Below are 72,089 nucleotides of genomic sequence, written 5' to 3'. Positions count from 1 at the left end.
TAAATCCATCAACCTATTCGTTGGAATTGTCTTGGGTTATATTTCACCTAAAGCCTTCCCTAAGGATTGTTGTTATATGGTGCTCATCAATGACCCAAGTTCTTCATGTATCCTTCTAGTGATAGCTTTCTCGTCTCCTTGTTGATATCAATCCAATTCTTTTCCCGTAAGTGGCTGGTTGTCACCTCATAATTTGAGATGTATTCCATAAGACCATATCAAGTTTACTCTTTTCGTTCTTGGTTTCAACAACTCCATGCGATCCTTCTCTTTAAGATGCTTTTCAAGCTCATCGGAGGTAGAAGATGTTGTTTTCTTCTCCGTTCTTTTGTTCCATCGATACAACTTCTATTCTTTCGTTCCGGAGGCATTGTGTTGTTGTTCTCTTCAACCCATCATCTTGTTTTGTCAAGATCATGTTATTTTCAGGATTGTCCATTTAACCGGAGTGTTATGCCTTTTGCTAAAGTTCTCTTCACCTTATCAAGCTTTGCATCTCTTTTCAACCGGAGTGTTGTCCGAGTTTGTTCTTCCTTATTACTCTTCCCTACCGGAGTGCTTTCAACCTTGTTCTTCCTCGTTCCTCTTTCCTAATGGAGTGCTTTATACTTCGTTCATCTTTGTTGTATTCTTTTCTCGGTATGGCTTAACCTTTGCAAGGTTCTTTGGTTTCACTCGTTTGTCAAAGGAGCAACTTAGTTTTATCTCTTCTCTTTTCTCTTCCGTTTTTTCCCTCTGGTGCCATTCTAGATCTCGGGACGAGATCCTCTCGTAGTGGTGGAGTGTTGTAACACCCCGAGACCGATGTGCCAGGTGTCGTCTAGTTATTCGCTGTTGTTGCCTTGTCATTGCTTGCGTGTCATGCATCTCATATCATGTCATCATGTGCATTTCATTTGCATACGTGTTCGTCTCATGCATCCAAGCATTTTCCCCGTTGTCCGTTTTACAATCCGGCGTTCCTATGTCACCCAGTGTTCCCTTTCTACCTCTTTTCGTGTGCGGGTGTTAAACGTTTTCGGATTGGACCAAGACTTGTCATGCGGCCTTGGTTTACTACCGGTAGACCGCCTGTCAAGTTTCGTACCATTTGGACTTCATTTGATACTCCAACGGTTAGCCGAGGGACCGAGAAGGGCTCGTGTGTGTTGCAGCCCAACACCCCTCGAATTTGGCCCAAAACCCACCAAAACCCTCTCCATCATCTAGAGCGTTCGATCACGATCGCGTGGCCGAAAACCGCACCCCATTTGGACTCTCCTAGCTCCTTCTACCTATATATATATGTGTTCCTCTCTGAAATTCGGGGTCCAAACCCTAGATCCCTTCGTCCTAGCACCACCGGAAAAACATCCTGCCGACGGACACGTCCGACTTCGCCGTCCGCCACCACGTGGCGTCGTCTGATTCACGCGCCCGCGTGCCCACTTCGCCGCGCCGCCGGACCCACCCGAGGCCCATCGTCGGCCCGCCTCTGGGCCGAACAGGGCCAGACCCCGCGCGCCGCCCGAGCTTCGTTCCGCCGCCTTCCTCGCCGGCGAGCGCCGCCCGGCGCCGCCACCACCATCGCCGGAGGCTGCAACACCGTGCCTCGTCACCGGTCTTCAACGCCGCCGCCTGGGAGCCCGCGCCCCGCGCGCCGTCCTCCCCGCCGCCTACAGCGCGCCTCGCCGCACGCCGCCCAACGCCCCTCGCCGCAGCCGGCCATCACCGGACCTCCTCTGCCACCGCTCGCCGACGTCCTTCCGTCACCATCGACCTCGCTGGCCCCGCGTCTGCCGGAGCTCCGCCCCGCGCCACCCTGCGCGCCGCGCCCCGGCTGCGTTCCCCCGTCGTCAGAGATCCTCGCGGTGTCCGCCTCTCGCCGGGGGCCGACCGGAGCCACCGGGGGCCGATCAGATCCACCGGGTGCCCGATCCAAATGCCTCCCCGCGTCCCGGATCTCGCCATCCCACACCACCTCGTCCACCCGTTGACTTTTTCCGCGAGGTGATACGGCTAAGTCCTCAGATCTCAGTAATTTTATGCCCATGTTCATCATGTCACAACTTTGCATCCGTAGCTCCGATTCATGCGTGTAGCATATAAAAATGTTCGTCTCGACGAGTACATCATTTCATCTCATTGCATCATTTTCATTTGAGCTCATCTTGATGCCCGAAATGCTGTTGGAAGAGAGCTATTTGAGTTAATTGTCAGATCTACTGCTCCAAATAGCTATTTGTCATTTTTTGCCATGATTAATGTGTGCATGATATGCTCCTGAGCTCTACATGTGTTTTGTTATATGCCATTCCATCTTTACAGAGGTGCTTACCATGTATTTTTGTGATGTGTGTGGTGACTAGCACAAGCTTGCAAAGTAGTGCATTCGTTAATGCTGATTTCAGGGACTTAGAATTTCACCAAGTCCTTGATCTATTTTTATCAATATGCCATATGTTCATGTTGTTTCCTAGTGATCCGTGCCTCTTTTGAGGATGATCTGTAAGGATGATTTGTTAATATTGTGGTGCTCTATCCATCCATGTCTTTTTTTGCAATTATGGAGCATCCTAGCTTGAGTCAATCGAGCTTTACTCTTGCTATTTCGTAATTCCTGGCAGATTGTCTACTTGTTAGCGATTTCGCCGAGGATGTTGTTGTTGATCCGTGCATTCTATGTTGTTGTTCTTGACATTATAGCTTATATAACATGTATTCTTGATGGGTGTATGCTTAGATTGTCATGCCTTGCTCTGTGGTGAGTGCATCGAGCTCGTGAACATGCCTATTCGTTAACAGATTTGCATTTCTAGTTTTTTCTCTAAGTCTGTAACCTGATTATGTTTTTGCCATATTCACATGCTTGCAATTGTATTTTCTGATCCCTTTTGGCTCAAGGTCACTAAGGTACTTTTGTTAATCTCTTTGAGTAGCTGCATGCCATGCCTTGATTTGCCATGTTAAGTTCATGTAGCATATAGTTTTCTTGCTCCAAAGTGTGCTACCTGATCTGAAATTCCAGACTTGTGTTAATTTCACTAAGTCTGAAACCTGTTTATCGTTTGCACTTTTGCCATGCTTGTTTGAACCTGTTAATTGATGAATTGGCCGTAGCTCAGTGTTCATCTTTTGTCAAGCATCATGAGTGGATCCCTGCCATATATTTTTTTGCCATGTTTGGGTGCTGTAGCATATTTATCTTGTTGCATTTAGTGGGTCACTTGCTGTTTATCGCAGACCGGTGCCATATTTGTTTTGCTTGCCATTTCCAAACCGTGCATCCGATTCCGGCGATCTTTATATCGATTTCATCCGAAATCACCTCATCTTTCCAGTGGCACTCTTGGATTTCCAAGTTGAGGCTAGGTTCGATCATTCCTTTGCAAATCATGCATATGCATCACATACCGCATCCCGCATATCATACCATGTTCATGTGTTGGTTGTTTACTATGTTGTGTGCTTCTTTCCGGTGTTTGCTTCTTCGGGTTGGTTCCGATAACGTCGCGTTTGTCTATTCCTTTGCAAATGGTAAACATGATATACACAACCCATATTTCCTAGAGGGAACGGAAGCATGCACTAAGGGACGTCTATGCGTTGGAGCCAGTTGCCCCAAAGTTCAACCCATGGTCTTCTTGTCCGATGACCTTCGATCGCAGGGATCACCCCACTAGTATCCATCATGGCGGTTCCACTGCATTGGTCCTTGACCCCATCATTGATGGATTCCACCTCACTCGGGTCCTTATGGACGGTGGCAGCATCCTGAACCTGCTCTATATCAGGATATAGTGCGCAAAATGGGTATAGACCCCTCGAGGATCAAACCCACCAAAACCACCTTTAAAGGTGTCATCCCAGGTGTAGAGGCTTGTTGCACGGGCTCAATCACGCTTTAAGTGGTCTTCGGATCTCCGGATAACTTCCGAAGTGAGGAATTAATCTTCAATATCGTCCCCTTCCGCAGCGGCTATCACGCACTGCTCGGACGAACCGCATTTTCCAGATTCAATGCGGTACCACATTATGCATACCTTAAGCTCAAAATGCCAGGAACTTGCGGGGTTATAACAGTTAATGGAAACACAGAACACTAACTCCGCACGGAGGAACACACTGCGGCCCTCGTAGCAAAAGCGCAAAGCAGCCTTAGGAGGCAAACCGCGAAAAAGACCCCGGACACCTCCAAGCGAGTCCGGAGTACCCTGCAAGAGGATTGCCAGACACGTTCAGAGCTCGCCTAGCAGTTATACCTCCGCCCTAGTCCCATCCAAGCGGCGAAATTAGTGCCGCGCGTACATAATTACGCACTCAAGATACCATGGGCATAGGCGGAGGCACGGCCACGGCACAGCCCAGAATGCGGCTCAACCGCTTCAGGGCCTGTATACCTTTAGCATTTTCTTCCTTTCAGGCCCCTACTCTCCAAAGGCCCTCTCCGGTAGTCTTATTATCGGACCCGTCACGGGAAGAAAACACCAAGGAAGCAAGAAGCTTTGATGTACAAGGGAATCCCCAGGTGGTCTCTGATAACGATCACTATACCTGTTTTACATACCGAAACGCGGCTTGCCCTTGGATAGGACATGTCAAATAGTCCTATTTTTGCTTATTGCACTACTTGTATACATACACTTTGACGTATCATTACAATAACAATGTACAGCGTTAGCTTATTATTACATTTCTTCATCCTTTTTCTTGTCTGCTTATTTACGACAAATTGCACCCATATGTTCTGGTACGTCCAATGCGCCAGGGGCTTCAATGTGCCCCATAACACGACAAGAAAAGTCCGAACACTTTCGACAGTCCGGCACCCCGAACTTATAGCATTATATGCATCAGCTCCGAATCATGTCTTGGGTCAATAGTTGGGTTCGCCCGGCTCCCATGTTTTGGTACCTTATGTTCCGCTATATCGGCTACGGTAGCACTGGGACAACTACTGCGATTGTGTCTCGGTTCTTCCGGACGAGCACCTCAGTAGAGAAAGCCGAAAAATGACTGTCATGATGCGGCGAGAGCTAGTCGCTGTTCGAGAGGTCTGAAATCCCTAAATATTTTTTCCAATTCGGGAGAGGAGTCGGTCTTGTCCGACTTAGGCGTACATAGCACCCCAAGTTCGGCCTTCCAAATACCAGGGGCTTCGCCAAAATTTAAAATTGTAGACTTCTATGGCTAAGTGAGAGTGATAAAGCTTTATAGTCCAATTGCCTGGTTCGTTGTGTTGAACACCTCCTTCGAAGGACCCAAAACTGGGATAAAGAGTGATCAGGTTTATCCCGAACACCTCAGTACTAGTTACATGGGGGCAGAAGCCGACGACTGGCCAACTCTCAAATTTTATAAACAGCCGCACAGAAGGTAATATTTTAAATCAAACAAGTGCTACATAGCGCATATGAACTTGGTTCACATTACAGGATCAGAAAGTACATTGATTCAAATATTACATCCTTAGTACATTCCTCTGCCACAAGGCGAGCACCCTCCAGGACGCTGTCATAATACTTTTCGGGGTGGCGTTGCTCCTTGCCCCCCGGCGGCCCTTCCTTCACCAGCTTTTCAGCATCCATCTTCGCCCAGTGCACTTTCGCCCGGGCAAAAGCCCTGCGTGCACCCTCAATGCAGACAGACCGCTTTATGACTTCAAACCGGGGGCAAGCGTTCACGAGACGCCTTACCAAGCCAAAATTGGTGCCAGGAAGGGGCTCACCAGGCCACATCTGAACTATGGGGCCTTTCATGGTTAGTTCGGCCGCCTTTTGAAGCTCGACCAGTTGCTTCAACTGGTCGCTCAAGGGCATCAGATGTTCAGTCCCAGTATACTGAGACCAGAACAACTTCTCTGTCGATCTCCCTTCCTCGGCCCGGTAGAACTCCGCGGCATGCGACACACTATGGGGTAGATCTGCAAACGCTCCTAGAGAACTCCGAATTCGGGTAAGTAAAAGGAAAGTTTCCTTCACATGCTTGCTTTGCATAATGAATGCCTTACCCGCCGCTATCTTCTTGACCGCCTCAATTTCCTGGAGGGCCTTTTGGGCTTGGGCCTTGGCATTTTGCGTGTTCTCGAAGGCCTTCGCAAGCTCGGACCCTTGTGTGTTAGAGTCATGCTCCAAGAACTTGTACTTATTGACGAACTCCTGGAGCTCTTGCTGAACCTCGCCAACTCGGGCCTCTTGCTTCTCGCTCTTGGCACGCTCCTTGGCCGCTTTGCTTTCGGCCTCGGACAGTGCCTTCTTCAGGGCTGCCACTTTGGTCGTGGCCCCTAGCAAAATTCATGACGATCCTGTGATCCAATGACAAGTTTCCTTTTTCTTTATCAATAAACAAACGAGGTATCACTTACCTTTATTCTCTTCGAGCTGCCTCTTGGTAAGGCCGAGCTCTTCCTCGGACCGCTCAAGGTCCCGCTTTAGTGCGGAGACCTCCGCCATGTGAGCGGCAGCGGCTAGCAGTGAAGCCTGCTTATTCACATAGACATATCCTGATTAGAGTCCTGTGGTTATTATTTGATCCTCTGTTCGTCTTTTCTTCCAAACACCAAACAGAGCATCAGGGGCTATTGTCTATGATATAACATTTTCTCATAATTTGATAACTTACCTCAAAGCCTGTTAGGAGGCTAGCACAGGCTTCAGTCAGTCCACTTTTGGCGGACTGAATCTTCTTGACCACCACACTCATGATAGTGCGGTGCTCTTCATCAATGGAAGCGCCACAAAGCACTTCCAGCAAATTGTCCAATGACCCTAGATGGACAGAGGACATCGGCACAGACTTGCTGCCCCTGGTGTTAGAGCCCATGGGAGTCTTGCCCCTCGTGCGCCCAGCGTCCGGAATGTCGCCTTGGGGCTCTTCTGAAACTATCTCCCCTTGGTTCGGTACCCTTTGCTTAGGATATGAACGCCTTCACTCAGACTCCTTCATTCGCTGCTTCTGAAGCAGCTATGTACTCTGCTTCACACGTAGATCCCGCCACGACGCTTTGCTTGGAATTGCACCAACTGACAGCTCCACCATTCAATATAAATACGTATCCGGTTTGTGACTTAGAGTCATCCAGATCAGTGTCAAAACTAGCATCGACGTAACCATTTACGACGAGCTCTTTGTCACCTCCATAAATGGGAAACATATCCTTAGTCCTTTTCAGGTATTTCAGGATGTTCTTGACCGCTTTCCAGTGATCCACTCCTGGATTACTTTGGTACTTCCCTGCTAAACTTATATCAAGGCACACATCAGGTCTGGTACACAACATTGCATACATGATAGAACCTATGTCTTAGGCATAGGGAATGACTTTCATTTTCTCTCTATCTTCTACAGTGGTCGGGTATTGAGTCTGACTCAACTTCACACCTTGTAACATAAGCAAGAACCCTTTCTTTGACTGACCCATTTTGAACTTCTTCAAAACTTTATCAAGGTATGTGCTTAGTGAAAGTCCAATTAAGCGTCTTAATCTATCTCTATAGATCTTGATGCCCAATATATAGGCAGCTTCACTCAGGTCTTTCATTGAAAAAATCTTTTTCAAGTATCCTTTTATGCTATCCAGAAATTCTATATCATTTCCAATCAATAATATGTCATCCACATATAATATTAGAAATGCTATAGAGCTCCCACTCACTTTCTTGTACATACAGGCTTCTCCAAAAGTCTGTATAAAACCATATGTTTTGATCACACCATCAAGCGTATATTCCAACTCCGATATGCTTGCACCAGTCCACAAATGGATCGCTGGAGCTTGCACACTTTGTTAGCACCTTTAGGATCGACAAAACCTTCTGGTTGCATCATATACAACTCTTCTTTGAGAAATCCATGAAGGAATGCAGTTTTGACGTCCATTAGCCAGATTTCATAATCACAAAATGCGGCAATTGCTAACATGATTCAGACAGACTTAAGCATCACTACGGGTGAGATAGTCTCATCGTAGTCAACTCCTTGAACTTGTCGAAAACCTTTCGCAACAAGTTGAGCTTTGTAGACAGTAACTTTACCATGAGCGTTAGTCTTCTTCTTGAAGATCCATTTATTCTCTATGGCTTGCCAATCATTGGGCAAGTGAACCAAAGTCCATACTTTGTTCTCATACATGGATCCCATCTCAGATTTCATGGCCTCAAGCCATTTCGTGGAATCTGGGCTCATCATCGCTTCCTCATAGTTCGTAGGTTCGTCATGGCCTAGTAACATGACTTCCAGAACAGGATTACCGTACCACTCTGGTGCAGAACACACTCTGGTTGACTGCTACCTCTTGAGCACTTGCGTTGGTTTTCCCTTGAAGAGGAAAGGGTGATGCAGCAAAGTACCATAAGTATTTCCCTCAGTTTTTGAGAACCAAGGTATCAATCCAGTAGGAGGCCATGCACGAGTCCCTCGCACCTACACAAACAAATAAATCCTCGCGACCAACGCGATAAGGGGTTGTCAATCCCTACACTGTCACTTAGGAGAGTGAGATCTGATAGATATGATAAGATAATATTTTAGTATTTTTATGATAAAGATGCAAAGTAAAATAAAAGGCAATAAAAATAACTAAGTGTTGGAAGGTTAATATGATGGAAGATAGACCCAGGGGCCATAGGTTTCACTAGTGGCTTCTCTCAAGAGCATAAGAATTCACGGTGGGTAAACAAATTACTGTTGAGCAATTGACAAAATTGAGCATAGTTTTTTTTGACTGTGAACTGTGGGGCAAAACCCCCACAGCAGATCAAAACTTTATTGAGAAAATAACAGGTACAACAAGTTGATTACAAGGAGTAACCGGGTTACAAGGAACAAAAAAAAGAAAAGAGAAAGCCCTACCAAACTAGCTTAGGGTGGGAGGTAAGAGATCCATTTGAGCAGGTCATCCTTGTAAGCAGCTCTGATCCTGTGCTGCATGAGGCTAATATCCTGCCGAAAAGCAAACCTCCATTTATTGAAACTGGCCCTCTCATTTCTGAACACTTTGGCATTTCTGACTAGCCAAATATGCCAGCAAGCAATGAATACCACTTCAGAAAAGAAAGGCCTAGCAAAACCTCTTCTTGCCTGAGTAACCAGCTCAATCATGGATGTGCCAGCTGTCCAATCAATCTGCAGATAGTTCCAGACCCTTACACTGAAATTGCAATTGAAGAATAAGTGGTCTCTTGTTTCCCTAGCCTGCAAAGGGCATAGTCTACAGTGGACTCCATCCTCCATGTGCCAGTGTCTCCTTTCAACTATATCCTTGGTGTTTAACTTGTCCATAATAAGCAACCAAAATTGAGCATAGTTATGAGAATATATAGGTATGACCATGTATATAGGCATCATGTCCGAGACAAGTAGACCAACTCCTGCCTGCATCTACTACTATTATTCCACACATCGACCGCTATCCAGCACGCATCTAGATTAATAAGTTCATAAGAACAGAGTAACGCTTTAAGCAAGATGACATGATGTAGAGGGATAAACTCATGCAGTATGATGAAAACCCCATCTTTTTATCCTCGATGGCAACAATACAATACGTGCCTTGCTGCCCCTACTATCACTGGGAAAGGACACTGCAAGATTGAACCCAAAGCTAAGAATTTCTCCCACCGCAAGAAAGATCAATCTAGAATGCCAAACCAAACTGATAATTCGAAGATACTTGCAAAGATAACCAATCATACGTAAAAGAATTCAGAGAAGATTCAAATATTGTTCATAGATAAACTTGATCATAAACCCACAATTCATCGATCTCAACAAACACACCACAAAAGAAGATTACATCTAATAGATCTCCACAAGAGAGGGGGAAAACTTTGTGTTGAGATCCAAAAAGAGAGAAGAAGCCATCTAGCTAATAACTATGGACCCGTAGGTTTGAGGTAAACTACTCACACTTCATCGGAGGGGCTATGGTGTTGATGTAGAAGCCCTCCATGATCGATGCCCCCTCCGGCGGAGCTCCGGAACAGGCCCCAAGATGGGATCTCGTGGATACAAAAAGTTACGGCGGTGGAATTAGGGTTTTGGCTCTGTATCTGGTAGTATGGGGGTACGTAGGTATATATAGGAGGAAGGAGTACGTCGGTGGAGCAACAGGGGGCCCACGAGGGTGGATGGCACTCCTGGGGGGGGGGGGTTGGCGCGCCCCCTACCTCGTGGCCTCCTGGTTGATGTAGGGTCCAAGTCCTCTGGATCATGTTTGTTCCGAAAATCACGTTCCCGAAGGTTTCATTCCCTTTGGACTCCGTTTGATATTCTTTTTCTGCGAAACCCTAAAATAGGCAAAAATAGCAATTCTAGGCTGGGCCTCCGGTTAATAGGTTAGTCCCAAAAATAATATAAAAGTGTATAATAAAGCCCAATAATGTCCAAAACAGAATATAATATAGCACGGAACAATAAAAAATTATAGATACGTTGGAGACGTATCAAGCATCCCCAAGCTTAATTCCTGCTCGTCCTCGAGTAGGTAAATGATAAAAACAAAATTTTTGATGTGGAATGCTACTTGGCATAATTTCAATGTTATTATCTTAATTGTGGTATGAATATTCAGATTCGAAAGATTCAAGACAAAAGTTTAATATTGACATAGAAATAATAATACTTCAAGCATACTAACTAAGCAATTATGTTTCTTCAAAAATAACATGGCCAAAGAAGGTTATCCCTACAAAATCATATAGTCTGGCTATGCTCCATCTTCACCACACAAAGTATTCAAATCATGCACAACCCCGATGACAAGCCAAGCAATTGTTTCATACTTTTAATGTTCTCAAACTTTTTCAATCTTCACGCAATACATGAGCGTGAGCCATGGACATAGCACTATAGGTGGAATAGAATGGTGGTTGTGGAGAAGACAAAAAGGGAGAAGATAGTCTCACATCAACTAGGCCTATAAACGGGCTATGGAGATGCCCATCAATAGATATTAATGTGAGTGAGTAGGGATTGCCATGCAACGGATGCACTTAGAGCTATAAGTATATGAAAGTTCAAAAAGAAACTAAGTGGGTGTGCATCCAACTTGCTTGCTCACGAAGACCTAGGGCATTTTGAGGAAGCCCATCATTGGAATATACAAGACAAGTTCTATAATGAAAAATTCCCACTAGTATATGAAAGTGATAACATAGGAGACTCTCTATTATGAAGATCATGGTGCTACTTTGAAGCACATGTGTGGAAAAAGGATAGTAGTATTGCCCTTTTTTTAGGGGGGGGGCTTCCCTTTTTTTATTTGTCCTTTCTCTTTTTGTTGGACAATACTCTATGAATGATGATCATCACACTTCTATTTATTTACAACTCAATGATTACAACTCGATACTAGAACAAAGTAAGACTCTATATGAATGCCTCCGACGGTGTACCGGGATAGCAATGATGCATGAGTGACTTATATGAAAGAATTATGAACGGTGGCTTTGCCACAACTAAAATGTCAACTACATGATCATGCAAAGCAATATGACAATGATGGAGTGTGTCATAGTAAACGAAACGGTGGAAAGTTGCATGACAATATATCTCGGAATGGCTATGGAAATGCCATGATAGGTAGGTATGGTGGCTGTTTTCAGGAAGGTATATGGTGGGTGTATGATACCGGCGAAAGGTGCGCGGTATTAGTGAGGCTAGCAATGGTGGAAGGGTGAGAGTGCGTATAATCCATGGACTCAACATTAGTCATAAAGAACTCACATACTTATTGAAAAAATCTATTATTTATCGAAGCAAAGTACTATACGCAAGCTCCTAGGGGGATAGATTGGTAGGAAAAGACCATCGCTCGTCCCCGACCGCCACTCATAAGGAAGATAATCAATAAATACATCATGCTCCGACTTCTTAACATAACGGTTCACCATACGTGCATGCTATGGGAATCACAAACTTCAACACAAGCATTTCTCAAATTCACAACTACTCAACTAGCACGACTCTAATATCACCATCTCCATATCTCAAAACAATTATCAAGTTTCAAACTTCTCATAGTATTCAACACACTCATAAGAAAATTTTATTATTAATCTTGAATTCCTAAAATAATTAAAGAAAATTACCATGCTGTTTTGTAGGACTCTCAAAATAATCTAAGTGAAGCATGAGAGAACAATGGTTTCTATAAAACAAATCTACCACCGTGCTCTAAAAGATATAAGTGAAGCACTAGAGCAAAAACTATATAACTCAAAAGATATAAGTGAAGCACATAGAGTATTCTAATAATTTCCGAATCATGTGTGTCTCTTTCAAAAAGGTGTGTGCAGCAAGGATGATTGTGGTAACCTAAAAAGCAAAGACTCAAATCATACAAGATGCTCCAAGCAAAACACATATCATGTGGTAAATAAAATATAGCTCCAAGTAAAGTTACCGATAGAAGTAGACGAAAGAGGGGATGCCTTCCGGGGCATCCCAATGCTTTGGCTTTCAGGTGTCCTTAGATTATCTTGGGGGTGCGATGGGCATCCCCAAGCTTAGGCTCTTTCCACTCCTTGTTTCATAATCCATCAAATCTTTACCCAAAACTTGGAAACTTCACAACACAAAACATAAAGTAGAAAATCTCATGAGCTCCGTTAGCGAAAGAAAACAAAACACCACTTAAAGGTACTGTAATGAACTCATTATTTATTTATATTGGTGTTAAACCTACTGTATTCCAACCTCTCTATGGTTTATAAACTATTTTACTAACCATAGATTCATTAAAATAAGCAATCAACACATGAAAAATAGAATCTGTCAAAAACAGAACAGTCTGTAGTAATATGTAGCTAACGCAAGATCTGGAACTCCTAAAATTATAAAATAAATTTCTGGACGTGAGTAATTTATCTATTAATCATATGAAAAAAGAATTAACTAAATATCAATTTCCAAATAAAAATGGCAGCAATTCTCGTGAGCGCTAAAGTTTCTGTTTTTACAGCAAGATTAAAAAGACTTTCCCAAGTCTTCCCGACAGTTCTACTTGGCACAAACACTAATTAAACACAAAAAACACAACCAAAACAGAGGCTAGATAAATTATTTATTACTAAACAGGAGAAAAAATCAAGGAATAAAAATAAAATTGGGTTGCCTCCCAACAAGCGCTATCGTTTAACGCCCCTAGCTAGGCATAAAAGCAAGGATAGATATAGGTATTATCATCTTGGGTCTTTAATTTTTTTGCGGAGTTACGCTTGAATCCGGGAGGTTCCTTACGTTTACCCTCATATTCGGAAATTTTGAGATCTAAAGAATCCAAATGCTTATTGCAAAGGGTAATCAACATATTCATGCGGTGGAGATTTCCGCTAACACTCTTAAGAGGTTCAAGAGATTTTTGTAAGATCTTGGTTACTTCGCAAATTTTCTCGAAAACTTGCGTTTCTTCTTGGATATGATGATGCCCCTTTTGTTGGGGTAGTATTCCCACTATACCCTCTATAATTTCATGTGCAATACTGGGATCAATTCCAATAAAATTTCCTTTGGCAACGCAATCCAAGAGTTGTCTATGAGATAAATTCAATCCAACATAAAAGTTGCGAAGCAGAATTCTAAAATTCACCTCTAGGGTGCAATTACGATAAAACCCCATCATTCTAAACCAAGCATCTTTTAATTTTCTCCTTTTCTTTGTTTGAAGTGAAGAACCTCAAACTCGGGAGATAAAGGGGAAGATAGGGGACTAGCCATAACGACAAGCAAGCAAACTGACACATAAGCAAACAACAAACGGGCAAAGAGAGGCGAATAGAGAAAGAGGAGGGAGGATGGAGAGGGAGGGCGAATAAAATGGCAAGGGTGAAGTGGGGGAGAGGAAAACGAGAGGCAAATGGCAAATAATGTAATGCGGGAGATAAGGGTTTGTGATGGGTACTTGGTATGTTGACTTTTGCGTAGACTCCCCGGCAACGGCGCAATAAATCCTTCTTGCTACCTCTTGAGCACTTGCGTTGGTTTTCCCTTGAAGAGGAAAGGGTGATGCAGCAAATTAGCGTAAGTATTTCCCTCAGTTTTTGAGAACCAAGGTATCAATCCAGTAGGAGGCCATGCACGAGTCCCTCACACCTACACAAACAAATAAATCCTCGCAACCAATGCGATAATGGGTTGTCAATCCCTACACGGTCACTCACGAGAGTGAGATCTGATAGACATGATAAGATAATATTTTTGTATTTTTATGATAAAGATGCAAAGTAAAATAAAAGGCAATAAAAATAACTAAGTGTTGGAAGATTAATATGATGGAAGATAGACCCGGGGGCCATAGGTTTCACTAGTGGCTTCTCTCAAGAGCATAAGTATTCACGGTGGGTAAACAAATTACTGTTGAGCAATTGACAGAATTGAGCATAGTTATGAGAATATCTAGGTAGGATCATGTATATAGGCATCACGTCCGAGACAAGTACACCGACTCCTGCCTGCATCTACTACTATTACTCCACACATCGACCGCTATGCAGCATGCATCTAGAGTATTAAGTTCATAAGAACAGAGTAACACTTTAAGCAAGATGACATGATGTAGAGGGATAAACTCATTCAATATGATGAAAGCCCCATCTTGTTATCCTCGATGGCAATAATACAATACGTGCCTTGCTGCCCCTACTATCACTGGGAAAGGACACCGCAAGATTGAACCCAAAGCTAAGAACTTCTCCTGTTGCAAGAAAGATCAATCTAGTAGGCCAAACCAAACTGATAATTCGAAGAGACTTGCAAAGATAACTAATCATACATAAAAGAATTCAGAGAAGATTCAAATATTGTTCGTAGATAAACTTGATCATAAACCCACAATTCATCGATCTCAACAAACACACCACAAAAGAAGATTACATCGAATTGATCTCCACAAGAGAGGGGGAGAACTTTGTATTGAGATCCAAAAAGAGAGAAGAAGCCATCTAGCTAATAACTATGGACCCGTAGGTCTGAGGTAAACTACTCACACTTCATCGGAGGGGCTATGGTGTTGATGTAGAAGCCCTCCTTGATCGATGCCCCCTCCGGCGGAGCTTCGGAAAAGGCCCCAAGATGGGATCTCATGGATACAAAAAGTTACGGCGGTGGAATTAGGGTTTTGGCTCCGTATCTGGTAGTTTGGGGGTACTTAGGTATACATAGGAGTAAGGAGTACGTTGGTGGAGCAGCAGGGGGCCCACGAGGGTGGAGGGCGTGCCTGGGGGGGTAGGCGCGCCCCCTACCACGTGGCCTCCTGGTTGATGTCTTGACATAGGGTCCAAGTCCTCTGGATCATGTTTGTTCCGAAAATCACGTTCCCGAAGGTTTCATTCTATTTGGACTCCATTTGATATTCTTTTTCTGCGAAACCCTAAAATAGGCAAAAAACAGCAATTTTGGGCTGGGCCTCCGGTTAATAGGTTAGTCCCAAAAATAATATAAAAGTGTATAATAAAGCCCAATAATGTCCAAAACAGAATATAATATAGCATGGAACAATAAAAAATTATAGATACGTTGGAGACGTATCATTGACCTACAAGGTTCAGTAGTAACTTGATCTGAAGTTTCATGATCATCATCATTCACTTCCTCACTAGTTGGTGTAGGCATCACGGGAGCGGTTTTCTGTGATGAGCTACTTTCCAATTCGAGAGGAGGTACAATTACCTCATCAAGTTCTACTTTCCCCCCACTCACTTCTTTCGAGAGAAACTCCTTCTCTAGAAAGGATCCATTCTTAGCAACAAATATCTTGCCTTCGGATCTGTGATAGAAGGTGTACCCAACAATTCCTTTTGGGTATCCTATGAAGACGCACCTTTCCGATTTGGGTTCGAGCTTATCAGGCTGAAGCTTTTGCGCATAAGCATCCCAACCGCAAACTTTAAGAAATGATAGCTTAGGTTTCTTGCCAAACCACAGTTCATACTGTGTCGTTTCAATGGATTTAGATGGTGCCCTATTTAACGTGAATGCAGCTGTCTCTAATGCATAACCCCAAAATGATAGTGGTAGATCAGTAAGAGACATCATAGATTGCACCATATCTAATAAAGTATGGTTACGACGTTCAGACACACCAATACGATGTGGTGTTCCAGGTGGCGTGAGCTGTGAAACTTTTCCACATTATTTTAAATGAAGGCCAAACTCGTAACTCAAATATTCGCCTCCGTGATCAGATGGTAGAAACTTTATTTTCTTGTTACGATGATTCTCAACTTCACTCTGAAATTCTTTGAACTTTTCAAATGTTTCAGACTTGTGTTTCATTAAGTAGATATACCCATATCTGCTGAAATCATCTGTGAAAGTTAGAAAATAAAAATACCCGTCGCGAGCCTCAACACTCATCAGACCACATACATAGATATGTATTATTTCCAATAAGTCAGTGGCTCGCTCCATTGCTCCAGAGAACGGAGTTTTAGTCATCTTGCCCATGAGGCATGGTTCACAAGCATCAAATGATTTATAATCAAGTGATTCCAAAAGTCCATCCGCATGGAGTTTCTTCATGCACTTTACACCAATATGACCTAAACGGCAATGCTACAAATATGTTGCACTATCATTATCAACTTTGCATCTTTTCGCATCAATATTATGAATATGTGTATCACCATGATCGAGATTCAACAAAAATAGACCACTCTTCAAGGGTGCATGACCATAAAAGATATTACTCATATAAATAGAACAACCATTATTCTCTGATTTAAATGAATAACTGTCTCGCATCAAACAAGATACAGATGTAATGTTCATGCTCAACGCTGGCACCAAATAACAATTATTTAGGTCTAAAACTAATCCTGAAGGTAGATGTAGAGGTAGCGTACCAACGGGGATCACATCGACCTTGGAACCATTCCTGACGTGCATCATCACCTTGTCCTTAGCCAATCTTCGTTTAATCCGTAGCCCGTGTTTCGAGTTGCAAATATGAGCAACAGAACCAGTGTCAAATACCCAGGCGCTAATACGAGCATTAGTAAGGTACACATCAATAACATGTATATCAAATATACCTTTGTTCACTTTGCCATCCTTCTTATCCGCCAAATACTTGGGGCAATTTCGCTTCCAGTGAACCAGTTCCTTTGCAGTAGAAGCACTCAGTTTCAGGCTTGGGTTCAGACTTGGGCTTCTTCCCTGGAGTGACAATTTTCTTGCCATTCTTCTTGAAGTTCCCCTTCTTTCTCTTGCTCTTCTTCCTGAAACTAGTGGTCTTGTTAACCATCAACACGTGATGCTCCTTGATTTCTACCTTCGCAGCTTTAAGCATAGCGAAGAGCTCGGGAATCGTCTTATCCATCCCTTGCATATTATAGTTCATCATGAAGCCTTTGTAGCTTGGTGGCAGTGATTGAAGAAATCTGTCAATAACACTATCATCTGGAAGATTAACTCCTAGTCAAGTCAAGTGGTTATGGTACCCAGAGATTCTGAGTATGTGTTCACTAATAGAACTATTCTCCTCCATCTTGCAGCTATAGAACTTGTTTGAGACTTCATATCTCTCAACTCGGGCATTTGCTTGAAATATTAACTTCAACTCCTGGAACATCTCATATGGTCCATGACGTTCAAAATGTCTTTGAAGTACCGATTCTAAGCCGTAAAGCATGGCACACTGAACTATCGAGTAGTCATCAGATCGAGCTTGCTAGACGTTCATAACATCGGCATATGCTCCTGCAGCAGGCCTTTCACCTAGCGGTGCATCAAGGACATAATTCTTCTGTGCACCAATGAGGATAATATTCAAGTTACGGACCCAGTCCGTGTAGTTGATACCATCATCTTTCAACTTAGCTTTCTCTAGGAACGCATTAAAATTCAAGGGAACGGTAGCACGAGCCATTGATCTACAACTTAGATATGCAAAAACTATCAGGACTAAGTTCATGATAAATTAAGTTCAATTAATCGTATTACTTAAGAACTCCCACTTAGATAGACATCCCTCGAGTCATCTAAATGATCACGTGATCCGTATCAACTAAACCATGTCCGATCATCACGTGAGATGGAGTAGTTTTCAACGGTGAACATCTTTATGTTGATCATATCTACTATATGATTCACGTTCGACCTTTTGGTCTCCAATGTTTCGAGGGCATGTATGTACATGCTAGGCTCATCAAGTTTAACCCAAGTATTCCGCATGTGCAAAATTGTCTTGCACCCGTTGTATGTGAACGTAGAGCTTATCACACCCAATCATCACATGGTGTCTCGGCACGACGAACTGTCGCAATGGTGCATACTCAGGGAGAACACTTATACCTTGAAATTTAGTGAGATATCATCTTATAATGCTACCGCCGTACTAAGCAAAATAAGATGCATAGAACATAAACATCACATGCAATCAAAATATGTGACATTATATGGCCATTATCATCTTGTGCCATTGATATCCATCTCCAAAGCACCGTCATGATCTCCATCGTCACCGGCTTGACACCTTGATCTCCATCGTAGCGTCGTTGTCGTCTTGCCAACTATTACTTCTACAACTATCACTACCGCATAGTGATAAAGTAAAGCATTACATGGCGACTGCATTTCATACAATAAAACGACAACCATCAGGCTCCTGCCAGTTGCCGATAACTTCTAAAAAACATGATCTTTTCATACAATAACGTATATCACATCATGTCTTGACCATATCACATCACAACATGCCCTGCAAAAACAAGTTAGATGTCCTCTACTTTGTTGTTGTCAAATTCGATTCAACTAAAGTTGGAGAAACAGACACCCGCCAGCCACCTTTATGCAAAACAAGTTGCATGTCTGTCGGTGGAACCGGTCTCATGAACGTGGTCATGTAAGGTTGGTCCCGGCCGCTTCATCCAAAAATACCGCCGAATCAAAATAAGATGTTGGTAGTAAGCATTATGACTATCATCACCCACAACTCTTTGTGTTCTACTCATGCATATCATCTACGCATAGACCTGATTCGGATACAACTTTTGGGGAACGTAGCATGCAATTTCAAAACATTTCCTACGATCATGAAATATCTATCTAGGAGATGCATAGCAACGAGAGGGGGAGAGTGTGTCCACGTACCCTCATAGAACGGAAGAAGAAGCATTAGTTTAACGCGGTTGATGTAGTCGGACGTCTTCTCGATTCAACCGATCAAGTACCGAATACTACGACACCTCAGAGTTCTGCAGACGTTCAGCTCCATGACATCCCTCAAACTCTTGATCCAGCAAAGTGTCGAGGGAGAGTTTCGTCAGCACGACGGCGTGATGACAGTGATGGTGAAGTGAACCGCGCAGGGCTTTGCCTAAGCACTACGACAATATGACCGGAGGAGTAAACAGTGGAGGGGGCGCTACACACGGCTTGGAAAAATTGATGTGTGTTAGAGGCGCCCCCACCCCCGTATATATAGGAGGGAGAGGGGAGGAGGCTGGCCTAGGGGCGCCCCAAGTGGGAGGAGTCCCACTTGGGCTCCTAGTCCAATTCGGCCCCCTTCCATTTATCGGAGGGGGAATGGGGGAAGGAGAGGGAGAAGGAGAAGGAAAGGGGGCGCCGCCCCCTCCATTAGTCCAATTCGGACTCCTCCCTTGGGGGGGTGCCACCCTTGTGGGCTAGGTTGCCTCCCTCCTATGGCCCATGTGGCCCATATCTTCCCCCGGAGGGTTCCGTTAACCCCCCGGTACTCCGATACGTACCCGATACATTCCGAAACACTTCTGGTGTCCGAATACTATCGTCCAATATATCATTCTTTACCTCTTGACCATTTCGAGACTCCTCGTCATGTCAGTGATCTCATCCGGGCCTCCGAACAATCTTCGTTCACCAAAACACATAACTCATAATACAAATCGTCATCGAACATTAAGAGTGCGGACCCTATGGGTTCGAGAACTATGTAGACATGACCGAGACACCTCTCCGGTCAATAACCAATAGTGGAACCTAGATTCTCATATTGGTTCCAACATATTCTATGAAGATCTTTATCGGTCAAACCGTAATGACAACATACGTCATTCCCTTTGTCATCAGTATGTTACTTGCCCGAGATTCGACCGTCGGTATCTTCATACCTAGTTCAATCTCGTTACCAGCAAGTCTCTTTACTCGTTTCGTAATGCATCATTCTGTAACTAACTCATTAGTCACATTGCTTGCAAGGCTTATCATGATGTGCATTACCAAGAGAGCCCAGAGATACCTCTCCGATACTCGGAGTGACAAATCCTAATCTCGATCTATGCCAACTGAACAAACACCTTCGGAGATACCTGTAGAGCATCTTTATAATCACCCAGTTACGTTGTGACGTTTGATAGCAGACAAGGTATTCCTCGGTATCCGGGAGTTGCATAATCTCATAGTCAAAGGAATATTTATAAGTCATGAAGAAAGCAATATCAATAAAACTTAATGATCATTATGCTAAGCTAACGGATGGGTCTTGTCCATCACATCATTCTCCTAATGATGTGATACCGTTCATCAAATGACAACACATGTCCATGGTTAGGAAACTTAACCATCTTTGATTAACGAGCTAGTCTAGTAGAGGCATACTAGGGACATTGTGTTTTGTCTATATATTCACACATGTATCAAGTTTCAAGTTAATACAATTCTAGCATGAATAATAAACATTTATCATGATATAAGGAAATATAAATAACAACTTCATTATTGCTTCTAGGGCATATTTCCTTCAAAATCTCATCCAACCCATCATCGTCCAGCAATCCTATAAAGGAATTACTCACTCCTGATGGTCAGCATCATGAAATTGGTTATGGAGGATGGTTGATGATGACGAAGACGGAAGATACACCTCTCCGGAGCCCCGAGCGGACACCAGATCTGGCCTCCCAATGAAGAACATGAGGTGTCAGCGGCTCAGTATCGTTAAACGCTATGAAACTTCCTCCCCTATTTTTTCTTGGGAAATAGGAATTTATAATGCTGAGATTAGGGTCAGGCGGAACCACATGGGCCCCACAAGCCACTAAAGAGCTCCCAAGGGGGTGGGCGCGCCTTGGTGCCTAGTGGGCAGCAGGTGTCCTCCCTCAAGTGGATCTTTGCTCCAGTATTTTTTATTTATTCTGTGAAAAATCTCCAAAAAGTTTTGTCCAATTTCGAGAACTTTTATTTCTGCACAAGAACAACAGCATGATAGTTCTGTTGAGAAAAACATCAGTCTGGGTTAGTTTCGTCCAAATCATGAAAATTAGAGTCCAAAACAAGAGCAAAAGTGTTTGGAAAAGTAGATACGATAGAGACATATCATGATGCAATTCTATTGTTGACATCATATTTAGCAAGGAGTTTACGGAATGCACCATGAATAAAATGTGAACCACCATCAGTCATTAAGTATCAAAGGACTCCAAACCTCGGGAAAATAACTTCTTTAAGCATTTTAATAGATGTTTTATGATAAACACTACTAGTTGGAATAACTTCTACCCACTTAGTAACATAATCAACAGCAACCAGAATATGAGTATACCAATTAGAGGAAGGAAAAAGTCCCATATAATCAAATCCCCAAATATCAAATGGTTTAATAACAAGTGAATAATTCATAGGCATTTCCTGACGTCTACTAATATTACCAATTCTTTGACATTCATCATATGATAAGACAAACTTACATGCATCCTTGAAGAGAGTAGGCGATTAAAAACCGGATTGTAATATCTTATGTGCGGTTCTGTCTCCAGCATGGTGTCCTCCATATGCCTCGGAATGACACTTCCGTAGGATTTGTTCCTATTCTTTCTTAGGTATACAACGTCTAATAATACCATCTACTCCTTTCTTATAAAGATGTGGGTCATCCAAAAGGTAATATCTCAAATCATAGAAGAACTTTTTCTTTTGTTGGTATGTGAGACTAGGTGGTATATATTTAGCAACAATGTAATTAACATGGTCTGCATACCAAGGAGTATTATGAGAAGCATTTATAGGAACCAATTGTTCATCGGGAGAACTATCATCAATAGGTAGTGGGTCATCAAGAACATTTCCTATTCGAGACTGATTATCATCTACGGGATTCTCAGCTCCTTAATATGCAGGTCAAATTCTTGTAGCAAAATAACCCATTGAATGAGTCTAGGTTTAGCATATTTCTTTTCCATAAGATATTTAATAGCAGTATGATCAGTGTGAACAACTACTTTAAATCAATGATGTAAGATCTGAATTTAACACATGCAAAGACAACTGCTAAAAATTCTTTCTCGGTAGTAGGATAATTTATTTGAGCATTGTCTAGAGTTTTACTAACATAATTGATAACATTTAATTTCTTATCAACTCTTTATCCTAGAACAACCGCAACAACATAATCACTAGCATCACACATAATTTTAAAAGGCAAGTTCCAATGAGGTGGTTGAACAATAGGTGCAAACGTTAAGGCTTTCTTAAGTGTTTCAAAGGCTTCTACACAATCATCATTAAAAATAAATGGAACATCTTTTTGCAAAAGATTAGTAAGAGGCATATACATTTTAGAGAAGTCTTTAATGAACCTCATATAGAAACCAATATGACCAAGGAAACTTCTTATACCTTTTATATCTTTAGGACAGGGCATTTTCTCAATTGCATTAACTTTAGCTTTATCTACTTCAATACCTCGTTTAGAAATTTTATGCCCCGGGACAATACCTTCATTTACCATAAAGTGGCACTTCTCCCAATTCAAGAGAACATTAGTTTGTTCACACATCTGCAAAACTCGATCATGGTTGCTTAAGAAATCATCAAAAGAAGTCCTGTAAACAGAAAAATCATCCATGAGGGCCTCAACAATCTTTTCACAAAAATCAGAAAATATAGCAGTCATACATCTTTGAAAAGTATTGGGTGCATTGCATAAACCGAAAGGCATACGTCTATAAGCATAAGTTCCAAAAGGATAAGTAAAAGTAGTTTTTTCCTGATATTCTTGTGATACAAGTATTTGAGAGAAACCACAATATCCATCAAGGAAACAAAAGTGTGTATGCTTAGACAATCTTTCTAACATCTGGTCAATAAAAGGACAGGGGTAATGATCTTTTCTAGTAGCTTTGTTTAATTTTCTAAAATCAATTACCATCTTATAACCAGTTACAATTCTTTGTGGGATAAGTTCATTTTTATCACTAGGAACACCGTAATGCCTCTTTTCTTAGGGACACAATGAACATGACTTACCCATCTACTGTCAGCTATGGGATAAATTATACCTACTTCCAGAAGCTTAAATATTTCAATTCTTACCACATCCTTCATCGTAGGATTTAATTGTCATTGATGATCGACAACTGGTTTTGCATCAGTCTCTTTATTAATCTTGTGCTGACATAGAGTGGGAATAATTCCCTTAAGATCATCAAGAGTATATCTAATAGCGGCGCGGTGCTTCCTCAGAGTTTTAAGTAGTCTCTTTTCTTCATGCTCTGAAAGGTTAACACTAATAATAGCAGGATATATTTTCTTTTCATCAAGATAAGCATATTTCAATGTATCATGCAATTGTTTAAATTCAAACACAGGATCACCCTCAGGTGGAGGAGGTCCTCCCATAGTTTCAATAGGCAAATTATGTTTCAGGATAGGGTGGTTGATCAAAGAACATCTTGTCTATTTCATTTCTTTCGTTCATATGCATGTCATTTTCATGGTCTAGCAAATATTGTTCTCACAGATTATTAGGAGGTACGACAATAGAAGAACGACCAATAATTTCATCCTTATTACGTAACTCTTTATCACGAGGTTTTCTATAGAACTTAGAGAAATTAAACTCATGAGATACATCACCAAAGTTAACGCTGACAGCTTCTTTAGTGCAATCAATCTTAGCACTAACGGTGTTCAGGAAAGGTCTACCAAATATAATGGGACAAAAATCATCTTGTGGAGAACCAAGAACTAGGGTATTTTATTTTTCCACACAAGACTTCAACATCTCTAACAATCCCAAGAAGTGATATAGTATCTCTATTCGCAAGCTTAATAGAAACATCATTATCTTCTATCTCAACTGATGCAATATAATTCAAAATTTGTTGATATAAGGTAAATGGAATAACACTCACACTAGCACCCAAATCACATAAGCCATGATAACAATGATCTCCTATTTTAACTAAGACAACAGGCATGCCAACAACAGGCTTATTCTTATCTTTACGATCGGGTTTAGCAATTCTAGTAGATTCATCATATAAGTAAATAACATGCCCATCAATATTATCGACGAAGAGATCCTTAACCATAGCAACATTAGGTTCAACTTTAATTTGTTCATAGGGTCTAGGTGCTCTAATATAACTTTTCTTAACCACTGTTGAAACTTTAGTATGTTCCTTTATGCTAGCAGGAAAAGGTGGTTTCTCAATATAAGCAGCAGGCACAACTGGATCAACATTGTAAACGATAGTTTCATCTTTAACTATAACATGTTCCTCAATATTTTCTTTAATAGGGGGATGATATTTAAACCACTTATCCTTATGGAGATCAACATGAGTAGAAAATGAGTCACAATAGGAGGCTACTATCTCAGAGTTAAGTCCATATTTAGTGTTAAACTGATGAAAAACATCAGTATCCATAAAAGATTTAACACAATCAAACTTAAGTATTATACCTGACTCTTTACCTTTGCCGAGTTCCCAATCTTAGAGTTGCATTTAATTATTTCCAGAAGATCCCACCTCAATTCAATAGTTTTCTCCATAGAGGAACTAGTAGAATAAGAATCGAGCATGGTTCGATCATCATGAGAAAGCCGAGCATAAGAATTCTGTAAGATAATTTCTCTTGAGAGCTCATGATTGGGGCATGTGTACATCATGTACTTAAACCTCCCCTAAGCTTGAGCGATGCTCTCTCCTTCACGACGCCAAAAATTATATATAATTTTGATCATGATGAACCGAATGCATAGGATAAAACTTTTGATGCAATTCCAATTTCAATCAGTTCCAATCCCAAGCTCCAATATCATCACATAGCCTATACCATGACAATGCCTTTCCCTTAAAAGATAGAGGGAAAACCTTCTTCTTAACTTCACCTCTGGGTAGAACTGCAAGTTTAAATAATCCACAATGTTCATCCACATAGATCAGGTGCATATCAGGATCTATTGCTCCGTCTCCTACATAACGAATAGCTAGCAGTTTCTCTATCATACCGTCGGTGTACACAAACAGGGGTGTTTGTTTTCCCCTACACTAGTGCATAGACTGACATGGCCTCTCAGGCAAACTGGCCCCGCTAGACATGGCCTCCCTAGAAAGCACTTCAAGGAAGCCTCCCTTGCCGTGCAGGAGAGCCCGGCCGGGTCGAGGCAGCACCTAAAATAGAAAGACCAATTCCCCCTGGCAAGGCTTGCCGAGGCCGCCAAGATCAGATCCCGCCGGACTCCCTGCTGGTAGAACTTTGCAAAAATGCAACCGGCCCACCTCATTGCACCCAAGTCATTTAACAATTCGGTGTCAAGCTCTCAAATAACCACGTGGATCCAATCGAGCACGTGGCAGCATGGCGGGAAGGAGGTTAGGTTTATTAACACCCGTCTAGATGGCGTGTGGCACTATTAAGGAAATGATGGATAAGCGGCACGACAAGCTTGCCGGGCTTCGAACTCAGCATGACACCTAGCAGTGCATTTAATGCACTTTGTCCTAATTGCCATAATTAGGTATGATGGCACTATTAGCTATCTAATCACATCCAAATGACTGTTTTGCCACTATGGTCGCCCCATAAGCTATAAAAGGAGGCCCACGGCAACCTAGCAAAGGGTTGGATTTTTAGACCCCCTAACACTTGTACGTGCACGTTGCTCCCCCTGAGGCGACCTTGCCGGGCTGGGGCACATCGTGCCTTCATGTTCCTCTAGATCAATCCACCAGAGCAGGACTAGAGTTTTACACTACAAAGCGGTCCAAACCTGGGTAAAAGAGAGCTGCCCACCACCGCGCTGCCCCTACTGTTTCTGCTCTTTGTGCAATGTGACCATCCCCTTGCCGAACCACAAAGGGGCACCCCTGCCCCATAGGTGATCGTGCTTCCATGCCCACATCTTTGGCATGCCAGGTAGGGGGCGCGTTGCTTGCACGAACCTGATGCAGCAACGAGCGCATCGATCTTTGTCATCCGCTACTCTGGTGGTGGGTCCCAAGAGGAAGAGTGGAGCGGCGACACCGTTCCCTACCGCGACGGTCCCTTTGTCCATAGCTATGAGCGCCGCGGGTACCACGGTCAAAGCGGACAAGCTATGCACCGCGGGCGGCGCGGCTGCCGCGGACAGTGCTGCTACCACTTCGTCGCGATCTCCTTCGAGCATAGAACGCGGTGACCACAACATGGAGGTGGATGATCCGATTGTTGATAGGCCACACTCGACGGTGCGAATGTTCACCCCGGAGGGATGAACGTTCAGCCGAGTCGTGCGCCGTGGCAGATTAACCAGGTCTCCCCCCAGCCTGGGGAGCAACATTGTTGTGGGAGGAAATCGCGACAAGGCATATATATACTCATCCTATACCAGCAAGTCTCACTACACATTGCAGTGCATTGCTGCCATGTTGCATATGGGTCGAGCGCTACATTTCGTGAGTGAGACTACCAAGGAAGGGAAGGATTTGTGCCTTCGCGACAACACCAATTACAAGATTAAGAAAAGATAAGTTGCGAAAACATCTCTGCTTTTGAGACTCTTTTATATATCCTTTGCGACTCCTTTGGTTTAGACCCTATTGTTTGTATGAAATATCAGTAACGCGAAGGGACTCTTTCGTGATCACTTGCATCCTCAGCTGTTTCGAGTCCGCTCAACAGTCCACGTAGCAGCATCGAGAACGTTGAAGGGAAAATTGCTGGTGGCACCTATGCTTGTAGAATGCTGGGGGCCAGCCCCCATCGTAGCACAGCTAGTGTCTGCCCCGGTAGGCTCCCGGAATGCGCAGGATCCACAATCATACAAGAATGATGTGCAAGGTAAACTTAAAGGATAGCATTAGTTCATACAAGTACTTAATAAGTACTATTACATCCTGGAAAGTAGCAAGGCCTAACACAAGGCCAAAATGTGTCTATTTGTTTGGCAGCATCACAAGCAAACGGAGTAAGAGAAATTAGTCCTAGCGCCTCCTTGGACCCGGGGCATGCAAAGAACCTTGTCGGCCAGAGGCCCAACAGCTTGAGCGGCAGCAGAGGTGTCCGTCCCAGTCGGTAGCTTCTTGAAGGCATTAGATATATCAATGTTGGGATGGCGCTGTGCAAAGTTGACAAGGATAGTAAAGATGGAGTCCCGAGCAAACCTCCAGGACTCACTGGTGAAGCAAGCTGACCTCTCATCTTCGTACGTCTTCAGCCCATCAATACAACCCTCGAAGAAGTGTATCAGCTTGACGCTCGGGGCCTCATGCTCATTGACGCAGAAGGTACATCTCTTCGTGTTCATCTTGGCGATTTGGGAGGAGATGCACTCAGCTATATTCACCAGGCCCTTCGACCAGAGGTTGTACATATCGACTTGTTCCTTGAGCTTGAGCTCTGCGTCCTTCCGGAGATCTCTAGCATTATTGACTTCTTCCGTCAAGACCCTCTCTCTGTCCTTGGCCTGTTTAGATCCTCAATAGTGCTGGAGGCAGTATTCAGATCTTGGTCCTTGGATGTAAGCTACAATTGCAACCCCTGTAGTGTGGAGGCTGCCTTCCGCGCTTCTTCCCGGAGGGCCTCGATTTCTTTCCTGTTCCCGGCAAGCTCCTCCTCTAGCTTTCCTATCCGGTTCTCAAGCTTTGTTTTGGCTTCGGAGGCTGCGGCAAGGTTGTCGATGACCTCCTTGAGTTTGGCTGCTGCATCATGAGCCTGTGAGTCGATGGCCTTCTTATGGCTGTCCTCCAGATCCTTGGGTGCGTTGCTGAATGAGGCTTTCCAGCTCATCATCTTTGGCTTGAGGGGCGTCGACCAGAGCCTGCTCACGAGCAGGAAGATCTTTGGCTTGGGTGTTGAGCTGCGTTTCGCGCTCTATCAGCCTGACATCGCGAGATCTTGCTCTCTCTACAATAATCGCCATTTTCTCCTCCTGGTCCCTGAGTTCACGGGATCGGGTGTTGTACCAAGAGCGCAGTTCCTTTGCCTTCTCCTTCAGTTGCTGGGTGGCCACGTCATGGGCTTTGTGTTCCTCCTGGATTGCCTGCCACTTCTGGTTGTACCTCTCTTGCACTTCTTGAGCCCGAGAGCCACCGTCTGTAGAAAGACCAAGTCCTTGGAACGGTCGCCGGGGTCACTTGCTTCTTTGGCTCTTTGGGTCAAGGGGCCAGTATGCGGCAAATCTCCTCATCAAAGTTTACCCCAGCAAGGACTGACAAGCCATGGATTGTCGGGGTAGGATGAGCCACGATCATCGCCAAGCTGGTTGCGGGGAAAGTCGCCCTCAAGTTTTGGAGCATCACTCTGAAGGTGTGCTTTTTCCTCAACTTCCATGATGGTCCAGTCGTGGTACCAGGGATTTCCTCTTCTCCTTATGGGGTTTCCTGGACATCCTTTGGGGCCTCGGCATGACCTTCTTCGGTGGCAATCTTGAGGGCCTCTGCGACAGCATCCTTCCCTATGTCAGCCACCTCCTCCAAAAGCTCCCTATCTACAAGCATGGGGGTTGTAAGGGAGTGGAGACAAGGATAATACGAGAATCGGAAACTAGAACCAAGGATCAAGAAAGCAAAAAGTTCTTGATAAGGGTTCGAAGGTGAATGGGTTACCCGTTGGCGGTTGTTGAGAAGAAACTTCTCCTCCCCCCGGTAGTACTTGTTGCTGGTAGGCGGCTGGCGTCCTGCTTCTCCATGGGGATGGCTTCAACGCGGAGGGACCCAGCAGAAGGAGCCCTTGCCGAAGACCCGCTTCCTTGGTATTGCTTGTGGGGGCAGCTGAAGTGGCCACCACTTGGTGGCGGGTTTCCCTCTGGGGGCTCCTACCAGTTTCCATGGCGAGTGATAGAAGAGAAGCTTCAGCATGGTCGCCAAGAGGCGAGGTCTATCCCATGCCATTGTGTAGAGGAATGGCCCAGGGACTGGGTACGAGATCATGTTACGTCTCCAACGTATCTATAATTTATGAAGTATTCATGCTGATATATTATCATTCTTGGATGCTTTAGAATCATTTTATAGCAACTTTATATCATTTTTTGGGACTAACCTGTTGACATAGTTCCTAGTGCCAGTTGCTGTTTTTGCTTGTTTTTTACATCGCAAGAAATCAATACCAAACGGAGTCCAAATGCAGTGAAACTTTTTGGAGATTTTTTTGGACCAGAAGACATCCAGTGGGCCAAAGAAGTGCCAGAAGGGAGCCCCGAGGGGGCACAACCCACCAGGGCGCGCCTGGGCCCTAGGCGCGCTTAGGTGGGTTATGCCCACCTCGGTGGCCTCCCGCACCGCCTCTTCGCCATATAAATTGCCAAATATTCCAAAAACCCTCGGGGTAATCCTAGATCGGAAGTTCCGCCGCCGCAAGCCTCTGTAGCCACGAAAAACTAATCGGGAGCCCGTTCTAGCAACCTGCCGGAGGGGGAGATCATCACTGGAGGCCATCTTCATCATCCCTATGGTCTCCATGATGAGGGAGTAGTCCACCCTCGGGGCTGAGGATTTGTACCAGTAGCTATGTGTTTAATCTCTCTCTCTCTCTCTCTCGTGTTCTTGAGATGTCATGATCTTGATGTATCACGGGCTTTGTTAATATAGTTGGATCATATGGTGTTTATCCCTCTCTATCTTGTTGTGAATTGAGTTTTCCCTTTGAGTTTTTGTTCTTATCGGATTGAATACTTTTATGGATTTGAGAACACTTTATGTATGTCTTGCTATGAATACCTGTGGTGAGAATGGAGTATCATATTGATTCACTTGAGATATGTTTTGGCACTCGACTCGAGGATTCTCGAGGTGACATTGGGGTAATCTATGCATATGGGTTGATGCACGTTCTCATCTTTTGTTTCTAAAGTAGAAATCTTGGGGTACTATCTGAGGTTCTTTGTGTTGGATTGAGTATTATGAATCTGAATTTGCCTTGGTGTTATTTTAGTATGAACTCTTGATAGATCGATCGGAAAGAATAACTTGGTGTTATTTTAGTATGAACTCTAGGATAGATTGATCGGAAAGAATAGCTTTGAGGTTGTTTGGTACCCTACAAACAATTTCTTCTTATGTTCTCCACTAGATAGGGAGTTATTTTTCATTGCACGTTGAGGGAAGGTTATATGATCTAATTATATTAGCATTGTTGAGAGATTACACTAGCGAAAGTACGGACCGTATGCCTCATTTTCAAGCATTGCAATACCGTTTGTTCTCCTTTTTATCAATTCCTATCTTGCTGTTTTTATTGTTCCTATTACAAAAATCAATATCTACTATCCATACTACACTATTATCACCATCTTTTCCCTGAACTAGTGCACCTATACAATTTACCATTGTATTTGGTGTGTTGGGGACACAAGAGACTCTTTTTTATTTGGTTGCAAGGCTGCTTGAGAGAGACCATCTTCATCCTACCTCCCACGGATTGATAAACCTTAGGTCATCCACTTGAGGGAAAATTGCTACTGTCCTACAAAACTTCAGGCTTGGAGGCCCCACAAGAGTCTACAAGAATAAAGTTGCGTAGTGGACATCAATCTCTTTTCTGGCTCCATTGCCGGGGAGGTGAGTGCTTGAAGGTATATCTTTAGATCTTGCAACTGAATCTTTTAGTTTCTTGTTTTATCACTATTTTGGTTTATAAAAAGAAAACTACAAAAAATGGAATTGAGGTTGCATCATATTAATCATCTTTATAATGACTTTCGTGAAAATGATGGAAAGGAAAATTTTGCTCAATTGATAGAATAAGAACTCAATAAAATGTTGGGCATAATTGATGAGCATGATTGCAATGTTGCTAGTATGAATTCTTTGAATATCCATGATGTTAATGATATGCAAAGCTATAAGTTTGGGGATGCTATGTTTGATGAAGATGATATTTTTTGTCCCCCAAGTTTTGATGAGAAAATTTATTATGATGATTGCATGTCTCCTATTTCTGATGATTATATTGATGAAAGTGGATTTGGAGAGATCATGACTTTATTTAGTGATGAATCCACTATTCTGGAAGAGGTTCCAATTGATTATGAAAACACAGTTCCTATCTATGATGATTATGGTGATGACATGTATGCTACAAAGAAGTATGATAATCATGAAACTTGTCATCATGATTTTAATTTTCAATGTCATGAAAGATATTTTGTTGAGTTTGCTCCCACTACTATTCATGAGAATAAATTTGCTTATGTGGAGAGTAAGAAATTTTTTATGCTTGTGGATCATTAAAAGAATGATTATGTGATAGTTATATTGTTGAATTCATTCATGATGTTACTAAAAATTATTATGAGGGAGGAACATATGCTTATAGGTATTGCAATAATATCAAGTTTCCTCTCTATGTGTTGAAAATCTTGGAGTTATGTTTGTTTTGCCTTCCTATGCTAGTTGATTCTTGTTCCCATAAATTATTTGATCACAAAATCCCTATTCATAGGAAGTGGGTTAGGCTTAAATGTGCTAGTCATATGCTTCATGATGCTCTCTTTGTGTTTCAATTCTTATCTTGTATGTGAGCATCATTGAAATCATCATGCCTAGCTAAAAAGGCATTAAAGAAAAGCGCTTGTTGGGAGACAATGCAACACTTTTACCTACTGTTTTTGTGTGTTCACATGATTAGGCTACTGTAGTAATCATGTTCTATAGCTTTTATTTCAATAAAGTGCCAAGTAAGACCTTTGGGATGGTCTATGGTTATAGTTGATTTGATCTTGTTGAAAAACAGAAACTTTTGCGCCCAGTAATATAATTTTCAAAATTCACAGAAGCCTGATAAAATCCTGTTTTCTACACACAAGATTAATGTACAAATTTCCTACGTTGTCCTAATTTTGCAGAATTGTTTGAGTTACAAAAGTATACGAAGTTCCCAGATCATGACAGTCTGTTCTGTTTTTGACAGATTATGTTGTCAATGCATAGTTTGCTTGTTTTCTAGTTCGTATGGCTTATATTGCTCAATATAAACTGTGGGAATGATAATCTACAGTAGGCATTGTGTGGGAACAATTATGAATCTTGTCTTTGACAGTACCAAAGTGAATGATTTGTCTTTATCATATTAATGCATCTCACGAAGTTTCGTTAAGTTTTGTGTGATTGAAGTTTTCAAGTTTTGGGTGAGATATCGATATGAGGAGAATAAGGAGTGACAAGAGCCTAAGCTTGGGGATGCCCAAGGCACCCCAAGGTAATATTGAAGGAAGATCCAAGCAACTAAGCTTGGGGATGCCCCGGAAGGCATCCCCTCTTTCGTCTCCAACGTTATCAGTAACCTTACTTGAAGCTATGTTTTCATTCGTCACATGATATGTGTTTTGCTTGGAGCGTCATTTTATTTTGTTAGGATTTTCTTGCTGTTATTTATAATAATGTTTTCATCTTTTATTTCAATAAAAATGTCAAGTATAGCCTTTAGAATGCTTATTTTGCAAGTATATGAGTTGCTGTTTCGAAACAGAAAGCTTATCGCTGTTGCAAAAATTCCCGAGAAAAGTCAGAATGTGATAAAATGTGAAACTTTTTGCACAATAAGCTATGATAAATTTTCTACAGTGTGGTAAATTTTTATAATTTTTTGAGTGACAGAAGTATGAATGTTCTTGCATCCTTTACAGACTGTTCTGTTTTGACTGATTGCTGTTATGTTTGCATTATTTACATATGTTTGCTTGTTTAATGATTCTATTTTAGGATAGGAGTGTTAAATATGCATAATCATTTAGTATGCGATGTTGAATAATAATTCTAGTGATTTTCTACATTAGAGAATGATAAGCTTATTGCATTGATTTATACTGACTTATCTCACGAGTTCTTGTTGAGTTTTGTGTGGATGAAGTTTTTAATATTTAGGGAATCCGTGATATAAAAGGAATTAAGGAGACACAAAAGCTCAAGCTTGGGGATGCCCAATGCATCCCAAGATAATATTTCAAGAAGTCTCAAGCATCTAAGCTTGGGGATGCCCGGTAGGCATCCCACCTTTCTTCATCAACAATTATCGGTTAGTATCGGTTGATCCTAAGTTTTTGCTTCTTCACATGATGTATGCCATTCTTAGAATTTCATTTCATTTTGTTTTGCTTGGTGTTTTAATAAAATACTTAGATCTAAAAATTTTAAATAAGAGAGAGTCCTCAAATAGCTACCCATTTACTTAACTACTCATTTGATCTTCACTTATATCTTTTTGGAGTAGTTTGTCAGTTCTCTCATGCTTCACTTATATTATTTTGAGAGATGACATTTTTTATGCTCATGATCTTCACTTAAATTTGTTTGAGCTTGTCAAAAAGCAATTGCAACATATGAAACTAGTCGCAAAGTGATAGATATTCAAGAGGGATATAATAAAAACTTTCATGAAGATCATTGGACAAAATAAACTTGATTCTTTGTAATAGTTTTGCGGTATGATGATAGTGATATGTGAGTCATGTTAGTGAGTAATTTGTAATGCCCCGGATACAACTTTCCATATTTGTACTCCGACTCTTGCCTTTTCCGGAGATGCGATATGAGATTCCCTTCGTGGTTGGGTTTTTTCTTCGTTTTGCATTTTGTCCATGTCATGCATTTCATATCATGTCATCATGTGCATCTCATTTGCATACGTGTTCGTCTCATGCATTCGAGCATTTTCCCCGTTGTCCGTTTTGCAATCCGACACTCCTATGCCCTCTGGCGCCCCCTTTTGCCTCTTTTCGTGAGCGGGTGTTAAAGTTTCTCGGAATGGACCGAGATTTGCCAAGCGGCCTTGGTTTACCACCGGTAGACGGCCTGTCAAGTTTCGTGCCTTTTGGAGTTCGTTTGATACTCAAACGGTTAACCGGGGAACCTTAAAGGCCTCGTGTGTGTTGCAGCCCAACACCCCTCCAAGTCAGCCCCCAAACCCCCTCCATCCTCTCGGCCGTTGGATCACGGTCGCGTGGCCGAAAACCGCACTCCATTTGGACACTCCAAACTCCTCCTACCTATAAATATGTGCTCCTCCCGGATTTTTCGCGGTCTAACCCTAGATCCACTCCTCCACCGCGCATCTGGACGCGTCCTCGCCGCGCCGGACATGTCCAACCGCCGCCTCCATTTCGCCCAGCCAATCCGAGGCTGCCACGTCAGCTCCAACCGCCCCTGCGTCCAACCCCGCCGGGCCACGTGTCCACCCGCGCCCCACATCGCCGCCGGGCCCACGGAGCCCATCTCCGGCCCGCTCCAGGGCACGGCGGGCCCGATCCGCCCAAGCCGTCAGGATCCCGCGGCGCCTTCGCCGGACCCTGCCGCCTACGTGCCATCGCCGGCGCCAACTCTGGCGACCAGGTGCACCGTCCGCCCGCACCTCGCAGCTCCGCTCGGCGCCCGTCACTGCAGGCTCCGGTGCCATCTCCCGCCGCAACGGGCCCGCAGGCTGGCCGACGTGCTCCTCCGCCCAGGGGCCGGAACCCCCCGGTCTTCGGTCACCTTTCCCTCGAGCCCCATGGAGCGCCGCCGCCTGAAACTCCCGCGTCGGCCCCGCCTCATTTCAGATTCGGTCGAGTTGGACCCGGATCTGCCACCTCTACATCACCCGACGCCGTCCCTCCGCGCCTGCCCGCTCGCCGGAGTACTAGCTTCGCTGGCCTCGTCCCCGGTCAGGAGGAGGACGACGCTCGCGCGCCCATCCAGCTCCCCTCCATCGCCCTGGTGGGCCCCGCAGCCGGCCCAGCTCTTATGCAAGGCCCGGCCTGCCTCTATTTGCGTAATGGGCCGAAGCCCACGTGGTGAGATTCCCTATTCCCCGTCCCGAGCGCTGTTTAGCTATCTGACGCTCGGACCTTTTTTTCAACAAGTCCTCAGATCCTCATGATATATGCCTCTGTTCATCATGCCATAACTTCTCATCCGTAGGTCCGTTTTGTGCATATGATATATCAAAATGTTCAGCCTGATGTGCTCTTCATTTTGCTACATTGTGCCATGCTTGTTTGAGTCCATCTTGATGCCCAAATGACTGTTGCAAGAGTGCTATGAAATGCTAGTTCCTGTTTCTTAGAGGAGTATGAGCATTTGTCATTTTTGCTACATTTATTGTGTGCTGCATATGGGCATGAGCTCTACATGTGTTTTGGGCTATACCATGCCATCTTTACAGGGGTGAATGCCATGTTTTTTTGTGATCATTGTGGTGACTAGAACAAGCATGCAAAGTATCTCTCGTGATATTGCTGATTTCAGAGACTTAGAATTTCACTAAGTCATTTCCCTGCTGTTATTTTTATGCCATGTATCCATGATGCTACAGAGAGATCCGTGCTTCTTTTGAGTATGTTCAGTAAGGATGATTTGGACATATTGTTATGCTCTATCCTTCCATGCCCCTATTTGCATTTATGGAGTTCCCTAGCATGACTCAATCTTGCTCTACTTTTGCTATGAAATGTTCCTGGCAGCTTGTTTACGTGTTAATCAATTTTGCCAAGGTTGTTGTAGTTGATCAATGCATGCTACGAGTTTTTTTGCCACGGGAGACGATTACGTGATCGAGGAACCCGTTGAGTACGCTTACGAGGTTCAAGCTTACGTCAACTCGGAGAACTTTATAGGCAAGATGACCATACCCTCGAAATCACTTCTATCTTTGCTTGCTAGTTGCTCGTTCTATTGCTATGCTGCGATACCTACCACTTGCTTTATCATGCCTCCCATATTGCCATGTCAAGCCTCTAACCCACCTTTCCTAGCAAACCGTTGTTTGGCTATGTTACCTCTTTGCTCAGCCCCTCTTATAGCGTTGCTAGTTGCAGGTGAAGATGAAGTTTGTTCCATGTTGGAACATGGATATTGTTGGGATATCATTGCTATATATATTTTACTTTAATGCATCTATATACTTGGCAAAGGGTGGAAGGCTTGGCCTTATGCCTGGTGTTTTCTTCCACTCTTACCGCCCTAGTTTCCGTCATACCGGTGTTATGTTCCTTGATTTTGCGTTCCTTACGCGGTTGGGTTATAATGGGAACACCTTAACAATTTGGCTTGAATAAAACTCCTCCAGCAAGGCCCAACCTTGGTTTTGCCATTTGCCACCTGAGCCTTTTTCCCTTGGGTTCTGCAGACTCAAGGGTCATCTTTATTTTAAACCCCCGGGCCAGTGCTCCTCTGAGTGTTGGTCTAAAACAGAGCCACTTACAACGCCACCTCGGGGAAACTTGAGGGTTGGTTTTAGTTGTACGTATTGTTCATCCGGTGTGCCCTGAGAATGAGATATGTGCAGCTCCTATCGGGATTTGTCGGCACATCGAGCGACTTTGCTGGTCTTGTTTTACCATTGTCGAAATGTCTTGTAACCGGGATTCCGAGTCTGATCGGGTTGTCCTGGAAGAAGGAATATCCTTTGTTGACCGTGAGAGCTTGTGATGGGATAAGTTGGGACACCCCTGCAGGGTTTTGAACTTTTGAAAGCCGTGCCCGTGGTTATGGGCAGATGGGAATTTGTTAATATCCGGTTGTAGAGAACTTGACACTTAACTTAATTAAAATGCATCAACCGCATGTGTAGCCGTGATGGTCTCTTTCCGGCGGAGTCCGGGAAGTGAACACGCTTCCCGTGTTATGCTTGAACATAAGTTGTGTCAGGATCACTTCTTGATCACTTCTAGTTCACGACCGTTCTTTGCTCCTCTTCTCGCTCTCATTTTCGTAAGTTAGCCACCAAATATGCTAGTGCTTGTTGCAGCTCCACCTCACTACCTTTTCCTACCCATAAGCTTAAATAGTCTTGATCGCGAGGTTGTGAGATTGTTGAGTCCCCGTGACTCACAGATTCCTTCCAAAATAGTTGCAGGTGCCGATGATACCAGTGCAGATGACGCAACCGAGCTCAAGTGGGAGCTCGATGAAGGTCGTGTTCGTTGTGTTGTTTCGTTTCCAGTTGATCAGTAGTGGAGCCCAGTCGGGGCGATCGGGGATCTATGCATTTGGGGTTGTCTTTCTTTATTTGGTTCCGTAGTCGGACCTTGATTGTATTCTGGATGATGTAATGTTGTATCTATGTATTGTGTGAAGTGGCGATTGTAATCCAACTCTTTATCCCTTTCTTATTCAGTACATGGGATGTTTAAAGATTACCCCTCTTGTGACATGCCTACTAAGTCGTGCTCCGACACGTGGGAGATATAGCCGCATCGTGGGTGTTACAAGTTGGTAATCAGAGCCTTCCCCGACTTAGGAGCCCCCTGCTTGATCGAATCGTTGATGTTGTTGAGTCTAAAAAATGTTTTGAGTCTTATAGGATTATATATATCGGAGAGTAGGATTCTTTTTACTCCCCAGTCCCTTCGTCGCTCTGGTGAGGCCTCCTGACATAGAGTTTTGACTTTTCTCTTCCCAAATTTCACGATTTTTTTTAGGATCACGCGGGTATCTTGGAATCGTTCCGATGGTTTTGTGGCGAGAACATCGTTCTTGGTGCCTCCTGACATTTAGGGGCTATGGCAGTGTCCCGGGGAGTTGAGCTCCGAGGTGTTGTCGTCACGATTTTATCATTGCAGTTCTGGAATACCTGAGTTCGCCGACATCGAAAATCTCTTTTATGTTGTTGTTGGTGAGATAACCTCGACGCCACCCAGTACTGGGGAGGGAGTTCGGGAGTATTGCCATAACTCATATAACGGATGCTTTTCGAAGGTTGAGGTAAATGATTTCCGAAGGTTGCTTGGTTATGTGTTGAAGGATGGATACAACTGGATGTAGGTATTGTTAGTTTGGGTGAGATATTATGCTTCCCCTGTATCCCCAACACCTGATTGCATAACCAGAAAGTTTTGGGAGTTTTTAAGTGGGAATTCAAGTAGCTCGTAGGAATTCTTTCCAACAGACACATGATATGACATGGGGTGTACCATATGTTTGTTCCAGCTTATTCTGCAAGCCAATCCTTTTTTTGTTTTGAGTTGTGGTACTCGAGTTGCTTCAATGTCAAATGTTGATTCCATGCCTCTTTTGAAGCGGTGTTCTCATATTTCTATGTGAGTACTAATCCTTCATGATAATCGAGATTGTCATGTAAATCCTTTCCAACCGGTGTGTTTCTCTTCAAGGGGATCCGATCATTTTCAACATCCGCAAGATCCAATCTCAGTTTTCTCAACGGTGTTCGTTTCATCCATCCCAAGTTGACTTTCTTGTCCCTACCTCCCACCCTTGTTTCTTCAAGGACTTAGATTTCTTAATCGAGTATCCATCTTATTGATGTGAAGTCTCCATTCTTTTCCGTAAATATTCTTATCCGGTGATTATCAGGAAGATACTAACGGAGCTTCAAGTTTATCATTGTTTATTCTCTTTCTTATTCGTTGGATTCAATTCAAGCTTTGCCAATCATATCTTTTCCTTGTTGCAAATGCTTTCTCATGCCGGTGCACCTCTTAATCATTCCCCGCTTGCTATTCAATTGTTCCGGAGTGCTCAAGATATCTCGAAGATTCGTGTTTTCCACTCTGCTTTCATTCAAGCTCTTTCGAGAATGTTATCCCATTCAAGTCATTTAATTCAACCGGTGCAATCTCTCTTTTAAATCTCTTCAACGGTGTTTCTTTTGAATGGGCCCTACCCACAGGTCTTTTCCCAGGATCTTACCTGACTCTTCTAATTTTACCGGGGTTATTCTCAAATCTTCCAAAGTTTGACGTAAGAATGAGTTATCATAAGTCAAATGCCTTTCTCCAAGATCTGTCAAATTCTTATCACCGTTGGCTCAACCTTTTAAATTCGTCATCCCGGAGTATCTCAACAATTCATGGTGGTGTTTCTCGTCGTCATTCTCAATATTTGAAGACTGAAGAAGAGTTTTCCTCCATATCTTGCTCTATTCTCTTCAAGATTCATGGTGCTAGCTTTATGCCATCCTCTCATAATTGTTTTCGATTGTGAGAATTCTTTTCACCCATCCGGAGCAGTTCAGGAGTCTTTTCAGTCTGATTCTCCGGAGGCCATCATTTTGTGTTATTCATTCTCAGCTTTCAGCTCTCATTCTCTAAATCTTACTGGTGCATCATTCAAGTTTTCTCGAATCAGCTCGTGATCTCTTCGTTCTCTTGTATAAAATTCCCTCAAGTATCTTCATTCGTTCTCTAATTCTCACCGGTGATTCATCCCTTTACTTCGTTCATTTTCAATTCTTACGGCGGTTTGTTCAAGACTCCTCTTCATACGTTATCATATCAATTCATTCGTTCTTTCAAATCTTACTGGCGGATTGTTGAAGTCTTTTCTCAAGTTTAAGCTATACCTCTCTTTAATCCTTTCCACGAGAATAATTAGTATGCCAAATCCGTTGCTTGTCATCAATTTAATTGATGAAGGATAAGCATAATGTAATTCTTATTCTTGTTTCATCCAATGGATTAATTCCTTATTCCGGAGGTTCATCAAATTCTCGGTTTTATTTGGTTCATCTTTTCTTTTCCCGGGAGTTCCAAGCTCTCTCAATTTTCTAGTCATGAAGATCCATCTAATCATTGCAAGTCTTCACCTTGTGTTTTCAACTTCTCTTTCATTTAGGTTGATCATTCTTTTGTTACCGGAGTTCTTCATGGAGACTCTACATGTTGGTTCATAAAGGATTTAATTCCTCCTCGAAGCGTTCATCAAGATTCTTTTCAGAGGAGCTCAAGCATTCTTCATCTTGCAATCCGGAGTGCAATTGTTCTCCCTTATCTTTTGAGGTGGTAATATATCATTCTTCTTTCACAAGAATGAGGTATTTAAACCCATAACTTTCCTCCATGGAGTTATCTTGGTATAAATTTCACCTAAAGCCTTACATTGGGAATGTTGTTCTTTGTGGTGACTATCTATGATCCAAGTTTTATCCTTATCACCTCGGTGGAAGAAGATTTCTATCCTTTTCTAGCTCCCAATCAAATCTTTTCCGTGAGTGGCAAGTTGTCACCTCATAAGTTTGAGATGTCTTCCTTAAGCCCACATCAAGCTTGCTCTTTTCGTTGTTGGTTTTCCAACAACTCCGTTCGACCCTTCTCCTCCACCGCGCATCTGGACGCGTCCTCGCCGCACCGGACATGTCGATCCGCTGCCTCCACGTCGCCCGGCCAATCCGAGGCCGCCACGTCAGCTCCAACCCCGCCGCGCCACATGTCTGCCCGCGCCCCACTTCGCCGCCGGGCCCGCGGAGCCCATGTTCGGCCTGCTCCGGGCCGTAGCGGGTCGATCCGCCCGAGCCGCCAGGATCCCACGGCGCCTTCGCCCAACCCTGCCGCCTTCGCCGGACCCTGCCGCCTTCGCGCCATCGCTGGCGCCAACTCAGGCATCCAGGCACACCGTCCGCCCGCACCTCGCAGCTCCGCTCGGCGCCCCTCGCTGCGGGCTCCGGTGCCATCTCCCGCCGCATCCGGCCCACAGGTTGGCCGACGTGCTCCGCCGCCCAGGGGCCGGAACCCCCCAGTCTTCAGTCACCTTTCCCTCAAGCCCCATGGAGCGCCGCCGCCTGAAACTCCCGCGTCGACCCCGCCTCATTTCAGATTCGGTCGAGTTGGACCCGGATCTGCCGCATCTGCATCACCCGACGCCGGCCCTCCGCGCCTGCCCGCTCGCCGGAGTACTAGAGCCGCCGGCCTCGTCCCCGGTCGGGAGGAGGACTACGCTCGCGCACCCAACCACCTCCCCTCCGTCGCCCTTGTGGGCCCCGCAGCTGGCCTAGCTCCTCCGCAAGGCCCGGCGTGCCTCTATTTGCGTAATGGGCCAAAGCCCACGTGGTGAGATGCCCTATTCCCCACCCCGAGCGCTCTTTAGCTATCTGACGCTCGGACCTTTTTGTTTCACCAAGTCCTCAGATCCTCATGATATATGCCTCTGTTCATCATGCCATAACTTCTCATCCGTAAGTCCGTTTTGTGCATAAGATATATCAAAATGTTCATCGTGATGTGCTCTTCATTTTGTTCCATGCTTGTTTGAGTCCATATTTATGGCCAAATGACTGTTGCAAGAGTGCTATAAAATGTTAGTTCTTGTTTCTTAGCAGAGTATGAGCATTTATCATTTTTGCTACATTTATTGTGTGCTGCATATGGGCATGAGCTCTACATGTGTTTTGGGCTATGCCATGCCATATTTACAGGGGTGTATGCCATGTTTTTTGCGATCATTGTGGTGACTAGCACAAGCATGCAAAGTAGCTCTTGTGATATTGCTGATTTCAGAGACTTGGAATTTCACTGTCATTTCCCTGCTATTATTTTTATGCCATGTATCCATGATGCTACAGAGAGATCCATGCTTCTTTTGAGTATGTTCAGTAAGGATGATTTGGACATATTGTTATGCTCTATCCATCCATGCCCCTGTTTGCATTTATGGAGTGCCCTAGCATGACTCAATGTTGCTCTACTTTTGCTATAAAATGTTCCTGGCAGATTGTTTACGTGTTAATCAATTTTGCCAAGGTTGTTGTAGTTGATCCATGCATGCTATGAGTTTGTTCTTGCTTTGGTTAGCTTCATGAGCATGTATTCTTGCTGATGCTATGCTTATCTTGCCATGCAATGCCTTGTGTTGAGTGAATCAAGCTTGTAAACATGCCTTCATAACTCTGTTTTTGCCATGTCCAGTTTTCTGCTAAGTCTGAATCTGTTAATGAAACTTGCTATGTTTACATGGGTACCATCATATCTTCTGATCCTTTTTGGCTTATGGTCAGTAAGGGGCTTTTGTTATATGCTTTGAGTAGATCCATGCCATGCCTTTTATTGATATGTTATGTTCCTGTAGCATGTTGTTGTCTTGCTCTAAACATTGCTTCCTGATGTTAATTCCTGACATGTTAGTATTTTCACTAAGTCTGTGATGCTGATATCTTTTGCACTTTTTCCATGCTAGTTTGAACCTGTTCTTGTGTGTTTTAGCCGTAGCTCAGTGTTCATATTTTGTCAAGCATCCTGAGTAGATCACTGCCATGTGCTTTGTTGTTATATTGGAGTTCGATAGCTTAGCTTCTTGTTGCATTCTAGATGGCATCATGCTGTTAAACGCAGAATTGTGCTATTATTGTTTTGCTTGCCATTTGCAAACTGTGCATCCGTTTCCGGCGATCTTTATATTGATTTCAACCGAAATCAACTCATCTTTCCAGCGGCGCACTTGGTTTGCCAAGTTGAGGACTGGTTCAATATTTTCCTTCTAGAGCACGCATATGCATTGCATATCACATCCCGCATATCATGCCATGTTTTGCATCATGTTGCTTGCGCATTGCACCGTGGTTGATTGTTGTTTTCCTTTGCTTGTGTTCTTTCTTTGGGTAGAGCCGGGAGACGATTATGTGATCGAGGAACCCGTTGAGTACGCTTACGAGGATCAAGCTTACGTCAACTCGGAGAACTTTGCAGGCAAGATGACCATACCCTCAAAATCACTTCTATCTTTGCTTGCTAGTTGCTCGTTCTATTGCTATGCTGCGACACCTACCACTTGCTTTATCATGCGTCCCATATTGCCATGTCAAGCCTCTAACCCACCTTTCCTTGCAAACCGTTGTTTGGCTATGTTACCGCTTTGCTCAGCCCCTCTTATAGCGTTGCTAGTTGTAGGTGAAGATGTAGTTTGTTCCATGTTGGAACATGGATATTGTTGGGATATCATTGCTATATATTGTTTACCTTAATGCATCTATATACTTGGCAAAGGGTTGAAGGCTCAGCCTTATGCCTGGTGTTTTGTTCCACTCTTTCCGCCCTAGTTTCCGTCATACCGGTGTTATGTTCCTTGATTTTGTGTTCCTTACGCGATTGGGTTATAATGGGAACCCCTTGATAGTTCGCCTTGAATAAAACTCCTCCAGCAAGGCCCAACCTTGGTTTAACATTTGCCACCTAAGCCTTTTTCCCTTGGGTTCTGTAGACTCAAGGGTCATCTTAATTTTAACCCCCCCGGGGCCAGTGCTCCTCTGAGTGTTGGTCCAAAACAGATCCACTTGCAGCGCCACCTCGGGTAACTTGAGGGTTGGTTTTAGTTGTATGTAGTGTTCATACGGTGTGCCCTGAGAACGAGATATGTGCAGATCCTATCGGGATTTGTCGGCACATCGGGCGGCTTTGCTGGTCTTGTTTTACCATTGTCAAAATGTCTTGTAATCGGGATTCCGAGTCTGATCAGGTCGTACTGGGAGAAGGAATATCCTTCGTTGACCGTGAGAGCTTGTGATGGGCTAAGTTGGGACACCCCTGCAGGGTTTTGAACTTTCTTCAACCGTGCCCGCGGTTATGGGCAGATGGGAATTTGTTAATACCTAGTTGTAGAGAACTTGACACTTAACGTAATTAAAATGCATCAACCGTGTGTGTAGCCGTCATTGTCTCTTTCTGGCGGAGTCCCGAAAGTGGTTTCAGGATCACTTCTTGCTCACTTTGTAACGCCCTCGATGCGGCTATATCTCCCATGTGTCGAAGCACGACTTAGAGGCATAACCGCATTGAAAGCAATGTCACAACTGAGGTAATCTTCACACCAACCCATGTAATACATAAGGGAAAGAGATACATAGTTGGCTTACAATCGCCACTTCACACAATTACATGAATAAAGCATTACAACATCCAAATACAATCAAGATCCGACTACGGAACAAAAATAAAGAGCAACCCCAAATGCGACAAGGTCCCCCGATCGACCCCAACTGGGCTCCACTACTGATCAACTAGAAACGAAACAAGACAAAGGGCAAGATCTTCATCGAGCTCCTCCTTGAGCTTGGTTGCGTCACCTGCTCGGTAACATCGGCACCTGCAAACTGGTTTTGGAAGTATCTGTGAGACACGGGGACTCAGCAATCTCACACCCTCGCGATCAAGACTATTTAAGCTTATGGGTAAGGTAAAAGGTATGAGGTGGAGCAGCAGCAAGCGACTAGCATATATTGTGGCTAACATACGCAAAAGAGAGCGAGAAGAGAAGGCAAAGCACGATCGAGAAACTATGATCAAGAAGTGATCCTCGAACAACCTACATCAAGCATTACTCCAACACCATGTTCACTTCCCGGACTCTGCCGAAAAGAGACCATCATGGTAACACACGCGGTTGGTGCATTTTAATTAAGGTCAACTTCAGGTTTTCTACAACCGGACATTAACAAATTCCCATCTGCCCATAACCGCGGGCACGACTTTCGAAAGTTCAAATCCCTGCAGGGGTGTCCCAACTTAGCCCATCACAAGCTCTCACGGTCAACGAAGGATATTCCTTCTAGCCGGAAGACCCGATCAGACTCGGAATCCCGGTTACAAGACATCCTCGACAATGGTAAAACAAGTCCAGCAAGACCGCCTGATGCGCCGACATCCTGAAAGGAGCTGCACATATCTCGTTCTCAGGGCAACACCGGATGAGACATCCTACGAGTAAAACCAGCCCTCAAGTTTCCCCGAGGTGGCCCTGCAGTCTACTCATTTTGGACCAACACTTCTACAAGCACTGGCCCCGGGGGGGGGGGTTAAAATAAAGATGACCCTTGGGCTGGCCTAACCCAAGGGAAAAAGAGACTAGGTGGCGAATGGTAAAACCAAGGTTGGGCCTTGCTGGAGGAGTTTTATTCAAGGTGAACTGTTAAGGGGTTCCCATTATAACCCAACCGCGTAAGGAACGCAAAATCCGGGAACATAACACCGATATGACGGAAACTAGGGCGACAAGAGTGGAACAAAACACCAGGCATAAGACCGAGCCTTCCACCCTATACCAAGTATATAGATGCATTAATTAAATAAGATATATTGTGATATCCCAACAAGTAACCATGTTCCAACAAGGAACAACATCTCCATGTTCCAACAAGGAACAACATCTCCATGTTCCAACAAGGAACAAACTTCAATCTTCACCTTCAACTAACAACGCTATAAGAGGGGCTGAGCAAAGCGGTAACATAGCCAAACAACGGTTTGCTAGGACAAAGTGGGTTAGAGGCTTGGTTCAACAATATGGGAGGCATGATAAGCAAGTGGTAGGTATTGCGGCATAGGCATAGCAAAAGAGTGAGCAACTAGCAAGCAAAGATAGAAGTGATTTTGAGGGTATGGTCATCTTGCCTGAAATCCCACAAGGAAGAAGAACGAGTCCATGAAGAAGACAAACGGACGTAGTCGAACGGGTCCTCACAAACGCGACGATAACAGAACCAACCCGAATAAGCAACACCGGAAAGAAGCACACAACATAGTAAACAAACCACACACGAACATGGTATGATATGCGGGATGCGGTATGCGGTGCATATGCATGATTTGGAAAGGAATGATTGAACCTGGCCTCAACTTGGAAATCCAAGAGTGCCACTGGAAATGTGAGGTGATTTCGGTTGAGATCGATATAAAGATCACCGGAATCGGATGCACGGTTTGGAAATGGCAAGCAAAACAAATATGGCACCGGTCTGCGATAATCAGCAAGTAGCCATCTAAATGCATCAAGATAAATATGCTACAACACTCAAACATGGCAACAAAATACATGGCAGGGATCCCCTCATGATGCTTGACAAAAGATGAACACTGAGCTATGGCTAATTCAGACAATAACAGGTTCAAACAAGCATGGCAAAAGTGCAAACGATAACAGGTTTCAGACTTAGTGAAATTAACACAAGTCTAGAATTTATCATCAGGAAGCACACTTTAGAGCACGAAAACTACATGCTACAGGAACATATCATGGCAATGAAAGGCATGGAATGAAGCTACTCAAAGCACTTAACAAAAGTCCCTTAGTGACCTTGAGCCAAAAGGGATCAGAAAATACAATTGCAAGCATGTGAACATGGCAAAAACATAAACAGATCCCAGACTTTGTGAAAAACTGGAGCATGCAAATCAGTTAACGAGTAGGCATGTTCACGAGCTCGATGCACTCACTACAGAGCATGGCATGACAAACTAAGCATACACCCATCAAGAATACATGGCATAGAAGCTATACATGGCAAGAACGACAACATAGCATGCACGGATCAATACCAACATCCTCGGCAAAATCGCTAACAAGTCAACAATCTGCCAGGATTCACGATATAGCAAAAGTAGAGCTCGATTGACTCAAGCTAGGGTGCTCCATAATTGCAAACAAGGACATGTATGGATAGATCACAACAATGTTAACAAAATATTCTTACTGATCATCCTCAAAAGAGGCAGGGATCACTAGGAAACAATATGAACATATGGCATAACGACAAAATCAGGACCAGGACCGATTACGGTACTTTGCAAGCTTGTGCTAGTCACCACAAAGATCAAAAAAATACATGGCAAGCACTTCTGTAAAGATGGCATGGCATATAACAAAACACATGTAGAGCTCAGGATCATAGCATGCACACATTAAACATGGCAAAAATGACAAAAAGCTAATTGATGAAATAGATCTGACAAATTACTCACATAGCCCTCTTCCAACAGCATTTAGGGCATCAAGATGAGCTCAAATGAAAATGATGCAATGAGATGAAATGATGTACTCCTTGAGACGAACATTTTTATACGCTACACGCTCAAAACGGAGCCATGGATGATGAGTTATGGCATGATGAAAATGTCCAAAAATTATGAAGAGAGAGAGGGAAAAGTCAACCGAGAATTAGGGTTTCAGATTCCAGATCCGATCGGTGCACTGTAGACGAGGCGCTCGGATCTCTCGTCGGAGATGGTGAAGAGAACGGCGGCCGGTGGCGCTCGGGCGCGGGGAGGCCGGGGAGCTCGAGGGGCGGCGCGGACGCGGCTTCGGGTGGCTCCGGAGCTCCTCCGGCGAGCTCAGCAGAGCAAGGCGGCGCGGATCCGTGGGGAACGGCGGCGAGGGGCATGGCGGCGGCCGGCGGAAGTCCGACGGGTCTGCGCCGGCGAAGACGGCGTCCGGCGACGCCGGTGGGCAGCGGTAGGCGTGGCGCTCGCGGCCGAGTCCTGCAGGCGCGGCGAGGCAGGGCCTCCGGCGCCGGCGGCGAGATGGCGAAATCCGGCGAGGTGCGGTGGAGCGGTCCGGTGAGTCGCGTCGTCGGCGGCGATGGCAGGCGGCGGCCGGAGCTAGGAGCTCGCCGGCGCGGGCGAAGAGAGGCGCGGGCGGGCGGCGCGAGGGAGCGGGCCGCGGGGCCGGACACGGGCGCGTGGGCCTCGGGCGGCGCGGCGATGTGGGCACCGGGCGGGGCGAATGCCAGCCCGACACGTGGCGGCGGACATCATGGGCGGACATGTCCGTCGGCGGGAAAAATGTCCGGCGGCTGAGGGGAGAGAGGGGCTAGGGTTTTGCGCGAGAATTTCGGGGGTGATGACATACATATAGGTAGAGGGAGCTAGGAGAATCCAAATGAGGTGCGGTTTGCGGCCACGCGATCGTGATCGAACGACCGAGATGATGGAGGAGGTTTAGGTGGGTTTTGGGCCACTTTGGAAGGATGTTGGGCTGCAACACACACAAGGCCTTTTTGGTCCCTTGGTTAACCGTTGGAGTACCAAACAAAGTCCAAATGGCATGAAACTTGACAGGCGGTCTACCGGTAGTAAACCAAGGCCGCACGACAAGTCTCGGACAAATACAAAAACTTTTAACACCCGCACACGAAAGGAGGTAGAAAGGGACACCGGGTGACATAGGAGCGCCGGGTTGCAAAACGGACAACGGGGAAAATGCTCGGATGCATGAGACGAACATGTATGCAAATGAAATGCACACGATGACATGATATGCAATGCATGACATGCAAGCAAAGACAAGGCAACAACAGAGAATAACTAGAAGACTGTAACGCCCCAGATATACTTTCCATATTTGTATCCAACTCTTGCCGTTTCCGGCGTTAACTTATATTTATTTCTCGGGTTCGGGTCTTTGCCTCCGTGTGTTGTTTTCGTTTTCTTGCATCTCATATCATGTCATCTCGTGCGTTGCATTTGCATACATATTCATCTCATGCATTCGAGCATCTTCCCCGTTGTCCGTTTTGCATTCCGGCGCTTCGTTCTCCTCCGGTGGCCATTTCTAGCTTTCTTTCGTGTGGGGATTAAACATTTCCGGATTGGACCGAGACTTGTCATGCGGCCTTGGTTTACTACCGGTAGACCGCCTGTCAAGTTTCGTATCATTTGGACTTCATTTGATACTCCAACGGTTAACCGAGGGACCGAAAAGGCCTCGTGTGTGTTGCAGCCCAACACCCGCCAAATTTGTCCCAAAACCCACCAAACTCAGCTCCATGTCCTAGAGCGTTCGATCACGATCGCGTGGGCGAAAACCGCACCTCATTTGGACTCTCCTAGCTCCCTCTACGCCTATTTAAAGGCCCCCCATTTTCGGATCTCGGATTCTCCCCGTCCTCCTCCTAAAAAAAACAGATCAAACCCCCCCCCCCCACCGACGGACGTGTCCGGATCCGGCCGGACAACGTCCGCCCATTCCGCCTCGCCCAACCAGCGTCCGCCACGTGGCCCGCCGCCGCCGCACCGACGGGCCCGCGCGGAGCCCGAGGCCGCCTCGCCGCCGCCCGCCTCCTCCTTCGCCCGAGGCCGCCGCCGCCCGCCGCCCTCGTCGCCGGCGCCGCCCCACCGCCGCCCGCATCAGCACCGGACGCCGCCGCCTCTCCTCGCCCCCGCACCGCCGGCCCCACCGCCTCCTCGCCGCGCCGCCGCGGGACGCCGCCCCCGCCGGCGCTGCCGACCGCCGCCGCCCCGCCCTTCGGTCCCCTCGTCGCCGGCCGCTGCCTCCTTCCCCGTCGTCGCCGGTGAACAGTACCGCCGCCGCCTCGGTATCCCTGCCCGATCCAGATCTGGATCTGGGATATTTCGGTTGACTTTCTCCTCCCGAAACCCTAATTTTCGAGCAATCTTTGACTGCTTGTATCTCCGCAACCGTAGCTCCGTTTTGGGCATATGATATATCAAAATCTTTGTCTCGACATGTACATCATTTCATTCCATTGCATCATTTGCATTTGAGCTCTTCGTGAGTAAAATTGCAGATCCGTTAGTTCATCATGCACTTTTGTCATTTTTGCCATGTTTAATCCGTGCATGGTATGCCTGTGCCCCTTTGGGATGAGTTGTTAAGCATTTTGTCTTCTTTGCAGAGGTGCCCCCCATGCATTTTTAGGATGTTTGTGTTGTCTTGTGCAAGCTTGCGAAGAGAGGTACCTGAGATTGCTGATTTCAGGGACTTAGTGATTTTCACCAAGTCTGGGATATTTTAGTTCGTGACGTTATATGTCCAGCTTGTTTCCTAGTGATCCGTGCCTCTTTTGAGGATGATCAGTAAGGGAGTTTTGATATTTATGTTATGCTCTATCCGTCCATGTCTTTGTTTGCATATGTGGAGTGCTCTAGGTTGACTCAATCGAGCTCAACTTTTGCTTCGTTGTTAATCTGGGCAGATCGTCAACTGGTTTGCGATTTTGCCGATGCTACCGTTAGTGTTCCGTGCATGCTATGCCTTTGTTCTTGCCATGTGTAGCTAGAATATTGTGTCTTATTTCTAGATATATTCTTGCCTTGCCATGACTTGCACCGTAGTGAGTGCATCGAGCTCGTTTACATGCCTTCGTGAGCTATAATTTCAGCATGTCTCAGTTTTCACTATGTCTGAAAACTGATTGTGTTCGAGCTATGTTCGTGAGCTCGGTAGAGTATTTTGTGAACCCTTTTGGCCCCAGGTCACTTTGGGTGTTTTGTTAAGCTTGTTGAGTAGCTACATTCCATGTTCTTACTTGTCATGTTCAGGTCATTTATCATGTTGTTTTGCTGCTCCGAAGAGGGCTTCGTGGTCTGAAATTTCAGGCTAGTGTTAATTTCACTAAGTCTGGAATCTGTTTTGGATATTCGTTTTTGCCATGCTTGTTTGAACCTCTTAATGGATGAATTTGCCTATGGCTCAGTGCTAGTGTTTTGTTAATCATCTTGTGTACATCACTTCCATGTATTTTTTTTCATGTTTGGTGGCTGTAGCATGCTCATTTCGTTGCATTTAGATGCCTACTTGCTGTAAATCGCAGACCGGTGTCATATCTTAAAACGCTTGCCATTTCCAAACCGTAGCTCCGATTCCAATGATCTTTATATCGTTTTCAAGCGATTTCATCCCCTCTATCCAGTGGCACCCTTGGGATTCCATGTTGAGGCCAGGTTCATGCATTTCCTGTCATATCTTGCATTTTGCATCCCGCATCGCATCCCGCATAGCATGTCATCATTTCATCACATTGCTTGGTCTTGCACGTGGTTGATTGTATCCTTGTTGCTTGTTTGTCTTGTTTGGGTAGAGCCGGGAGACGAGTTCGCTACCGAGGAGCCCGTTGAGTTTGCTTGTGAGGATCCAGTCAGCTTTGACAACTGTGCAGGCAAGATGATCATACCCTCGAAATCACTACTATCTTTGCTATGCTAGTTTGCTCGCTCTTTTGCTTTGCCACTGCTACGATTCCTACCACTTGCTTGTCAGCCTCCCAATTGCATGATTGAACCTCTAACCTACCATTGTCCTAGCAAACCGTTGATTGGCTATGTTACCGCTTTGCTCAGCCCCTCTTATAGCGTTGATAGCTGCAGGTGAAGATTGGAGCCGTTCCTTGTTGGAACATTTATTTACTTGTTGGGATATCATCATATTGCTATGTTATCTTAATGCATCTATATACTTGGTAAAGGGTGGAAGGCTCGGCCTCTCGCCTAGTGTTTTGTTCCACTCTTACCGCCCTAGTTTCCGTCATATCGGTGTTATGTTCCCGGATTTTTGCGTTCCTTACGCGGTTGGGTTATAATGGGAACCCCTTGATATTTCGCCTCGATTAAAGCTTTTCCAGCAATGCCCAACCTTGGTTTTACCATTTGCCACCTAGCCTTTTTTTCCCTTGGGTTCTGCAGACTCAAGGGTCATCTTATTTTACCCCCCCCGGGCCAGTGCTCCTCTGAGTGTTGGTCCGAACTGGGCAGCCTGCGGGGCCACCTCAGGGAAACTTGAGGGTTGGTTTTACTCGTAGCTTGACCTATCTGAGTGTGCCCTGAGAAAGAGATATGTGCAGCTCCTATCGGGATTTGTCGGCACATTCGGGCGGTGTTGCTGGTCTTGTTTTAACCTGTCGAATTGTCTTGAGTTACCGAGATACCGAGTCTGATCGGAACGTCTTGGGAGGAGGTCTATTCCTTCGTTGACCGTGAGACCTTGTCATGGGCTAAGTTGGGACCCCCCTGCAGGGATTGAACTTTCGAAAGCCGTGCCTGCGGTTATGGGCAGATGGGAATTTGTTAATGTCCGGTTGTAGACAACGTAAACCTTAATTAATTAAAATGAATCAACTGAGTGTGTTGCCGTGATGGCCTCTTCTCGGCGGAGTCCGGGAAGTGGACACGGTGTTGGAGTAATGCTTGCGCAGGTTGTTCCTCTAGATTCTCGCTCGCGCCTTGCCTCCTCTTCTCGCTCTCTTTTGCGTATAAGTTAGCCACCACATATGCTAGTCGCTTGCTGCAGCTCCACATACTTGCCTTATCCATTCCTATGAGCTTAAATAGTTTTGATCGCGAGGGTGCGAGATTGCTGAGTCCCTGTGGCTCACAGATACTATAATTCCAGATGCAGGTCCAGGTGATTCCGCTCTAGGTGACGAGTACGAGCTCAAGTGGGAGTTCGACGAGGACTCCCAGCGATATTATGTTTCCTTTCTCGACGATCAGTAGTGGTGCCTAGTTGGGGTTATCGATTCAGGGCCTTGTCGCATGTTGGGGGTCTTTTTCTATTTTGGCACCGTAGTCGGTCCATGAGTGATTTGTATGATGGATGTTATTTATGTACTTTGATGTGACGTGGCGAGTGTAAGCCAACTATGTTATCTCCCCCTTTTATTATGTTTTACATGGGATGTTGTAATGATTGCCTGACTTGCGACATTGCTTTCAATGCGGTTATGTCTCTAAGTCGTGCCTCGACACGTGGGAGCTATAGCCGCATCGAGGGCGTTACAAAGACACCTGGCACAATGGTCTCGGGGAGTTACAACACTCCACCACTACGACAGGATCTCGTCCCGAGATCTAGAATGACACCAGAGGGAAATTGGAAGAGAAAGAGAAGAGGTAAAACTAAGTTGCTTCTTTGACAAATGAGTGAACCCAAATAACATTGAAAAGGTTGAGCAAAATGAAAGAAAGAAAGCCATGGAGAAGAACAAAGTTGAAAGCACTCCGTTAAGAAAGAGGAACAAGGAAGAATAAATTCGAACAGCACTCCGGTTGAGAAGGGATGCAAGACTTGATAAAATGAAAGAACTTGAGCAGCGGGCACACACTCTAGTTAAATGGATAAGCACGAAAAGAACATGATCTTCACAATTCGATATGATGATTGAAAAGAGCAACATCACAAGGCCTCTGGAATGAAAGAATATAATATAGATAATTGAAATAAAAGAATGGAGAAGAAAATGTCAACTTCTATCACAAAAGAGCTTGAAAAGACATCTTTAGGAGAAGGGTTGAACGGAGTTGTTGGAGAACCAACAACGAAAAGAATAAGATTGATATGGTCTTATGGAATACATCTCAAATTATGAGGTGACACCCTGCCACTCACGGAAAAAAAATCGGATTGGTATGAACAAGGAGATGAGAAAGTATTTCACCGGGAGGATAAAGAAGAACTTGGGTCCTTTATAAGCACCATGGATAGCAACAATCCTCAGGGAAGGCTTTAGGTGAAATATACCCCAAGATAACTCCAAAGAAGAGGTTGATTGGTTGGAAAGATGACTTGAGCGAAGAGAAAATGATGGATTTAAATACCTCACTCTTGAAAACATGTTAAACATGACACACGAAGGGAAATTGTCAAGAGTGACATGACACCACCTCAAAATATAAGAAAGAAAGAAAGAATCACACTTTGGAAAGCAAGATGAAGAATGCTTGAGCTCCTTTGAAAAGAATCTCAATGAACACTTGGAGAAGGAATGAAATCATAGATGAACCATCATGTAGATCCTCCGTGAAGAACTCCGGTAACAAAAAGGACGATCAAACGGAAGAAAGAGAGGTTGAAAACACAAGGTGAATCCTTGTAATGATTTAGATGGATCTCCGTGGTGATATAATTGCGAGAGGTAGGAACTCCGGGAAAATAGAAGATGAAACAATTGAGATCAAGAATTTTATGAGCCTCCGGAATAAGGAATTGAGTTCACTTGATGAAACAAGAATAAGAATTACATTATGCTTATCCTTCACCAATTTAAATTGATGACCAACAACGGATTTGACATACTACTTATTCTCGAAGAAAGGATTAAGATAGATATCGCGCCAACTTGAGAAGGTCTTCAACAAAACACCGGTGGAATCGAAACAACGAATGAATTGATACAATAAACGAATGACGAGAAGTCTTGAACGAACCACCGTAAGAATTTAAAATGAACGAAGAGAAAAATAAAGAAACACCGGGAAGAATTATAAAAAGAATGAAGATACTTGAGAGGATTTGATACATGAGAACGAAGAGATCATGAGTCGATTAGAGATCACTTGAACGAAACACCGGTAAAATAGGAGAATGATAACTGACAGCTGAGAATGAATAAACCTGAATTGATGGACTCCGGATAACACACTAAGAAGACTCCTGAATAGCTCCGGATAGGTGAAAAGAATTCTCACAATCAAACAGTTATGAGAGGATGGCAGAGAATGGGGCAAGATTTAAAAGAAACTCTTCTCCGGTCTCCGAATCTGAGAATGACGATGAGAAACACCACCAATAATTGTAGAGGCACTCCAGAAGAATCAAACGCGAAGAGATTGAGCCAACGATGAAAAGAATTCGACAGATCTTGGAGAAAAACATAAGACTGATGATAATTCCTTCTTACGTCAAACTTCAAAAGAATTTAGGATAGCTCCGGGAAAATAAGAAGAGTCAGGTAAGATCCTGGGAAAAGACCTATGGGTTAGGGCCCACTCAAAAGATACACCGTTGAACGATTTAAAGGAGAGATTGCACCGGTTGAATTAAATGGCTTGAATACGATAGGACCTCGAAATAGCTTGAATGAAAGCAGAGTGGAAACACGAATCTTCGAGATATCTTCAGCACTCCGGAACAAATGAATAACGAAAAGTTAATGATTGAGAGGTGCACCGACAAGAGAAGATATTTGAAATAAGGAAAATAATATGATCAAACACCGAAAGCTTGATTTGAATCCACCAGAGAAGAGAACGAGTGAAGAGTGACGAACTTGAAGCTCCGTTAGGATCTTCCTGAGAATCACCGGATAAGAATATTGACGGAAAAGAATGGAGAGACTTCACAAGAATAAAATGGGTACCTGATGAAGAAATCTGAGTCCTTGAAGGAACAAAGGGAGGGAGGGTGGCAAAAACAAAGACAACCTGGGATGGATGAAACGAACAACATTGATAAAGCTGAGATTGAATCTTGCGGATGTAGAAAATGAACAGATCCGCTTGAAGAGAAAACACACCGGTTGAACATGATTTACATGACAATCTCGATTATCAATAAGGATTAGTATTCCCATAGGAATATGAGAACACCGCTTAGGAAAGGTATGGAATCAACACTTGACTTCGAAGCAACTCGAATACCACATCTCAAAACAAAACAAGGATTGGCTTGCATAATAAGCCAGAACAAACATATGATAGAGATTTCATCTGAAGTTTTCGTGGTGGGGCCTACACGGGCTCGATCGTACAGCACCATCATGTACAAGACAGTGCACATGACATACCAAGTGTCCCCGAGTCGGCATAGCCAAGGACTCTTTAAGACATAATGAGACCACTGTAAAACCAACCGTGGATATGCGGACCACTAGACGCCGAACCCCAATTTCATATCATACATCTGTCGGAAAGATATCCTAAGAGCTACTTGAATTCCCACTTATAAACACCTGAAACTTTCCGGTTATGCAATCAGGTGTTGGGGATACAGGGGAAGCATAATATCTCACGCAATTCTAGAAAATCCTACATCCAGCTGTATCCATCCTTCAACACATAACCAAGAAACCTTCAGAAATCGTCTACCTCAATATTCGAAAAGCATCTGTTATACAAGTTATGGCAATACTCCCGAACTCCCGCCCCAGTACTAGGTGGCGTCGAGGTTATCTCACCAACAACTGCATAAAAGAGATTTTCGATGTCGGCGAAACTAAACTCAGGTATTCCAGAACTGCAACGATAAAATTGTGACGACAACACCTCGGAGCTCAAGTCCCTGGGACACTACCACAACCCCTAAATGACAGGAGGCACCAAGAACAATGTTCTCGTCACAAAACCATCGGAACGATTCCAAGATACCCGCGTGATCCTAATTTTTTTTAGTGAAATTTGAGAAGAGAAGAGTCAAAACTCTACGTCAGGATGCCTCACCAGAGCGACGAAGGGACTGAGGAGTAAAAAGAATTCCTAACTCTCCGATATATATAATCCTAAATGACCCAAAACATTTCTAGACTCAATAACGCCAGCGATTCGATCAAGCAGGGGGCTCCTAAGGTCGGGGAAGGCTCTGGTTACCAACTTGTAACGCCCTCGATACGGCTATATCTCCCACGTGTCGAAGCACGACTTAGAGGCATAACCGCATTGAAAGCAATGTCGCAAGTGAGGTAATCTTCACACAACCCATGTAATACATAAGGGAAAGAGATACATAGTTGGCTTACAATCACCACTTCACACAATTACATGAATAAAGCATTACAACATCCAAATACAATCAAGATCCGACTACGGAACCAAAATAAAGAGCAACCCCAAATGCAACAAGGTCCCCCGATCGACCCCAACTGGGCTCCACTACTGATCAACTAGAAACGAAACAAGACAAAGGGCAAGATCTTCATCGAGCTCCTCCTTGAGCTTAGTTGCGTCACCTGCTTGGTAACATCGGCACCTGCAAACTGGTTTTGGAAGTATCTGTGAGACACGGGGACTCAACAATTTCACACCCTCGCGATCAAGAATATTTAAGCTTATGGGTAAGGTAAAAGGTATGAGGTGGAGCAGCAGCAAGCGACTAGCATATATGGTGGCTAACATACGCAAAAGAGAGCGAGAAGAGAAGGCAAAGCACGATCGAGAAACTATGATCAAGAAGTGATCCTGGAACAACCTACATCAAGCATTACTCCAACACCGTGTTCACTTCCCGGACTCCACCGGAAAGAGACCATCACGGTAACACACGCGGTTGGTGCATTTTAATTAAGGTCAACTTCAGGTTTTCTACAGCCGAACATTAAGAAATTCCCATCTGCCCATAACCGCGGGCACGACTTTCGAAAGTTCAAATCCCTGCAGGGGTGTCCCAACTTAGCCCATCACAAGCTCTCACGGTCAACGAAGGATATTCCTTCTAGCGGAAAGACCCGATTAGACTCGGAATCCCGGTTACAAGACATCCTCGACAATGGTAAAACAAGTCCAGCAAGACCGCCCGATGCGCCGACATCCTGAAAGGAGCTGCACATATCTCGTTCTCAGGGCAACACCGGATGAGACATCCTACGAGTAAAACCAGCCCTCAAGTTTCCCCGAGGTGGCCCTGCAGTCTACTCAATTCAGACCAACACTTCAACAAGCACTGGCCCTGGGGGGGGTTAAAATAAAGATGACCCTTGGGCTGGCCTAACCCAAGGGAAAAAGAGGCTAGGTGGCGAATGGTAAAACCAAGGTTGGGCCTTGCTGGAGGAGTTTTATTCAAGGTGAACTGTCAAGGGGTTCCCATTATAACCCAACCGCGTAAGGAACGCAAAATCCGGGAACATAACACCGATATGACGGAAACTAGGGCGGCAAGAGTGGATCAAAACACCAGGCATAAGGCCGAGCCTTCCACCCTTTACCATGTATATAGATGCATTAATTAAATAAGAAATATTGTGATATCCCAACAAGTAAACATGTTCCAACAAGGAACAACATCTCCATGTTCCAACAAGGAACAAACTTCAATCTTCACCTGCAACTAAGAACGCTATAAGAGGGGCTGAGCAAAGCGGTAACATAGCCAAACAACGGTTTGCTAGGACAAAGTGGGTTAGAGGCTTGGTTCAACAATATGGGAGGCATGATAAGCAAGTGGTAGGTATCGCGGCATAGGCATAGCAAAAGAGCGAGCAACTAGCAAGCAAAGATAGAAGTGATTTCCAGGGTATGGTTATCTTGCCTGAAATCCCGCAAGGAAGAAGAACGAGTCCATGAAGAAGACAAATGGACGTAGTCGAACGGGTCCTCACAAACGCGATGATAACGGAACCAACCCGAAGAAGCAACACCGGAAAGAAGCACACAACATAGTAAACAAACCACACACGAACATGGTATGATATGCGGGATGCGGTATGCGGTGCATATTCATGATTTGGAAAGGAATGATTGAACCTGGCCTCAACATGGAAATCCAAGAGTTCCACTGGAAATGTGAGGTGATTTCGGTTGAGATCGATATAAAGATCACCGGAATCGGATGCACGGTTTGGAAATGGCAAGCAAAACAAATATGACACAGGTCTGCGATAAACAACAAGTAGCCATCTAAATGCATCAAGATAAATATGCTACAACACTCAAACATGGCAACAAAATACATGGCAGGGATCCCCTCATGATGCCTGACAAAATATGAACACTGAACTACGGCTAATTCATACACTAACAGGTTCAAACAAGCATGGCAAAAGTGCAAACGATAACAGGTTTCAGACTTAGTGAAATTAACACAAGTCTGGAATTTATCATCAGGAAGCACACTTTAGAGCACGAAAACTACATGCTATAGGAACATATCATGGCAAAGAAAGGCACGGAATGAAGCTACTCAAAGCACTTAACAAAAGTACCTTAGTGACCTTGAGCCAAAAGGGATCAGAAAATACAATTGCAAGCATGTGAACATGGCAAAAACATAAACAGATCCCAGACTTTGTGAAAAACTGGAGCATGCAAATCAGTTAACGAGTAGGCATGTTCACGAGCTCGATGGACTCACTACAGAGCATGGCATGACAAACTAAGCATACACCCATCGATAATACATGGCATAGAAGCTATACATGGCAAGAACAACAACATAGCATGCACGGATCAATAGAAACATCCTCGGCAAAATCGCTAACAAGTCAACAATCTGCCAGGATTCATGACATAGCAAAAGTAGAGCTCGATTGACTCAAGCTAGGGTGCTTCATAATTGCAAACAAAGACATGTATGGATAGAGCACAACAATGTTAACAAAACATGCTTACTGATCATCCTCAAAAGAGGCACGAATCACTAGGAAACAACATGAACATATGGCATAACGACAAAATCAGGACAAGGACTTGGTGAAATTCTAAGTCCCTGAAATCAGCATTACCGATTACGGTACTTTGCAAGCTTGTGCTAGTCACCACAAAGATCAAAAAAATACGTGGCAATCACCTCTGTAAATATGGCATGGCATATAACAAAACACATGTAGAGCTCCGGATCATAGCATGCACACATTAAACATGGCAAAAATGACAAAAAGCTAATTGATGAAATAGATCTGACAAATTACTCACATAGCCCTCTTCCAACAGCATTTCGGGCATCAAGATGAGCTCGAATGAAAATGATGCAATGAGATGAATGATGTACTCCTCGAGATGAACATTTTGATATGCTACACGCTCAAAACGGAGCCACGGATGATGAGTTATGGCATGATGAAAATGTCCAAAAATTATGAAGAGAGAGGGAAAAGTCAACCGAGAATTAGGGTTTCAGATTCCAGATCCGATCGGTGCACTGTAGACGAGGCGCTTGGATCTCTCGCCGGAGACGGTGAAGACAACGGCGGCCGGTGGCGCTCGGGCGCGGGGAGGCCGGGGAGCTCGAGTGGCGGCGCGGACGCGGCTTCGGGTGGCTCCGGAGCTCCTCCGGCGAGCTCAGCGGAGCAAGGCGGCGGGGATCCGTGGGGAACGGCGGCAAGGGGCATGGCGGCGGCCGGCGGAAGTCCGACAGGTCTGCGCCGGCGAAGATGGCGTCCGGCGACGCCGGTGGGCGGCGGTAGGCGCGGTTCTCGCGGCCGGGTCCTGCAGGCGCGGCGAGGTAGGGCCTCGGGCGCCGACGGTGAGATGGCGAAATCCGGCGAGGTGCGGCGGAGCGGCCCGGCGAGTCGGCGTCATCGGTGGCGATGGAGGGCGGCGGCCGGAGCTAGGAGCTCGCCAGCGCGGGCGAAGAGAGGCGTGGGCGGGCGGCGCGAGGGAGCGGGCCGCCGGGGCCAGACACAGGCTCGCGGGCCTCGGGCAGCGCGGTGATGTGGGCACCGGGCGGGGCGAATGCCAGCCCGACACGTGGCGGCGGACGTCGCAGGCGGACAAGTCCGTCGGCGGGAAAAATGTCCGGCAGGTGAGGGGAGAGTGGGGCTAGGGTTTTGCGCGAGAATTTCGGGGGTGATGACATATATATAGGTAGAGGGAGCTAGGAGAGTCCAAATGAGGTGCGGTTTGCGGCCACGCGATCGTGATCGAACGACCGAAATGATGGAGGAGGTTTAGGTGGGTTTTGGGCCACTTTGGAAGGATGTTGGGCTGCAACACACACGAGGCCTTTTCTGTTCCTCGGTTAACCGTTGGAGTATCAAACGAAGTCCAAATGGCATGAAACTTGACAGGCGGTCTACTGGTAGTAAACCAAGGCTGCACGACAAGTCTCGGTCCAATCCGAAAACATTTAACACCCGCACACGAAAGGAGGTAGAAAGGGACACCGGGTGACATAGGAGCGCCGGATTGCAAAACGGACAACGGGGAAAATGCTCGGATGCATGAGACGAACATGTATGCAAATGAAATGCACATGATGACATGATATGCAATGCATGACACGCAAGCAATGACAAGGCAACAACGGCGAATAACTGGAAGACACCTGGCACATCGGTCTTGGGGCGTTACACACGTCTAGTTCAAGACCGTGCTTTGCTCCTCTTCTCGCTCTCATTTGCGTAAGTTAGGCTCTAGATATGCTAGTGCTTGCTGCAGCTAAGTCTCTTCGTAGGAGAACTTAGGCGAGTGCTGGACTGCAGCTAAGCCCCCGAGTGGGAGGTTTGCTCTCCACTCGGTAGGATTTTTTAAACTTAGGCGAGTGCTGACTGCAGCTAAGTCTCTTCGTAGGAGAACTTAGGCGAGTGCTGGACTGCAGCTAAGCCCTCGAGTGGGAGGTTTGCTCTCCACTCGGTAGGATTTTTTTTGAACTTAGGCGAAACGGATTCGCGGCTAAGTCACCCACTGGGGGTTTTCGTATGTAAACAAAAGTGACAGCAATCATTGGAACACTCTTGTCTTTGATAAAAATGAACTGCGGAAGTTTCTCTTATTACATCTTTATAGGAAGGAACTTAAGTGTAAAAGTGGCGGAGCAGCTCTGCGTTCCAAGCTCGCGGCTCGTCGATCTGGCGATCAACATTGTAGAGGTGATATGCTCTGTTGTTGAGGACTCTGGTGATGATGAAGGGGCCTTCCCAAGTAGGAGCAAGCTTGTGTGGTTTCTGTTGATCCACTCGGAGGACCAAATCTCCTTCTTGGAAGGCTCGACTCTTCACATGCCAGGCATGGAATCGACGCAAGTCTTGCTGATAAATGGTCGATCTAATCATGGCCATCTCTCTTTCTTCTTCCAGGAGGTCTACTGCATCTTGCCGAGCCTGTTCTGCTTCATCCTCGCTGTAAAGCTCGACTCGGGGAGCGTTGTGAAGGAGATCGCTTGGCAGAACGGCTTCGGCTCCATAAACAAGAAAGAAGGGGGTTCTTCCAGTCGACCGGTTAGGGGTGGTCCTTAATCCCCACAGAACTGACGGAAGCTCGTCAACCCAGGCACCTGCCGCGTGCTTGAGATCACGCATTAGTCGAGGTTTTAGTCCTTTGAGGATCAGACCATTTGCTCTTTCATCTTGTCCATTCGACTGGGGATGGGCGACTGATGCATAGTCGACTCGAGTGCCTTGAGAGGCGCAAAAGGCTCTGAACTGGTCTGAATCGAAGTTTGACCCATTGTCAGTGATGATGCTGTGAGGGACTCCATATCTGAATGTCAGTCCTCTGACGAAACTAATAGCAGTGCAAGCATCGAGGTTCTTGATGGGTTTAGCTTCAATCCATTTGGTAAACTTGTCGACTGCCACAAGCACATGGGTGAAACCGCTCCTGCCTGTTCTCAGAGGACCGACCATGTCCAGTCCCCAGACAACGAAGGGCCAGACGAGTGGAATGGTCTTCAGGGCTGATGCGGGCTTGTGTGACATGTTGGAGTAGAATTGACACCCCTCACACTTGTCGACGATCTCCTTTGCCATCTCATTTGCTCTTGGCCAGTAAAATCCCGCTCGGTATGCTTTGGCCACAATGGTCCGAGAGGACGCATGGTGACCACAGGTCCCCGAGTGGATCTCATCAAGGATCATCTGACCTTCTTCCGGTGTTATGCACTTCTGACCGATTCCAGTCGCGCTTTCTCTGTACAACTGTCCTTTTATGACTGTGAAGGCATTGGATCGACGGACGATCTGTCGAGCCTCTTCTTCGTCCTCCGGGAGTTCTTTTCTTAGGATATATGCGACGTACGGTACCGTCCAGTCGGGAGTGATCGTCAAGACTTCCATGATTAGGTCGACCACTGCAGGAACTTCGACTCCAGTCGGATCTGTGGCACTTTTCGGCTGCGGGGTTTCTTCTGTGAAGGGATCTTCTTGGACTGACGGCGAGTGGATGTGTTCCAGGAACACATTGCTGGGAATGGCTTCCCTCTTGGAGCCTATCTTTGCCAGATCATCAGCTGCCTGATTTTTCAGTTGAGGAATGTGATGAAGCTCCAACCCCTCAAATTTCTTTTCTAGCTTTCTTACCGCGTTGCAGTAACCGGTCATAGCCGGACTTCTGACGTCCCACTCCTTCATCACTTGATTAACCACTAAATCCGAATCGCCGTAGACCATGAGGCGACGGACGCCGAGTGAAATGGCCATGCGCAACCCATACAAAAGTGCTTCATACTCTGCTTCATTATTGGAGGAATCAAAGTGAATCTGGAGAACATATCCGAGCTTATCTCCTCGGGGGGAGACTAAGACTACTCCCGCGCCGGAACCATTAAGCATCTTAGATCCATCGAAGAACATGGTCCAGTGCTCCGAGTGAACTTGAGTCGGAAGTTGCTGTTCAATCCACTCGGCGATGAAATCTGCGATTGCTTGGGACTTGATAGCCTTCTTTGCCTCGAACTTGATATCTAAGGGAAGGAGTTCAATCGCCCACTTGGCCACTCGACCAGTTGCATCTCTGTTGTGCAGAATCTCTGACAGTGGGGCGTCGCTGACGACTGTAATGGAGTGGTCAGAGAAGTAATGTGCAACCTTCTTTGTGGTCATGTAAATCCCATATACAAGCTTCTCGTAATGGGGGTATCTTTGTTTTGAAGGGGTCATAACTTCAGACATGTAATAGACTGGGCGCTGAACTCTGAAGGCCTTTCCTTCCTCTTCCCGCTCGACCGTAAGTACTGTGCTGACAACTTGTCCTGTGGCTGCAATGTAAAGCAGCAAAGGTTCTTTGCTGATTGGGGCAGCAAGCACCGGCTGGGTGGAGAGCAGAGCTTTGAGCTCTGCAAACGCTGCATCAGCTTCTGGAGTCCACTCGAATTTGTCAGACTTCTTCATCAGTCGGTAAAGAGGCAACGCCTTTTCACCGAGACGAGAAATGAATCGACTTAAAGCGGCCAAGCAGCCTGTAAGCTTTTGGACATCATGCACGCGTACAGGACACTTCATCCGGAGTATGGTGCCAATTTTCTCAGGATTGGCGTCGATCCCTCGTTCGGAAATGAGAAAACCGAGTAACTTTCCACCTGGAACTCCGAATGTGCACTTTGATGGATTGAGCTTGATATCGTACCTCCTGAGATTGCCAAAGGTTTCAGCAAGGTCAGCCCACAGGTCGGAACCTTTTCGAGACTTGACCACGATATCGTCCATGTATGCCTCCACATTCTGACTGATTTGAGTGAGTAAACACTTCTGAATCATTCTCATGAACGTGGCTCCGGCGTTCTTGAGGCCGAACGGCATGGTGACGTAACAGAAGCACCCGAATGGAGTGATGAAAGCTGTTTTGATCTCGTCGGGCCCATACAGACGGATCTGATGGTACCCGGAATAGGCGTCTAGGAAAGACAGTCTCTCGCACCCCGCAGTCGAGTCGACTATTTGGTCGATGCGTGGGAGGGGAAAATGATCTTTCGGGCAGGCCCGATTGATATGCTTGAAGTCAATGCACATGCGGAGTGACTTGTCCTTTTTGGGGACCATGACGACATTGGCGAGCCACTCGGAGTGGTAAATATCTCGGATGAAATCTGCTGCTAAGAGCCGAGCCACTTCCTCGCCAATGGCTTGCTTCTTCTGGATGGCGGACCGTCGAAGATGTTCCTTCACAGGCTTGAATTTTGGGTCGACTCGTAGACGGTGCTCAGCCAGCCCTCTGGGAACTCCAGGCATGTCAGAGGGTTTCCATGCGAAGATATCCCAGTTCTCACGGAGGAGCTGGATGAGCACTTCTTCCTATTTGGAGTCGAGCGTCGTCGAGATGTGAGTCGGAGAAGTGTCGGGGTTGGTCGGGTGAATGTGGACTGTCTTTGTTTCGCCAGCCGACTGAAAAGCTGATTCTGAGGCGGGCTTCTTGGCTCGCAGCAAATCACTCGGATCGGCAGTCTTTTGGTACTCTTTTAGCTCGACTACTGCCATCTGAGCGTCAGCGATCTTTGAGCCTTTCTGAAAGCATTCTTCTGCTTTCTTTCAGCTGCCAGTAACAGTGATCACACCTTTGGGGCCAGGCATCTTCAGTTTGAGATACACGTAACATGGTCGAGCCATGAAGCGTGCGTAAGCTGGCCTACCCAAAATGGCATGATATGCACTCTGGAAGTCCACAACTTCGAATGTCAACCTTTCCTTGTGGTAATTCTTTGAATCACCGAAAACTACATCAAGAGCAATCTGGCCGAGTGACTCGGCTTTCTTCCCAGGAATGACTCCATGGAAGCTCATGTTGCTGGTACTAAGTCTGGACATTGGAATGCCCATCCCTTTCAAAGTCTCAGAGTACAGTATGTTCAGGCCACTGCCGCCGTCCATCAATACTTTGGTCAGTCGAGTGCCTTCGACAACTGGGTCGACCACCAAAGCTTGCCTCCCAGGGGTGGCGATGTGCGTCGGGTGATCCGACTGGTCGAATGTGATGGCAGTCTGCGACCACTTCAGGTAATTGGGTGTTGCCGGGGCAACCATGTTCACCTCACGGTTAATGAATTTCAGTCGACTCTTGCTCTCAACATCAGCAAAAATCATTAGGGTGGAATTGATCTGGGGATATCCATCGTCACTGTCTTCTTTGTCTTCGATCCTGTCGGGCTCTTTTTCCTTATCTTTGGGCTGCTTGCCTTGGAACTGCTGGATCAGGAGCCGGCACTGTCGAGTGGTATGCTCTGGGTAAATAAAATTACCCTCTTCGTCTTTCTTGGTGTGGATGTGACACGGTAAGTCCAAAACATCATTCCCGTCTTGATCTTTGACCTTCTTGGGCTTCCAGGTGCCCTTGGGTTTCCCTTTGAAGTTTCCCTGGGCAACGGCCAGGGCCTCCCCGGGAGCAGCTGGCTCGGCCTTCCGCTTCTGTTTCCGAGTGGAGTTTCCTCCAGTTTCTTGGGCGACTGCTTTGAGCTTGCCGCTTCGGAGTCGGTCTTCGTCTTCACTATTAGCGTACTTGGTGGCGATCTCCATCATCCGATTCAGAGACATCTCTCCAGTTCGACCGAACTTCAGATTGAACTCTCTGTATTTAACGCCCTCTTTGAAAGCGCAATCTGCTTGATGGTCTGGCACGTTCTCAACTGTGTGGTGCAGAGTGATCCACCTCTGGATGTAATCCCTCAGTGTTTCATTTGGCTTCTGCATGCAAGACCGTAACTCTGTGAGGCCTGCAGGTCGTTTGCATGTTCCTTCAAAGGTCGTGACAAACACTCGGGAGAGGTCCTCCCAGGTGTAAATGCTGCTAGGTGCCAACTGATTCAACCACGCTCTGGCCGAGCCCTCCAACATAAGAGGCAAATGCTTCATGGCCACTTCATCATTGCCACCGCCAATCTGTACAGCCACTCGGTAATCTTCGAGCCAAGTGTCAGGCTTGGACTCGCCAGTGAACTTGCTGACTCCAGTTGCCAGCCTGAAATTGGGAGGAATCACTGCGGCCCTGATGGCTCGACTGAAGCACTCTGGCCCTGAAACACGTACTCTGCTGCTGCTGGCAGGCGCATCTCTGTTGTGGCCCTCTCGATGAGCCCTGTTCCTGTCGACCAAACCTTGAACGAGGATAGACCTCGCATCAAAGCCTGGGTCTCTGGGGTCGACTGGAATTCTCTGCCCAACACTGTGAGGGCGTCTGTCATCTTGTCGTCGAGGCGCATATGACCCGCTCCTCGGGGGAGGGGTTGGCACTCGACGTCGATCATCTCGACCGAATCGATGATCATACTGCTCATTCCTCCTATAATGATCATGCCGGTCATCACGTCCCTCACGCCTCGAGGGCGATCTCGGGCTGTGGGCCGACTGGACCATGTCTGCTGCAACGGATCGACTGTGGATCCTATCCCGCGACTGAGAAACGGTGGAATTCTGGTTTCCTGCCGCCCGGAGCAATGCTCTGATCTGCAACAAGCCCCTGCCTACCTCTGACTGGGATGGCTGAATTGATTCTGCTATATGGGCTGCGGCGGCCAAATTCTGAACTGGGGTTCGATATACCTGAGGCGATGAGAAGGGCCGGCGCCGACTGGACTCGGGAGCTAGCGGACGTCGACTGGACTCGGGAGCCCGCCGACGCGCTTGCTCATCGAGTATTCGCTGGAGATTCACCAGTCGAGTGCGCTTGGCCAGGTTAGCAAGGTGCACGTCCTCCAAGGCCTGGGCCTCGGGTGTTTCTCCGACAATAGGAGTGTGGAGTGCGTCCATGTTCCGGCGGCGAAGCTCCTCCCGCTGTAACGACGTGAGAGGTTCGGGCAGATACTCATCGTGGGAACGCGACGGGTCGCCTCCGCCCATAGCTCCGTCAGCGCGAGGGAAACCGGGGGGACTGTGTGTCCCATTGACCGCCAGAACCTCAGCCGCTGGGTCGCTGCTGTAGCACTCGGATGCGGTCCCCACGGAGCCAGTCGACAGGTCGAACAGGCCATAGAGGGACTCGACAGGCTCGATTGCCGCAACTTGTGGGGCGGCCGACTGGCGGGCCACGGCGTGCCTCACCCACCGCTGAAGTCTCGACCGACCGGAGCGCTTGCGCTGGTGGGAGACAGGGCGGGGAGACGACGCAGGGATCGACCGATACTGGGTCGACGGCTGCCGCAGGAGGACGCCACGAACGCATGTGCGGAATTGCGTCGCGCCGCGGACGGGGAGCGCGTCGATGTCGAGCGGTGCCTCCTGAAGCCAGGCGGAGTCATCGGCGATGAAGGTGAGCGCGCCGAGACAGATCTCGCGGCCCTCCACCAAAACTCCGCAAGTAACCATGATCAAAGGGATCGGAAAAGATCGCAACTTCTCTAATTAAGCGCTAAGATTCCTTCCCCACGGTGGGCGCCAACTGTCGTGGTTCTAACTCTGACAGTGATGTAGGGGGGTGAGTATGGAGAGGCTAGATCCTAGCTATTGGGAAGTTGTTACACGCGAGGTTTACGAGTTCAGGCCCTTCTCGGAGGAAGTAATAGCCCTACGTCTCGGAGCCCGGAGGCGGTCGACTGGATTATGCGTGTATGGATTACAGGGGTGCGAACCCTTCCTACTGAGGAGGGGGGTGGCTTATATAGAGTTCGCCGGCCCCCTCCTGCCCTCAGTAATGCAGGGTTTAAAGTACATTTAAGATTGGGCGTTACTGGTAACGCCTCTAATAAAGTGCTATAATGACCATGAAGACTACTTAACAGCTGACCGTTTGCCTACGGAGTGACTGTAGGTCTCCTGGCAGTCGAGTGATTAGCTTCGTGGTCGAATGGTAGCTTTTTGGTCGAGTGTCTTGAACCTGTCGAGTGGAGTACCTTCAAGTCGATTGATAGGTGATTTCTTCTAGGGATGCCCTTGGGTAGGACTCTTTAGATGGGTCTGTGCCCCTACCCCAGGTACATAGCTTCATTAGTGACTCCCTAGCCCTTTTTAGTGGTGGAGGCGTCCTGCTCACTACCGGGACTAGGCTCGACGACGGCGTGTGGCAAACACCCTTCACAACCCTATGCTGGGAAGACGGTGTTGGGACTTGAGTGAGGCGGGCTGAATGCCGGCGCATAGTATCCTCCCTGTTGCCCTTGGCGGTCATCTTCTTCACCTTGGGCCCAGCCCGTGACGAAGACGACACCACCGGCTCCCTACTGCCTCTCTTGCAAAGGCGGCGCTTCGGCTCCGGGGCCTGATGGCCCGCTTCGAGTCCTTCTTCGGGCGCTTCGGCCCCCTCAGCCTCGGCAGCCTTTGTCCCGGCAGTTTCTGCCCCGGCTGCTTCCGTCCAGGCAGCCGTGGCTCCTGTCGCCTAAAGCCCAACAATCTCTTCATCAACACGCTCCTCCTATGAGGAATTCTCGTCATCCTCCTCCTCATCATCAGGTGCTGCAGCACCCTTGAGCCTTTGGGCTTCCTCGAGCCTACTGCATATGTACTCCTGCTCCTCCTCATTGGTGCCCTTGGTGAACTCTGTTTCCTTCCTGGTGGCTATCACTCTAAGCTAGAGGCCCAGTCCATCTCATCTTCCAAGTTGGGTAATTGCCAAACCGACTTGACCCCATTGGCATTGTAGTCCGACATCCACTTGAGGATCTGATCAAGAGCAGAGTTAATATGTAGTGGGACGATCCTTGCCGCCAAGTGGAAGGTGCCGGCCTTGTGGAACAGTTGTTCACACAGCCAGGCATGGCTCATGAGTGTCACGTTGTTGGCAATGCCGGGATAAAGCCGCATCCAGTCCACGGTGTTCTTGTACTCCCAGGCAAACCAATCCCTCTTCTGCAAAGGAGCAATGCGACGCCAGAGGAAATCAGCTCCCACATGCTCGATGGTGAGCTCAGGAGCCTTGAGGCAGGCAATTCTATTCAGCGTTGGGCAGAGTTCCTCATCAGTAGCGCCCAGGTTGCTCCAATCTTTGCCACGTACCACACATTTGGTCCACGACATGTAGAACGAAGGGGCTTCGGGGTCCTGAATCCAACACCAGTCACCTGTCCACTTCTCCCACCTGTCGTGTAGTTGTCCCCCAAGGTAATCCCAGTCTTCCTTCTTCTACTGCGGAATCCAAGATAAATTCCCCGAAAAGGATTTGTCCTTGATGTGGGGGATATAGAAGTGGCGGAACATATCCAAGTCATGCAAGTCATCGCATTGGTGTGAAACCCAACAGGTGAAAGCCAAAGGCATGCATCATGGCGCTGAAGAGATGAGAGAAAGGGGGAGGGAAGCCCGCTGTCGGTGTCAAAACCAGCGGATCTCGGGTAGGGGGTCCCGAACTGTGCGTCAAGGCCGGATGGTAACAGGAGACAAGGGACATGATGTTTTTACCCAGGTTCGGGCCCTCTCGATGGAGGTAATACCCTACTCCTGCTTGATTAATATTGATGATATGGGTAGTACAAGAGTAGATCTACCATGAGATCAAGGAGGCTAAACCCTAGAAGCTAGCCTATGGTATGATTGTTGTATATGGAGTTGATTGCCTACGAACTACAACCCTCCGGTTTATATAGACACCGGACAGGGTTAGGGTTACATAGAGTCGGTTACAATGGTAGGAGATCTTGAATATCCGCATCGCCAAGCTTGAAAGTCCCATCCGAACACGGGACGAAGTCTTCAATCTTGTATCTTCATAGTCCAGGAGTCCGGCTGAAGGTATAGTCCGGCTACCCAAACACCCCCTAATCCAGGACTCCCTCAGTAGCCCCTGAACCAGGCTTCAATGACGACGAGTCCAGCGCGCAAATTGTCTTCGACATTGCAAGGCGGGTTCCTCCTCCAAGTCCTTCATAGAAGATTGTAAACACCAAGAGTAGTGTCCGGCTCTGCAAAATAAGCTCCCACATATTGTCATAGAGAGAATAATATTAACACAAATCAAATCTGCTGACGTATTCCGCAGTGCGTCAACACACTAAAGCCAAGTCCTTCACTCGAATCGTTTTCACTTTTCCACCTCAGCGTGTTTTGCGAGGCGGTTTCGTTGGCACGTCTTGTCAAAGCAGAGATCGTGTACCCCCCTTTTACGGGATTCTCATCAATACGGACGTGGGTAACCCAACCGCGCCACTTATCACGGCGCTTGGGAGGCAAGCGAGTTTTACTAGGCAGGTGGGAACGCACAACCGCATACGCCCATATAAGGGGACAAGGATCCACCTCTTTACCTACGCCTTGTTCCTCCCTTGCCTATCCATCTCCAGCGCACCCAAGCTCCAGCGCCCAAGCCCGCACTTCCCACCTCAACCTTCTCCAGCAATGTCCGGAGCGGGAGGCAAGTGGATGGTCTCCTCCGTCACGGAGGGCAAAGTCAAGAATCTAAGGAAGGCCGGATACCTGTCCAAGGACATCGCGCACCGGCTTCCCGAAGAGGAGCAGCTTCTCCCCACCCCAAGGCCCCATGAGAGGGTAGTATTTCTCCCCCACTTCCTCCGCGGACTGGGTTTTCCACTCCACCCATTTGTCCCGGGGCTCATGTTCTACTACGGCCTGGATTTCCACGATCTGGCTCTGAACTTCATCCTAAACATCTCGGCGTTTATCCTCATGTGCGAGGCTTTTCTCCGCGTCCGCCCCCATTTCGGCCTCTGGCTCAAGACCTTCAACATCAAGCCCAAGGTGGTGCGCGGCAGCCAGGCGGAGTGCGGAGGCGCCATGGCGGGCAAGATGGCCAAAGTCCTATGGTTCGATGGCTCTTTCATGGAGACCCTAAAGGGATGGCAATTCGGGTGGTTTTATATCACCGAGCCACGCGATCCGGAATGGACCGCAGCCCCCGAGTTCCGATCCGGACCCCCCACACGGCTTATGTCCTGGAAAGAGACGGGCCTGTCGTGGGGTGACGAAAAAGAGGTGACCGGATTGCAAACATGCATCCAGTCCCTGGTGAACAAGCCAGTCCGGCTTGTTAATATAATCCAGGTTATGCTCGTCCGCCGGATCCTCCCGTGCCAACAACGGGATTTTAATCTGTGGGAGTTCGACCCGGCGCAGCATCAAACCCTCAGCAGGCTGTTCGACACGACGTACGAAGACGCCTGGAAGATGCTATTCAAGGGCGCCGAGGCTCCCGCATCTGCTTCTGTGGACCGCGGATATAGCTCACAGCGTCACACTAGCGAGGTAAGCCATCTACACCTTTTACAGGATGTTAAGCTTTTTTCATAGTTTGACTCTATGCAGGATCTAAACTCCCTTACCTTTGACAGGCTTGGCGGGCGATATCTGGACCGATTAACTGTCCGGCTCCGCTGCCCGAAGACCCAGCCCCAGCTCTACTAGTGAAGCTGATGGTTCCGGCACCTTATGTGGTGCCGGAGAAGAAGGCCAAGAAGAAGAGGACCAGGGGGACTCGAAAGAGTGCCCGCAACGTGGTGGTGTCGGACTTGTCATCTGACGAGTCCGAGACGCCCTCCTCCCGCGAAAACGAGGAGGAGGAAGAAGAAAACTCTCCCCCCCCAGCGGAGGGAGGAGAGAAGAGGAAGGCCTCCCCAACGGGGGAGGCCGAGGGGTCTAGGAAAAGGAAGACCCTCCGCCGGACTATGCCCCCAACGCCGAAGAGGGCAAAGAGGAGTGGCCAAACAGGGCCAAGCATCCGGCGAAATCATAAGTTTGGATATCAGAGTAACTCATGATGTTCCTTTGTTGCACAACTTTCCCTAATGTCGAATGTAATTATGCAGTCCGCCCCGGGCCGAATTCAACGAATCGTCGGGCGGCTCCCTGGACTCATCGGACGTGAACTCAGTTCCGCCCGCTGTCTCCCCCCGCACTGCGGACGACGCCGAAGTGGCGTCGCGACAAGCTCCGGGGTAGGAGGAGGTGGTCCCAGAGGAGCCGCAAGGCAACCTCCCGGACTCCAGGAGTGAAGGGGATAAGGCTCCCCAGGGCTCTAAGTCCGGCTTTGTGCCGGACACCGCGCCGGAATCAGTTCCGGACCGCGGTAGGCGAACTCCTTCCAAGAGGAGCAAGCCTTCTGAGCCGGCGGCCTCCGTCCAACCGGAGGTGCCGGACAATCTGCTGGAGGTGCTTGACGACGCCTCCATCGACGTGGGGCACCGTACTATTATGAGTACGGTGATCCAGAAGGTTCAGTCCGCCAAGAGCGTACTAACTGAAGCTTGCGCTAGCCTTCTAACAGGCTTCGAGGTAAGTAAAAATATGTAAAAATATTACCGCATAGACAGTAGCCCCTGATGCTCTGTTTGGCGTTCGGAAAGAAAAGCCGAATAGAGGATCTATTAAATTTCAGAGGAGTCTAAAAAAAGAGTCAATATGCGTATGCAGGCTTCGCTGCTATCCACCGCCGCACTGACTGCGGAGGTGGGTGTCCTGAAGCAGGACCTCGAGCGGACCGAGCAAGAGCTCGGCCTTGCCAAGCGGCGACTCGAGGAGGAAGAAGGTAAGAAATACCTTACAGAAAAAGTGCCTATAAAAAGGCTTGATTGCAAAAAGAGTAACAGGATTGTACTGCTTATTGTAGGGGCCACGACTGAGGTGGCGACCCTTAAGCAGGCGCTGTCTGAGGCCGAAAAGAAAACGGCCGCGGAGCGCACCGAGCAAGACAGACTTGGGGCTCAGGTCGGCGAGGT

The sequence above is a fragment of the Triticum urartu genome, chromosome 4A (assembly GCF_056163025.1).
Source record: "Triticum urartu cultivar PI428250 chromosome 4A, HENAU_Tu73, whole genome shotgun sequence".
In the NCBI taxonomy this organism is placed as follows: Eukaryota; Viridiplantae; Streptophyta; class Magnoliopsida; order Poales; family Poaceae; genus Triticum; species Triticum urartu.
The sequence above is the reverse complement of the archived record's forward strand: the minus strand, read 5'-3'. Positions refer to the sequence as shown.